The 72089-nt window shown below is 37.2% G+C and overlaps 2 protein-coding genes across 2 annotated transcripts; one reads left to right on the forward strand and one right to left on the reverse strand.

The window, feature by feature from the left end:
• The first annotated feature begins 20614 nt into the window (after positions 1-20614).
• LOC143529497 (superoxide dismutase [Cu-Zn]-like) lies at positions 20615-21737 on the forward strand. The gene is made up of 6 exons (XM_077025274.1): positions 20615-20693; positions 20791-20895; positions 20979-21106; positions 21189-21264; positions 21374-21427; positions 21600-21737. The coding sequence occupies exons 1-6, from the start codon at positions 20618-20620 to the stop codon at positions 21620-21622; spliced, it is 462 nt and encodes a 153-aa protein (XP_076881389.1). The 5' UTR covers positions 20615-20617; the 3' UTR covers positions 21623-21737.
• An 868-nt stretch (positions 21738-22605) lies between these two features.
• LOC143529495 (protein transport protein SEC16B homolog) lies at positions 22606-45791 on the reverse strand. Its single transcript, XM_077025273.1, has 14 exons — positions 45144-45791; positions 43992-45113; positions 42536-42835; positions 41218-41343; positions 40745-40867; positions 40455-40613; positions 39664-39795; positions 37686-37820; positions 37441-37568; positions 36840-36948; positions 36444-36755; positions 36206-36352; positions 32671-32966; positions 22606-23225 (listed from the first exon to the last, which is right to left on the reverse strand). The coding sequence occupies exons 1-14, from the start codon at positions 45789-45791 to the stop codon at positions 22754-22756; spliced, it is 4209 nt and encodes a 1402-aa protein (XP_076881388.1). The 3' UTR covers positions 22606-22753.
• Positions 45792-72089: the final 26298 nt, after the last annotated feature.

Genomic DNA, 72089 nt, shown 5'->3' on the forward strand with positions numbered 1-72089 from the left:
ACTGAACGAACACGAACAGTTACTTTAACACATATTTTGTGTTCATGTTCATTTATTTAATAAATGATATGTTAGTGTTCATTTGCTTAAAATTTAAACGAACTGTTCACGAACATAATTGAACAAACATAAGTGAACATACATGATATTTAGAATCAAAAACTGTTTTTTGTTCCATTTTAAAAGGTTTTTAATGGTTAAACACTAATTTTCTTAATAAAACCAAAATCTTTTGATTAAAAACATGTTTAAAACACATAAAAACAAGCGCTTACCTCAAGTTTTAGCTGAAAATTTGTAGAGAGAGGATGGAGCCAAGATATTTGTTGATAAATATAAGTGAGTTAGTAGGGGAAATGGCTTAAAAGGGAAGAAAACAAGGGGTGGGGACCTAGGCTCCTCTTTTTCTTACTTTTCTCGTTTTGCATGCATAAATTATTAATTTCGAGTCCATCTCAAACGCGGGTTCGGTTTTTGGCTAAAAATATGGTTCGGGTGTGGTAAACAACACAAAAACAAGTGTGTTTCGTCTAAACTTTGCAAATTAAAGAAAATATACCATTTAAATGTAAATATCCAAAATATTTTGTAAGTTGCTTAAAACATTTTAAATAAGTGTTTCATTCATCTTTATAGGTCTGACAGATGAAGCAAAACTTATTTTGGTACTATCAATCGCGTTTTAAATCATAGCATATCATGAAACGGGAATCTTTTCATTTATGTACTTTTCCACATACTAGGGCTTTAATATCACTACGTTAGTTACTAATATGCATATATCACTTACATATGACACCCCTCGGGATAGATCCGAGTCATAATCGGTATCGTTCAGTTAGTCGTTTACTCGTTACGTAATTACTAAGGTATACCTAATTTTGTCACGAATGTCACATTCTCCCCAGTTCGTCCCCGAAATTCGATGTACCAACTGTGCTCTTTTTAGGGAAAAGGCGTGGGTACTTATATTTGAATTCATCATTACGTTTCCAAGTATACTCAGGTCCTCGTTGTGAGTTCCACCTAACTTTCACCAATGAAATTTTGTCGTGTCGTAAGTGTTTAGTTTTTCTGTCTACAATTTCCACGGGTTCCTCCACAAAGTTTAACTTGGCGTTTATGTGTACATCTTCCAGTGGTACCATTATTGTCTTGTCAGAAAGACACTTTTTCAAATGTGAAACGTGAAAAACATCATGGATAAAACTCAACTCTAAAGGTAGTTTCAGTCGATATGCTAAGGGACCAATTTTAGAAATAACTTCATAGGGCCCAATGTATCTTGGAAACTTACCAGTTTTACCAAATCTTATATAGTTTTTCCACAGGGACACTTTAATAAACACTTTATCACCCACTTCAAAGGATAACGGTTTCCTACGAATGTCAGCATAACTCTTTTGTCGATCTTGTGGGGCTTTCAGTTTACGTTTCATCTTATAAAATTTATTAGTTTTTTCTTGAGTCAAATCGGATCTTGTAACTTGAGCGTCGCCGACTTCCGTCCAACAAAGTGGTGATTGATATAATGCTAAATGTTTATCTTTCCCATGTATAATTTATTTAATATTTTAATAGTTTATGTTCGTTTTTAGTTGTGATTTGTATAATACTAACAATTTTATGTTTCCTAGGTAATGGAAGTTGATCGTGATCGAAAAGGGCGAAAAACAAGCTTAATAGAGCTAAAACGGAGTTCCGGAACGCGTCAAGAAGGAACCGGACAGAGAACCAGTCAGACCAGGACGGTCTGACCGACTCCCCTTTTATGACACGCCGCACCGCACGACCTCAAAGGCCATTACCGTCGCGCGGCGTCTAGTCAAAGTTGATGGATTTTTTTATTTCGTTTTTATTAGATTTTGGGCCATGTTTTCAGTATAAATACATCCTTAACTTAAACCTGCACATACCCTACTGCCACCAGACGAACTTGGAGTTTATTGGAGCATACTTTTGAGTCTTGTGGTGATTTTGAAGGCACAAGAACAGCCGGTGAAGAGCTTTACGTTCAAGATCAAAAAATACAGGTTTTATCGCCTTTAATCTTTCGTTTCTCATTATTTCACCATGTTTTCAGTTTTATTTGTTTTGTTTGATTTAGATTACATGATGCTAGGCTAAACTTCATAAACTACCTAGGGCGTGATGAACCTTTGTTCGGTTTGATTTTGTTTGGGATTTTTGTTCGTTATGGATTTTATGTTCTAAGTAAACTGTTGAGTTTGAATTAATTGATGCGTATGATTGCTTGGTTTTATTTACTTGGATTTATTTTTTCACACTACCCTTGGTGATTGTTTCATAAGATAGGGTTTTGTTAGGTCATTTACTGTGTGTTCTTGACTAGTTTATGATTGGTATGCATTAAGATCATAGAAACAATAAAACTAATTAAATAGATAAAAGTGAGTTGCTAGCCTAGAAAGCTGTAAGGTGATAGGTTATTGATAGATCTTTGTTAGCCAGGATTACTAGATTTAGTTCTTCGTAGGGAGTCCGTCAATGTTTGATTGTCAGCTTAGTCTATTAAGTCAATTGAGTCTTCTTAAATATCTTTGATTTCCGCGCTGTAAGGAAGGATTTCGTCATAAAGATACTTAGACATAAATTATTAAATAACCGTAAGGAAGTTTAATTCATAAAACTGGTGAGTCTTAAAACTTGTTAGAAATTCTTAGGCGTCTTCTTGAAGGTCAAGGGTCCTATTCGGGTTTTCTTTCAAGGATCTATTTTACGATCCCAGTTCCATAACTTTTTTTTTCCATTTGATTGATTGTCGTAACATTGGGGATTCTAGCCTAGGTAGTTATTTTCTTCATCTGAATTAATCTAAGTGTTTTAATAGTTTATTATTATAATTCAATTAGGGTTAAGTCTTTATTATTAAATTAATTAGGTTTTAAGTAATGATTATGTTTTATTATTATTTAATTAATTAGGGTTAGGTTTAGTTAATTAATAATTAGTTTAAAAACCACCTTCAAACATTATTATTAAATAGTCGTGTCAGTAAGTCGAGTCTAATTAGCTAGTATACGTAATTTATAGAGTCTCGTGGGTTCGATATCTAGACTTACTTAGTTGTACTAGAGTCGACCGGTACATTTGCCGGTTAGTAGTTTAAGTTAAGTTTAAGAGTCTAGAGTATTACTTAGTGTGTAGATTACCTTATTTTTTGTTAATAATTATTTGACTACTTTTAGCACATCAAGTTTTTGGCGTCGTTGCCGTGGACTCTTGGCGATTGCGTTACTAACACTGATTGGACTTACTTGCTATATACGTGCTATAGTGTTTTTGCTTTTGAGTTTTTAGGGTTTTTAGTTAATCAGATAATTATGTGTTTATTTTTTTTCTTTGAGTCGTAGGTGTCTAATTTTCCATGTCTTTTGCTAGTTTAGATTCTTTTAATTATGTGTGAAATTTGTAATGGACCTCACTTTACCATTAAATGTCTATACTACAGTATCCTTAATTGTGATACGTGTGGTGATCGTCATTTACACTATGATTGTCCATACAAGGGTTCTCGCTTTATTTGTATAGATGTGGTGGTTGTCATATGACTCGTGCATGTACATATAATCGTACTAACCCTAATGTGCAACAACAGTCTTATCTTTCACAAAGTTATCTTTCACAGGGTCCCTGTCATATTTTTATAACGAACCGGATCGGGGATATCAATACAAACATGGGCAAGATTATGGTCAACATTTCGAGAGCAACCCCAACAGGGGTGACGAGGCGTATTTGAATAAGATCAAGTAGTTATTGGCTCGACCATTGGAGAAAGATGCCCAATACCAACAAACATTAGCTGAACATGATGTTATACTAAGAAATCAAATATCTATTTTTACAGGTCTCCAAGATGCAGTTAAGGAACCGACATCTGGTTATAAGTATGATGTGGAAGGAAACTATTTGGGATACATGAATCGGTTGGGCGAGTTATTCCCGACGTTTCCAGAAGAAGGGAAAGAGCCAATCATGGAATATGTAGATGAAGAAGAGGAGCTCATCCCGGATACGGAGACACGAGTGGCTGATGAAATCCTACCTCAGGTTTCACATGTGTGTGTTACTAATTGTACTGAGTTTTGTAGTGACTCTGATGATGATTGTGACGAGGAGGAGTGGGCTGCATATCTGAGATCAATTATGGTGAAACCTGTGTTTGAGGAAGAGATAGAATTGGGAGAGTCACTCGAGCTAATGTTTGGTGTTGAGGATATGGTTAAGGTTGATAATGGGCTTAACGAGGAAGATGAATTCCTGAATCTGGAGTTGGATGGATTGTCGATAATGACAGGGGAGACACATTGGACGTTAATGAGTATGTTGCGTTTTTCGAGGCCCTACTTGTTGAGGACCGTGTAGATGAGGATGTGGTGTTAGAGGAAGAACATTATTGCCGGCCCGTGGACTGTGTTTTAAATGTTTATCAGGAATTAAAACCCCGGGGGATGGTCAAGGATGATAGGTTACCTGAAAGCCGAAGTTGTTTATACTTTAGAAGACGGTCTACGGGAGTGAAAAAGCCTTTGCATGTCAAACACGACCAGCCTTCTCAATACTTACAACGCATTCGGCTCTTTCCAGGTAAGTTTAAATATAGGTGGTCTGACCCGTTACTGATTTTTAATTCTAATTTAATATTTTGCGGTTCCATCATTGATACATTAATGTTTGATAAATTCCGGGTGGAACTAAACGGGTTAGATAGGGTCCAGATCAAGGAGAAACCTCCTGATTAAGTTCAAGTGTGGGGAGGTTTCGCGGAGTTTGTATATTTAATCAAGTCACTAACGTAATTTTTGTAGTTCGTCTTGGTTTTGTGTTTTCAAGTTTTGCTAGTTTGAAGATTGTATGAGCTAGAGAGACGATCCCCAAGGAAGAATTTAATGAAAAGGACAAGTGTGGGGATGGAGTTGCAGTGGAGCCGTATACTTTATATTTATTTATTTTCTCCTGATTATTAATGTTTGATTTGACGGTTGATGTGAAACACTTTAATTGCATAATATCTATCAGCTTGAAAAGATATACTATTAGATATTGTTGAATTTTTTCCGCTTATGTTCGTGTGTGAGAGAAGGAGTTACTGTTTTGCTGAACACGTTCGTAGTTGGAGGGCATTCATGGAAGAAGACTTTGGCATCATGTTTCATGCGCATATTACCAGCTAAGTCTTTTCCATTATCTAGCTTATTAACTTTTTATTTTGCTTTTGCTTTTTATGTTTTTAGTTTTTGTAGTCCGACTTTATTTATAATTTAATATTTGTTTTAAGTCGTCCTTATCCTTGCATTGAGGACAATGCAAAATTTAAGTGTGGGGATAGGATATTTGAGTCGTAGTCTTCTGTGAGTCATAATTTAATTTTAAATAAATAAATAAATAAATAATATTGAAAAATGTTTTAAAATGTCCTTTGAATTTAGTTTTTTGCGTGAAAGTGGGAAATGATGATGTTTATCGGAAATCGGTTTTTCAAACTACTAATAATATGAGATAATATAAAAGAAAGCGTACTTAACTTGGGATGTGTCGGTAGGCTCAGCTTTGAGAATGAAAGGGCAATTTGATAAAATGGTTAAAACGGAAATCTTATGTGGGTAAAGCGTTTTGTCCGTGGAAAATAAGTAATGAAAGGTCGGGCCATACTCAAACCTCAATTATTGGTATGAAAAAGTGAAAATATTATAATATTTTAAGTCTGAATACGTTATCATATGATGTTTGGGTAGGTTTAACGTTAGAGTATGTCATGTAGCCTGTGATATAAATCTTAAACTACTAGTTTAGTGTTTTACACCTCATTGGCGTATGATTTTATAACCTTAAATCTTGTATTGATGGGATGCTTCGGGTCCGGAGACCATGGGTCTGTATGCAATCTATTCATCTGGGTATTCATAATTCCTAAGTGGGGTTGTGGATATTTAAATAAATCTAAAAAGAGCAAACCCTTATAAGTATTTAAACATGATCACAAAAGTACAAAAGTACAAATACACTACAGACTTGATCATCTACGCTATTAGCCATGTGGGGTCCCCTTGCTCGCGTCTCATTACCATTAAGAAACAAACCACAAGGGACATGCTACATGTGAGCCCTACAGATGAAATTTTGCATGCTCACCTATAGTGATGGGTTCGGGGTATTGCTTGATAACGGGGGTATGTCATGTTGTGGGGAACACTAGCTATTAATTAATTGAACCTTAATCATATCTAATGGCTTCTTGGTAGACTTTGATGCTTAAGCTTAGGTGGATAAACAATACCCTTGATTGTCTTAACTATTATGAAAAAATAGAGCAACAAAAGTTTTAATTCTGCTAATTTTGAGGTTTAAGTCAATTTGGGGTGGTCTGGTCCTGTAAAAGCTGAAAATAAGCGGGTCTTAATTGTGTAAGCCACTGAGTAATATTATTGTCGGATCTTATTAGTCCCGGTAAAGATTAAGGCATGGGTTTAAGTGGACAACAATATCGGTGATTGCAGTTTTTGCGTTTTTTCTAAGCTTTAAAAATTAACCTATATGTTTGTAAGACTGTAATTTTTCGATTCTGATCCAACTGCATCAAACTTTTTCAGGGACAAAAAAAGAATAAGTGTGAGGATATTTGATATAATGCTAAATGTTTATGTTTCATGTGCATAATTTATTTAATATTTTAATAGTTTATGTTCGTTTTTAGTCGATATTTGTATACTACTAACACTTTTATGTTTCGTAGGTAATGGAAGTTGATCGTGATCGAAAAGGGCGAAAAACGAGCTAAAAAGAGCTAAAACAAAGTTCCGGAACGCGTCAAAGGCCATTCCCATCACGCGGCGCCTAGTCAAAGCTGATGGATGTTTTATTTCATTTTTATTAGGTTTTGGGCCATGTTTTCAGTATAAATAAATCCTTAACTTAAACCTGAACATACCCTGCTGTCACCAGACAAATTTGGAGTTTCTTGGAGCATACTTTTGAGTCTTGTGGTGATTTTGAAGGCACGAGAATAGCCGGTGAAGAGCTTTACGTTCAAGATCGAAGAATACGGGTTTTATCGCCTTTAATCTTTCATTTCTCATTTTTTCACCATGTTTTCAGTTTTATTTGTTTTGTTTGATTTAGATTACATGATGCTAGGCTAAACCTCATAAACTACCTAGGTCGTAATGAACCTTTGTTCGGTTTGATTTTGTTTGGGATTTTTGTTTGTTATGGATTTTATGTTCTAAGTAAACTGTTGAGTTTGAATTAATTGATACGTATGATTGCTTGGTTTTATTTACTTGGATTTATTGTTCCACATTACCCTTGGTGATTGTTTCATAAGATATGGTTTTTTTAGGTCATTTACTGTGTGTTCTTGACTAGTTTATGATTGATATGCACTATAATCATAGAAACAATAAAACTAATTAAATAGATAAAAGTGAGTTGCTTGCCTAGAAAGCTGTAAGGTGATAGGTTATCTATAGATCTTTGTTGGTCAGGATTGCTAGATTTAGTTCTTTGTAGGGAGTCCGTCTAGGTTTGTTTGTCAGCTTAGTCTATTAAGTCAATTGAGTCTTCTTAACTATCTTTGATTTCCGCATTGTAAGGTAGGATTTCGTCATAAATATACTTAGACATAAATTATTAAATAACCGTAAGGAAGTTTAATTCATAAAACAGGTGAGCCTTAAAACTTGTTAGAAATCCATAGGTGTCTTCTTAAAGGTCAAGGGTCCTGTTCGGGTTTTCTGTCAAGGGTCTATTTTACGATCCCAGTTCCATAACTTATGTTTCTATTTGATTGATTGCCGTAACATTGGGGATTCTAGCCTAGCTAGTTATATTCATCATCTAAATTAATCTAAGTGTTTTAATAGTTTATTATTATAATTCAATTAGGGTTAAGTCTTTATTATTAAATTAGTTAGGTTTTAAGTAATGATTATGTTTTATTATTATTTAATTAATTAGGGTTAGGTTTAGTTCATTAATAATTAGTTTAAAAACCCCCCTTCAAACAGTTTTATTAAATAGTCATGTTAGTAAGTCGAGTTTAATTAGCTAGTATACGTAATTTATAGAGTCTCGTGGGTTCGATATCCGGACTTACTTAGCTGTACTAGAGTCGACCGGTACACTTTCCGGTTAGTAGTTTAAGAGTCTAGAGTATTACTTAGTGTTTAGATTAGCTTATTTTTGGTTAATAATTATTGGACTACTTTTAGCACATCAGTGATCTACATTTTCATCCATATAATGCTTCATATGGTGCCCGCTTGTTTGCTACTATAGTAACTATTATTGGAAGAGAATTCAACAAGTGAGAGGTGTTGATCTCAATTCCCTTTAAAGTCTAATACACAAACGCGAAGCAAATATTCTCATGTTTGGATAGTTTTTTTGGATTGGTCATATGTTTGAGGGTGACAGGTTGTGCTCATATCTATTCGTGTTCCAAAAGCTTCTTGCACAACTTGCCAAAAATGAGAAGTAAAATGGCTATCTTTGTGACATTCGTCAATTTCGGGTCAAATTTGTATTCGTTTTGTAATCATTTATTATGTAAACTGACCCGTTTTGTAAACCAAAACTTATGATATAATCAAAACGATGGATTTTATGTTACAATATTGTTTTACACTTGTTGGGTCTCAAAAACATCCTTTTCGGTCCTTAAAATGCTTAAAACGAACTTCAGGGGCCAAAACTGTCACTTTTGAAACTATGAAAAATCAACCCGCCCAACCCATCGCGTTACACGATGGGTGAGACCCTCCTGGGTCTCGTGGCGCGAAGGGACACCAGACCAGACCTGCAGATTGTGTTTTGTTGTTGGTTCTATTAACCAAAATCCGGTTTTTACCTAGCAAATCACTTGTTTAACCCATTTAAGCTTATGCTATAAATACATGACCCTCTCCTGCATCTATCCCTGCTCATAATTCATTTCCTTACTAAAATTCAAGGGTCTATAAGGTTTTTTTCATTGTTCTTGAAGGTTTGACTTTCAAAAGTCAAACTGATCAAGTTTTGCATTTTAATTAGTTTACTTAGTCTTAATTAATACTTGAAGCTTATGGCACAACACATATATAATATAAACCCCTTGTTACCTTTTGTGGTCACTTCCTCTGTCTCGGTCGGTGGAATGTCGGGCCTCATAAGGCAAGGCTTCATGGAGGACTTTCGTGGTCCTTGTTATATATCTAACTGTCTAACCATCTAACTTTATTATTGCTTACTAACCATGCTTAACTTCGGCTCATTTTAGTTTGTATATCATATTTATAAACCGTATACCGAACTTTGTTTACTAGTTTTGTTAAATAATTGTTTAAACATGCTTATTGTTAGATTTAAGTTTCTAAAACCATTTTTATAAGTTCTATGGCTATGGGTTTGAAGAATCTTACCTCGGTCTTAACCCGAAACAAGATCCGAACCGAAAACCAAACTTTCGTTTAAAGACTTTATTATTAACTTTTTGGGTTGTAAACTTAAGTATCATCATTTATAAGTTATTATACAAGTTCTTTGATATTTGGGCATGTGGCAACCATCCATGAACTTATTGTGACATGGAAACCGAACCAAACCGAACTAAACCGATTTTCTCTCGCTTAAGAAACACAAGTGTGTTTCTAGCTATCAAGACTTGTATATTTCTTTAAAAGTAGTTTATAAACTGATTTTTAATACTTTCTCAAAGTAATTGGAATGTTAAACCCAACTTGATCTTATAACAAAGTTGAACCGAGAAAACCGAACACTCGCTTAACGTATGTTGTTAGTTCTAAAAAAATAGAACTACATACTTGGTTAAGTCTTACTTGATTTTTATTAGTTATCTCATAACATTTAATATTTTGGAAAGTTGACTTTGGGTTTGACCAATTATCAAGACCCGAACCAACAACCCGAACACTCGTTAAAACCCGTTTTAGTATCTATATTATAAAGGGACTTGCATTCTTGCATTTTTACCCACCTTATTACTTAACATAGGTTGACTAAATATTAAGGCTAGATACTTTAATCCGGTTTCGAGAACTTATATTTTAAAGGACTATTTCTATAAATTTCTTAAATACTTACATTTTAAACCTTGAACTTTAATTGTTTACATTTCGTATCTTGTATTTTAAATTTTTCCTAAAACAACATTTCTAATTCAAGGCTTTTCCTTTTGATTTAGGCTTTGCTTGTTAAACTCCGTCCTTCCGATTTCTCATCTTTTACAATTAAGTTTTATACTTGAATGTGAGTACTTTCATACCCCGTTTTCCATCTTTTGTTTTGGGGGTGATATTGCATACTTATTCAATCTAAATGTTTATACTTGAGTCTTAAACCACAAACTTTATTGTATACTTTACCTAAATAAATGCTAGATTTGGTGTTCTATGTTTATATGCTAATGTGTTTACCGCTTTTGGAGGGTTGATTCATAAATCCTTAGCTATTTGGTATTCTCTTATAGCAAGGTGTCGATAATGTATTCTTATTAACGATTTCATATAAAATCCTAGCCTATTTGGTATTCTCTTATAGCAAGGTGTCGCTAATGTATTCTTATTAGCGATTTCATTTATCCAAATTATTGCTATTATTTATTGTTTTGTATACAAGTTGTGGAATTTCCTATCATATACATATTGTCAAAACTATGAAATTTCTCACCAACCTTTCTGTTGATAAACTTTATTTTATGCAATATTACAGGTTTGCATCTAGATTGACTCAAGATCTTGGAGAAAACGCAAGCAAGACCGTTAAGATTTAGCAAAATGAACAATATTTATTTGCTATATTTTGTTATGCTTATCGTATGAACATTGTTATGTGACGTTATGATTTTGTGAAATTAAATGAGTTGTTAAATATTGACACTTTAATAGTGTCTTGCGTATTTGGGTAATCCATTGCACCCCGGCATGTTCTGCCGCCCTTTGGTCGGGGTGTGACAGATTGGTATCAGAGCCACAAGACTATAAGATAGGTGGTTAGACGTAACGACCTAGTATAATTTTGGCTTTAGGGTCCTATATGTGTGCTTATACGTGTTTACTCTACTTGATTGTTCATTGCACATATTTATTTATAAACTCATTTAATTCAAACAAGATCATAAATGTACACATACACACACTTTCATAGTATCCCAAGGTATCATTACCTTAAAACGCAAAATTAGATTTTTATTGTGTTTTATGGAATACAAGCTTAACTTGGATCCCGTTATTTAAAATCCCTTAAAGGTTGCATTTATATCGGGTTTGTAGCCATCATAGAGAGCGAGACACTATGAAACGACTATTTGACGAAAAGATTCCAAGAATCGAAGGTGATTTACTTGCCTGGGATGGTTGAATTGTAGTGCTCGTTTTCTAGGCCAACGAACCGTGTTATATGTGTCAATACTTTAAGTTGTCGAATGCGAACGTTCTGGTCGCCATCCAAATTTTGGTGTTGAAACATGAAAGCCCCAGTGGTACGTCGACTAATGTTTTGACATCTCGTTGTATCTCCATTTTTATTATGTGTTATTATCGTTATTTGAGTCAAAAAATATGAAAAAGATGCGGTGGTACGTGCACATGTTTAGACTCCAACATGGTGTTCTATGAAGTTTTTAGTGTCGGAATATCAAATCATGGTGGTTCATGTACGATTTTCCGACTCTACAAATGTCAAAATCTTAAATTTTCAAGCTACAACCTCTCAAAAACCATTTACGTTTTTGTTTTTGGATTGTTATTTATATACAAAGTTTTATATTTTATTTAACACTAACATCTCCTCCTCACTAACTTTAGGAATTCACAATCAAACTTGAAATTTTATTTTGTTTTATTTTATACACCCTCATATTCATTCTATTTACCTCAAACTTATTCCATTTCTTTATAATTTTTAGCATGCCTCCGATAAGACGCCACCCGAGCAAGAAATCCAACCGACGCATGGCTGATTTCATCGTCAAACAAATGGTCGCGGTGATTTCCGAACTTATAACCCAAATCCAAGCTACCCAACCTCCTCCACCCGTTGTTTCACCCATTGAACCCAAACCCGCATCCTACTTGTATAAGCAATTCACTAGTGCTAACCCAACCGAGTTCATTGGAATAAACTGTGCGACCACTTTGTTACAATGGTTTGAATCGATGGAGAGTGTTTTCGACATAGCGAGTGCCCCGATGCGAAAAAGACAAATTTTGCTTCGATCATGTTTAAGAAAACGGCTCTTACATGGTGGGGTAGTGTCATGCACCTCCAAGGATCGGAAACGGCTATGGCGCTTCCATGGTCCGATCTTAAAGCACTCATGATGAAGAAATTATGTCCCAAACACGAGATCCAAAAGCTCGAGGAGGAATTTTGGAACCTAAAGCAAGAAAGTGGTGATAATGCCGCATATTCACACTGTTTCCATGAGTTGAGCATCCTCGTCTCTCATTTGGTTACCCCAGGCTGAACGTGAACTTGATAAATACATTGGGGGTTTACCTATGCAAATTCGGGACTTAGTAATGAGTAGAAAACCCGCGAACCTTGAGGACGCCGTTACTCTAGCCAGTGCGCTATCTGAGAACCATGTGAAAGCGGGTACCCTAACCCTCAAGAAGTCAAGTGAGAAAAGCAAGACCGAACCCACACCTCAAGCCAAAGTTGACCCACCACCTCAAGCCATCAATTACTCAAACTCTTCCCGCCACAACAACAACAACAAAAAGAAACCCAAAACCAATCACCGAAACTTTGTTGTTACCCAACCACAACCTCAACAACAAACCCAAGCTCCTCCACAAATCCGTAAACCCTACACTGGTACTTTTCAACTATGCAACAATTGCCAACTTCACCACCCATCACACTTGCCATGTCGCCATTGTAACCTTTGTAACTTATTTGGTCATCTCAACACCACATATCGATCCGCACAACGAACCCAACCTAACCAACCAAGAACCATTCCCCAAAATTCCTAAAACCGTTTTGCACAGCATCCTCGTCCCTCATTTGGTTACCCCGGCTGAACGTGAACTTGATAAATACATTGGGGGTTTACCTATGCAAATTCGAGACTCAGTAATGAGTAGAAAACCCGCGAACCTTGAGGACGCCATTACTCTAGCCGGTGCGCTATCTGAGAACCATGTAAGGTGGGTACCCTAACCCTCAAGAAGTCAAGTGAGAAAAGCAAGACCGAACCCACACCTCAAGCCAAAGTTGACCCACCACCTCAAGCCATCAACTACTCAAACTCTTCCCGCCACAACAACAACAAAAAGAAACCCAAAAACAATCACCGAAACTTTGCCGTTACCCAACCACAACCTCAACAACAAACCCAAGCTCCTCCACAAATCCGCAAGCCCTACACTAGTACTTTTCCACTATGCAACAATTGCCAACTTCACCACCTATCACACTTGCCATGTCGCCATTGTAACCTTTGTAACCGATTTGGCCATCTCAACACCACATGTCGATCCGCACAACGAACCCAACCTAACCAACCAAGAACCACACCCCAAAATTCCTAAAACCGTTTTGTACCTTACCCACAAAACCCTCTTAAACAACCCCGAGCTTGCTTTAAATATGGTGATCCTAACCATTTCCGCAACAATTGCCCTCGCATAGCCTATGCAAACCAAGCCCAAACCTTGATCGTACCCTACTACCAAACCCAAGCCTACCAAGTCCAAACTTACCAACATCAACCTCCCCAACCCAACCACTCATCCAACCCATCAAATCCATCTAAGAACCACCTCCTCCTCCCCCTCAAATACCTCAAGGAAACCCTGTTAATCAAGGACTAGCTTTCATGATGAATGCTAATCAAGCTCAAGTGGCAAACGATGTTGTGAACGGTATGTTTCTAGTGAACCATCACTAGAAGTTTTACTTCTTTGAAATTCGAGTTGAAACTTTTCGTGCCTCGAACCAAGCTTTCCCGACCGTTTTACGTTGAAGTCGCCAATGGAAATTCTATCACCATCATCTCTGTGGTCCGCGATTGTACTCTCATTCTTTGTAAGCATAAATTCCCCATCGATCTCATGCCGATGCAAATGGGGAGTTTCGATGTCATAGTAGGCATGGATTGGTTATCTTTGCACCATGCCGATGTTGTTTGCTTCGATAAATTCATTCGAATTCCACTCGTCAACTGTAAAGTTCTTAAAGTCTTCAGTAACACAACTTCTAGAAGGCTTAATCTCATGTCGTGCTCTCAATCGCAAAAATACTTACGCCAAAAGTACGTTCCATTCCTAACTCTTGCGGTGGTAAGAGACAAAAAGGAAAGAAAAATCCAAGATATTTCAATTATTCGTGATTTCCTCGACGTCTTTACCGATGATGTCACCGGTCTTCCACCCATTTGTCCGGCTGAATTTTGAATCAATCTTGTGCCCAACGCAATGCCCGTGGCCAAGGCTCCTTATCGTTTAGCCCCGTCAGAAATGCAAGAATTGTCGAACCAACTCGAAGAACTTTCCAGTAAAGGTTTCATTCGTCCAAGCTCTTCTCCTTGGGGCGCTCCCGTTCTCTTCGTGAAAAAGAAGGCTGGTTCGTTTCGTATGTGCATCGATTATCGAGAGCTTAATAAACTCACTATTAAAAATCGTTATCCTTTGCCACGAATCGACGATCTCTTCGACCAACTCCAAGGCGCAACTTGTGTCTTAAAAATCAATATGCGATCGGGTTACCATCAATTGCGTGTTCGCGAAGAAGACATTCCAAAACCGCTTTCTGTACTCGATATGGACATTTTGAATTTTTGGTCATGCCCTTCGGGTTAACCAATGCACCCGCGGTATTTATGGATCTCATGAACCGCGTATGCAAACCATTTCTTGATAAATTCGTTATTGTCTTTACTGATGACATTCTCATCTTTTCCAAGACCAAAGCCGAACATAAACATCATTTGCGTTCCATTCTCGAGCTCCTTAGAAACGAACGACTCTACGCCAAATTATCCAAATGTGAGTCCTGGCTAAAGGAAGTTCAATTTTTGGGACATATCGTAAACGACAAAGGTATTCATGTTGATCCCGCTAAAATTGAGGTCGTTAAGGATTGGAAAACTCCAACGACTCCCACGGAAATTCGATCATTTTTCGGTTTGGCCGGATATTATCGGCGATTCATTCGAAATTTTTCCAAAATCTCTTTACCCCTCACCTCCCTCACTCATAAAGGAAAACCATCCATTTGGGGTTCGAAACAAGAGGAAACCTATCTTACTCTCAAGGACATGCTTTGCAATGCTCATGTTCTAACCCTTCCCGATGGAAACGACGGTTTTGTTGTATTTTGTGATGCATCTCATCAAGGTCTCGGTTGTGTTCTCATGCAACGAGGTCAAGTCATCGCTTACGTATCAAGGCAACTTAAGGTCAACGAGAAGAATTATACGACTCACGATCTCGAACTTGGTGTTGTCGTTTTCGATCTTAAAATCTGGAGACATTACCTTTATGGTACAAAATGTGTGGTTTTTACCGACCATAAAAGCCTTTAACATATTTTTGACCAAAAAGATCTCAACATGAGACAACGAAGATGGGCCAAATTACTTAGTGATTACGATGCGAAATTCGCTACCATCCCGGTAAAGCGAATGTTGTCGCCGACGCCCTAAGTCGAAAGGTTAATGTTAAGTCCGTTCTGCTTCTAAGCGTTGTTGTTCAAACCGATATTCAAATTCGTATCTTTCAAGTTCAGCGTACCTCCGTTGAAGAAGGTAACATGTACGACGAAATGTCTTGTGGAGCCGAACTTAAACTCGAAACCAAACCCGATAGTCTTTTGTACTTTCTCAATCGTTTGTGGGTTCCCGGTTGTGATGACCTTCGTGCTTGTATACTCGACGAAGCTCACAATTCGCGGTATTCCATTCATCCCGGTCCGGATAAGATGTATTTCGATCTTCGTGCTACCTTTTGGTGGCCGGGTATTAAAAAAGACGTAGCGTTGTTGGTATCTAAATGTCTTACTTGCTCAAAAGTCAAAACCGAACATCAAAGACCTTTTGGTCTACTCGAGCAACCACCGATTCCTGTTTGGAAATGGGAATACATTGCTATGGACTTTATCACTAAACTACCCAATACCCAAGAAGGAAACGATAGTATTTGGGTGATCATCGATCGTTTAACCAAGTCGGCTCATTTCATTCCGATCCGTGAGAAGTATTCTGTCGAGCAGCTTGCTCAAATCTATGTTCGGGAAATTGTGTGCCGACACGTTTTTTTGTCTATCATCTGCGATCGTAATGCTCGTTTTACCTCTCATTTTTTGCGATCTCTTCAAGAAACCTTGGGAACATGTCTCGATCTTAGCACCGCTTATTATCCTCAAACGGACGGTCAATCCGAATGTACGATTCAAACACTCGAGGATATGCTACGAGCGTGTGTTCTTGATTTCGGTGGGAATTGGGATTCTCACATTCCTTTTATCGAGTTTTCTTATAATAACAGTTATCATTCTAGCATCGAGATGGCTCCTTTTGAAGCTCTTTACGGTCGTAAATGTCGTTCTCCGATTAGTTGGAATGAAATCGGTGAAGCTTAAATCATGGGACCTGAAATGGTCCAAGAAGCCACCGACGTTATCGATCAAATCCGTAAGAACCTCCTAACTGCTAGAAGTCGTCAAAAGAGTTACGCCGACAAACGGCGAAAACCGATCGAATTTAATGTTGGCGATCTTGTCCTTCTAAAAATATCTCCTTGGAAGGGGGTAGTCCGTTTCGGAAAGAAGGGTAAGCTAGCTCCTCGTTTCGTTGGTCCTTTCAAAATTCTTGAACGTGTTGGGAAGGTAGCTTAACGACTCGAACTACCGCAAGAACTTGTCGGTGTTCATCTGACTTTTCATGTTTCGAATATTAAAAAGTTCTTAGCCGAGGGTAATCTCCATATACCTCTCGACGAAGTGCATGTAGATGAGTCGATGATCATGGTTGAACGACCCGTTGAGATCATGGATCGCAACGAGAAGAAAACCAAGCGTAGTCGTATCCGGTTAGTCAAAGTTCGATGGGAATAACAATGTAGTGTGGAATTCACTTGGGAACGAAAAGACACAATGAAAGAGAAGTATCCACAATTGTTTGCATCATCATCTTAATTTCAGGACGAAATTTCCTAAAGTAGGGGATACTGTGACATTAGTCAACTTCGGGTCCGATTTGTATTCGTTTTGTAATCATTTATTATGTAAACCGACCCGTTTTGTAAGCCGAAACTTATGATATAATCAAAATGATGGATTTTATGTTACAATATTGTTTTACACTTGTTGGGTTTCAAAAACATCCTTTTCGGTCCTTAAAACGCCTTAAAAACGCTTAAAACGAACTTCAGGGGTCCAAACTGTCATTTTTGAAACTTTGAAAAATCTCCCCGCCCAACCCATCGCTCTACGCGATGGGTGAGACCCTCCTAGGTCGCGTGGCGCGAAGGGACACCAGACCTGTAGATTGTGTTTTGTTGTTGGTTCTATTAACCAAAATCCGGTTTTTACCTAGCAAATAACTTGTTTAACCCATTTAAGCTTATTCTATAAATACATGACCCTCTCTTGCATCCATCCCTGCTCATAATTCATTTCCTTACTCAAATTCAAGGGTCTTTAAGGTTTTTTTTCATTGTTCTTGAAGGTTTGACTTTCAAAAGTCAAACTGATCAAGTCTTGCATTTTAATTAGTTTACTTAGTCTTAATTAATACTTGAAGCTTATGGCACAACACATATATAATATACACCCCTAGTTACCTTTTGTGGTCACTTCCCCAGACTCGGTCGGTGGTGTGTCGGGCCTCGTAAGGCAAGGCTTCATGGAGGACTTTCGTGGTCCTTGTTATATATCTAACTATCTAACCATCTAACTTTATTATTGCTTACTAACCATGCTTAACTTCTGCTCATTTTAGCTTGTATATCATATTTATGAAGTTCCATGGTTATGGGTTTGAAGAGACTAGCCTCGGTTTAACCGTAAATAGCTCTCTAAACCGTATACCGAACTTTGTTTACTAGTTTTGTTAAATAATTGTTTAAACATGCTTATTGTTAGATTTAAGTTTCTAAAACCATTTTTTATAAGTTCTATGGCTATGGGTTTGAAGAATCTTACCTCGGTCTTAACCCGAAACAAGATCCGAACCGAAAACCGAACTTTCGTTTAAAGACTTTATTGTTAACTTTTTGGGTTGTAAACTTAAGTATCATCATTTATAAGTTATTATACAAGTTCTTTGATATTTGGGCATGTGGCAACCATCCATGAACTTATTGTGACATGAAAACCGAACCAAACCGAACTAAACCGATTTTTACTCGCTTATTGTAACTATAAATTTCTTAAATAGTTACATTTTAAACCTTGAACTTTAATTGTTTACATTTCTTATCTTGTATTTTAAAGTTTTCCTAAAACAACCTTTCTAATTCAAGGCTTTTCCTTTTTATTTAGGCTTTGCTCGTTAAACTCCGTCCCTCAGATTTCTCGTCTTTTACCGATCAAGTTTTATACTTGAATGTGAGTACTTTCATACCCCGTTTTCCATCTTTCGTTTTGGGGGTGATATTGCGTACTTATTCAATCTAAATGTTTATACTTGAGTCTTAAACCACAAACTTTATTGTATACTTTATCTAAATAAATGCTCGATTTGGTGTTCTATGCTTATATGCTAATGTGTTTACCGCTTTTGGAGGGTTGATTCATAAATCCTTAGCTATTTGGTATTCTCTTATAGCAAGGTGTCGTTAATGTATTCTTATTAACGATTTCATACAAAATCCTAGCCTATTTTGTATTCTCTTATAGCAAGGTGTCTCTAATGTATTCTTATTAGCGATTTCATTTATCCAAATTATTGCTATTATTTATTGTTTCGTATACAAGTTGTGGAATTTCCTATTATATACATATTGTTCTAAACTATGAAATTGTTCACCAACCTTTCTGTTGATAAACTTTTTTTATGCAATATTACAAGTTTGCATTTAGGTTGACTCAAGATCTTGGAGAAAACGCAAGCAAGACCGTTAGGTATTAGCAAAATGAACAATATTTATTTGCTATATTTTGTTATGATTATCGTATGAACATTGTTATGTGACGTTATGATTTTGTTAAATTAAATGAGTTGTTAAATATTGACACTTTAATAGCGTCTTTTGTATTTGGGCAATCCGTTGCACCCGGCATGTTCCGCCGCCCTTTGGTCGGGGTGTGACAATCTTGATCTGAAATAATTGAAAGTGGCACACCATGTCGAGATACAATTTCATTAATATAAATCTGGGCGAGTTTTTCGGTATTGTAGTTGTTATGAACCGGAGGGAAATGCGCAGATTTGATTAATCGATCAACTATTACACAAACTGCATTATGTTCTCGGGATGTTTTGGGAAGGTGCGTTCCAAAATCCATTGTAATTTGTTCCTACTTTCAGTGAAGAATTTCAGGTTGTTGTAACATTCCCGAAGGTTTCTGATATCCAACATTATCTCTAGCACAAGTTACACATTTACTTACGTACGTGGCTATACATAAATGAACACAAGCAAACATAAACAAACACAAATAAACAAATATAATAAAACCATTAAGTAGATAAGTAGTTCAGATAATATTTAAGTATTTTCTATTAATATGTAAACAAACATAAATAAATAAACATTCGCGAACGAAACATTTGTTCATTTTCGTTCGTTTATTTATTAAATAAATGAGCATAAACGAACGAACTTATCGCCATACTGTGGTTGCTACGTGGTGAGGTAGGTGATAGATTTTAAGTCTTAAATGGCGAGCTGCTTTATCTAATCGGCAAGTGTTCGTTCACACACACGAGTTGAGTTGAGTTGCTGGTGCAGGGGTGCTCTGAGGTAAAAATAAAATCCCACCTTGTCTTGATCCTTATTTTCTATCTATGTTTATTATTATTATTATTATTATTATTATTATTATTATTATTATGTGTAGATCAATCATCAATTTTGACCCCTTCTAAATCTTAGACAGCAAATTAGTATAAACTAATAAATTGATCGTTTTTCTAAGGAACCGATATCTGGTTCGTACCCACCGATCGAGAAGTTGAGTGATGTGGATGTAGAAATAGGCCAAATCAGTTGTTTTTCAGGAACCAATTCCAGGTATGGTCATTGACAAACCGGGTCGGTCAGGTATGACCGGGTAAAGGTGGAACCGGTTCTGGTGGGTTCGGGTCGTGTACAGTGCGCTTTGAAAGAGTAAAGTAAGCATAAAAGTAGAAGTAGTAAATGTCACTACTTTTATGCTTACTTCACTCTCTATAAGGCGACTGCAATGCAAAATTATTTTGTAGAATACCAACCCTTAATTTAAGTTCTATCCCTTTCTTAGTTTCATACTTTTTGTGCCCTTTTGTTTATTTGGTTATCATGTTCTTAGTATTCGGTCCAATCATTGAGTAGTTCTGAAATTGCAATTGATCATATTATCTCGATATCTAACATACTCTTTGGTCTAAGATTTATGTTTATCTTTTTAATATTTTGGTTATTCAATTGTATAGATCACATCAAAAATGGTGAAAGCAGTTGTGGTACTTAATAGCAGCGAGGGTGTTAGTGGTACCGTTTTCTTCAACCAAGAATCACAAGGTAATAATAGTTAAGTTATGTTCTGAAATTTAAAATTATATATTTATATGTAACACTGATAAACATATTAGTTAACTTACCTTAACTCATGTTTTAGGTGCTCCCACAACGGTTACTGGAGACCTTTCAGGCCTCAAACCGGGACCTCACGGTTTCCATGTTCATGCGCTCGGTGACACAACCAACGGGTGCATATCAACTGGTACGTGTTCAATTATAAAAAAAAAAAAAGAACGTTCAAAATGAATTATTTTGTGTATAACGTGGTGTTTTTGGTTATGGTAGGTCCTCACTACAATCCTCATGGAAAGGAGCATGGTGCCCCTGATGATGAGGTTCGCCATGCTGGCGATCTTGGCAATGTCGTAGTAGGCGAAGATGGTACTGCAAAGTTCACCATTGTTGACAAGCAGGTTGGTTTATTTTAGGATTACATGTAACCGAGTTTAAATACGCGTTTGGTTTTATAAATATGAAATATGTTGATTTGTGTAGATTCCGCTAATTGGAGCTCAATCCATTATTGGAAGGGCAGTTGTTGTCCATGCCGATCCTGATGATCTTGGAAAGGGTAAACTTTAAACCTTTTTTTTTTTTGTATCATAAACCATACATGCATATATGTATGCATATGTATAGATATTATTGATGATTGTTTAATAAAATCTTTTATCTTTCAGGAGGGCATGAGCTCAGCAAAAGCACCGGAAATGCTGGTGGAAGAGTTGCATGTGGTAAGTTCATTGTTTCTTTTGTATTTCATATGAAAAGGATAATTTGGTCATTTCACATACCACTATAGAGACCATTCGTGTCATGAATACAATATAATAAAGTCAAATTTGTTACATGGATGGATATAAAATTCATATATTGAATCCAATTACATGGATGTTGTGTTTGCAGGAATCATTGGATTGCAGGCTTGATTATTTGTTCACCTCCATACTAGGGAATGATCACTATCCTTGATTGTGTTGGTACTACGCCATTTAATAAACCAGTACTTTGTGGTAGTTCAATTCTCTGATTATATTTCGAGTTTGATGCAATGACGAATGCTTTTGTTGAGTCTGTATTTCAAAATTTCAATAAATAAAAGTATCTTGCTGCTACTTCATTATTAATTTCAAAGATATATAATAATAGTTTGGTGGTTTAAAATCTATAAACCAAACATGATGATCAAGTATATGTATGTTTTCTCTGACGTATGATGTCTTTCTTCAATATGCTACAATCTATCTAAATAATATTATTAAAATCAACATTTAAGTGATTTTGAATTTGAAACCGGCCATTTTATAAATAAAATTATGTGGCCATTTATGAGTTAACTATATATGACCTGACTGGGAAACGAAAACCCAATACTTTTACCATTCCATTATACAGTCAATATCATTACATATCAGTGTGACATATGCGTGCAGCTTTACAAGCAATGGTTAGTATTAGGCTACGTTGAATTATCATGAGTGAGTGGATGATAAACTAAAGAGTTTTGGCACGCAAAAGAACATCACTTTAAGATCTCGTGTGAGGCTAAAGGATGCTCCCTTGTGGGAATGTGTATTCAAACTGAAATAGTGTTGCCATTGTGCATATTCAAACCATGAGAATGCATAATTCCTATTAATCGCAGTTTCAACATATTACTAGATCTAAAATAAACACCCCTCATGAGTCGGTTCGTTTCAAAACCAATAATACACTTGGACATTTCGCATAAAAGATAATCAAAAGTAATGAGAGAAACAGGGATAGTTTCATAACCATCTTGTGTGTTACATTTAAAACAACAGGTTCAAATACATAATGTGGTTCTTGCGATTTTCAACATATTATTGGTTTTGGTTGTAAAAACAAGGTACATCTGTATATATATTTAAAGAAATAAAAAGTACCTGTTTTACTAAAACAATACACTTTTGGGATTCTTTCAAAGGGCATAACTTCATCCATGCAAAAATGAACTATACAGCGGTAGTTCTTTCTTCTTCATAACCACCACTCTCCACAACCATAGTGCTTTTTAGTTTACAAAAAACTAATTCGCGTTAAAGTTCAACTTCAAGGAGATCATCATTAGACGGGTGTGTAAAACCAGTCCTGTGTGGCATAAACATATGCTCATTCATACCTCCAACCGCCTTCTGTTCACTACTGGTACCAGAAGCCGAAAGATCTTGATTCAAACCTCCGCTCCAGGAAGATGTTCTTCGTGACATGTGATCATAAGAAAATGATGACGTGGACGTTGATGATGATAACCCTCCTCCTTTTGACATGTCATCCATAGACGCAAATTTCTGCAGGCCCATTGCTGATTGGCTGGTTCTAGAAGAAACCAATTGAGTTTGGCTATCAGGAACGCTATTGGCTGCTGGTTGTTCGGGTGCAAGGGCAGTTGTGGGAACAAAAAAGTTTGGGTTCGTTGTGGGACCCATTTTCGGTTTGATGGTTGGAACAGAAGGTGGTTGAAATAAGTTGGTAGGGTTTCCGCCTCCTTTGTTGAAAGTATCAACATACCTGTCAAAACATGTGCCAGATTTAAGTTTTAATAACCGATATCTCAGATATCGATCCGTGACTGATATCCAATATTTTTCCGTATTAACTGCTTAGATTCCTACACTACAGCCTACTAGCCAAGTTAACCTAGCTAACCCAAATCCCCTACACCAATATAGTCGTTCCCTTCACATATCATGATATCTAAAAACACATATATACAACACCTACACATATCATTACACACCTACACATATCATTATACACCTACACAACATGACTATAAACAAACCGATCATGATATTCCTACACAGCCTATAGTAATATAAAAAAACACATCAAAAACCTTCACAGATTAGCAATTACCTACACATCCAACTCAACAATCCTACTTCAACTTGCCAAATTAATATAAAAAAAAATACAACAAAATCAAAATCAAAGAAACCCCCAAAAAGATTTTTTTTTTTATGAAAAACACTAGTTTTTACCAAATTAGTAAATGTGACAGCGACGATATCCAGAGTATAAATTTTGATATTTTGAAAACGAAACAATGACGTTTTTAGTTATAAAAATACAATTACACCATTGATTATATGAAACCTAACCTTAGTTCTCGGAATTCTGGAAAATTGTATTGTTATATACAATATTCATGAAAACTAAAGGTGGATGCCAGATATGAAAGACTAATTGAGATAATATTGTTTTTGGAAATCAAAACTTTAAAAGGAAAGATCATGGAGGTTTGGTAAGGAAGAATATCGTGTGTAATATGTGGAGAATTTTTAGGAGAAAAATTTAAAAACATGATTAAATGTATTTGTTTGTTACATTAATTATCCACATACAAAGACCAATATACCCTTTTTCTCTAAATTAGTACATATTTCTTTTCTAGTTTATTACAAAAGTGCCATTATTAATATAGACCATTGATTACACATATCAATGGTCTAGATCTATTTCTCTTAGTAAAATGACTTCTCTCCTGAACCATCCCATATATATATATATATATATATATATAAATAGGGTAGGGTTAACGTAAAAAACAATAGTTTTGCGAGAAGCATAAGAATAGATGTAGAGGATCTAGGATCTAGTGGTTGAGATTGGTAGTTTCTAAAAGTTGTATAGTTTCCTATTTACATGGCATAGTGTCATATTTAGGTGGTTTACTTTATTTTAAAGTATTCTCACACTTCTCACAAAACTATTGTTCTTTATTTGAACCATTTTCCATATATATATATATATATATATATATATATATATAGAGAGAGAGAGAGAGAGAGAGAGAGTTTAAGTTCAAGAGAGAAATGATATTACTGCGAGAAATGAATATGAGCCACTAGTTTTATTTTAGGTTTTAAAAACTTAAAGATAAATGAAAAATATGTAAATGCAACAATAAATGCACTCTCTCTTCAATTAATACAACTAATATAACCATTATAAATCTCTCTAATTAATATATCTACCTAAGTTAACTATAATAATTAAAAAGATAATAACACTAATTTAGTTTTATAATTTATTTACATCCTCTTCATTTTATCCAACAAAAATACAATTTATCCATATAATACCAGTTCTTTATATTAAAAAAAAAATTCTTTCCACTCAATTTATTAGCATGTATCAATGCGTAATTTTTAACAATAAATATCAAAACGTAATATTTATTTTTTCAATTGATATATATATCTAGAAAAACTATTGACATAAATAATAAAAAAAAGGTCATACAAATGTGTCCATTAAATATAAACAATAAACATCCAATACACACAAAATATATAACCTACAATTGTTTTGAGCAAATACACAAAAGCATACAACTTACATATTTAATTCGACATCAACAATTATATAAACTACACAAAGATACACGTATCCTACACGTGTGTAGGTTATTTGTTTTTCGTGTGTAGGTTATATGTTTTCTTATTTCTTAAAACAAGTGTGGGTTATATGTTTTTGTGTAGGTTATATTTATTTTATTGACATTTAACGCAAACATGTGTAAGCTAATTTTTTGTATTATTAATCACAATGTAACTACGTGTTGATGGATATCAATAAGTTAAGTTGGAAGAAATTGGTTTTAAATAGAAAGAAATTTTAATGTATGAATAAATTGTATTTGTGTAGGATAAAATTTTTGTGTGCAGGTTATATGTTTTTCGTGTGTAGGTTGTATCATGTGTATTTTATTGATGATGAATTTTGTGTTTAGGTTATATGTTTTTTTATTCTTAGAACAAGCGTATGTTATATGTTTTGGTGTATGTTGTATCTTTTTTTGTTGATATTTAATGCAAACACGTGTAAAATAGTTTTTTGTATTATCTATCACAATGTAACTACGTGTTGATGGATATTAACATATTGAGTTGGAAGAAATTGGTTTTGAATAGAAAGAAATTTTAATGTATGAATAAATTGTACTTATGTAAGATAAAAATTCAAGAGATAAAAAATAAATTATAAAAATAAATAAATTCTTAATATTTTTCAATTATAATAATTTGATTAGTTATATTAATTAAATATATAATTATTATGCTTTATTAGTTATATTAATTGAAGTGGGATAATGCATTAATACTTTCTTAATTTATCTTTGAGCTTTCAAAACCTAAAATAAAACTAGTGGCTCATATTCATTTATCGCAGTAATATCATTTCTCTCTTGAACCATCCCAATATATATATATATAATGTATACATATATATATATATATATATAATGTGGATAATCGCTCTCTCGAAATTCAGAAGGGCTTCTCCACTGCTCCACCTTCTAGCTTCTTTGGCTTATTAAATGGGTCCGGGATGTAACTGAAAACCGAATTAAATTGATCCGCTTCAGCAGCTGATTTTGCACGGTGGTGTCTCCTCGAATACACCTTTAGGGGACGTGTATCAGATTGGTTATATCAAGATAAGGAGATCCAATCCGAGTAAAATCAACTTCTATTTGAAAATTTTGATGAAAAAGTGAAAGAAAAGGAGCAGAGCTGTGGTTGTGGGAGCTCGAATCATGAAGGCTATGGGCGCAGCTGGGGTGGAGGTCGTGGCTCCGAGAAAGGTCAAGGAGATGGTCAAGTACACCGGGACAAGAGCAACATGAAGTGCTACAAATGCAATGAACTCGGGCATTATATATCCGAATGTCCAAGATAGGAAAGGCAAGAGGCAAATTTGATTAAAGACAAACTGGCGTTGCTAGATTAACAAAAAATGAGTGCATTGAATAAACGATTAAGGGGGCGATTGTTGGGTTAATCGTTTGTTCACTGGTCAGCCCCTCAGCGGGTCAATAGCGGGTTAATGGGTCATGGGTCAACGGGTCAGATTCGATTTTTATGTTGCTGCAGGAGTTTTAATTCAGCACGTTTATTATCTGTTTTAAATTAGGATTAAGGATTTAAGGGTAAAAGTAGTGGGCTAGACAATGGGTCATGCTTTTTATCTTTCAGGAGTGGGCTGCTGCACGTTTATGCTACGTGTGTATGGGCTATTTAGTCGCTTGTTAAGGGCTGATTTATTCACTTGTTCTTTGCCTAGTTATATTTTTGTTTCTATTAATGAAAAGAGTCGATCAGAACCAGTGTTTTGTTTTCAATATGCAAATTATCCTGATTATTAGACATAGTTTATTATATATTATATTAGAGGGATTAGAGTGTAACATTGAGTTCTATATATATCCTTGTAATACGTACAATACAATTACAACACATAATATACAGGTTTTACAATTCTAACTTGGTATCACAGCTAGGTTACCCTAAACCTACTGCCGCCACCCACCCAACAACTCTACGATTACTTTTTTTCCTCCCTCCCCCCTGCTACAGCCCTGCCACAACCCTTGCCAGCCCCTGCTCAGTTTTTCACACAATGACTGATCTTGTAGCTTTCTCCAAATCCGATAAAACAATCCATAACTCTCACAAGTTTGGATTTACCCTGTCTCCAACCAATTATTGTTATTGGAAGAATCTGATCCAGCCCTTCTTGATAACCAATGATCTGTTTGGCTATGTAGATGGTACAATTCCATCTCCTTCACCTACTATCTCGTTACATCCTCTTCTCATCCTCTTCTGGTAAAGACAAACAAGAGGCCAGCATACAACACACTCAACCCAATCCCCAGTATGCGAATGCGATTTGGGTCTCTGATGATGCTCGTGTTCGCATGTTCATGCTATCCACAATCTCTGAAACCTCCTTTCAACATGTCCAAGGTTCTACTTCCCGGGATCTTTGGTTGTCTTTGGAACGTGCCTATGCTCCTCATATGACTTCCAGAGAATACACTTTGAAGACCCAACTTTTAAGGATCGAGATGAAGCCTAATGATGAGTCCTCCTCTGATTATCTGACTAGGGCTCAAGAGTATGCCACTACACTCGGTAATATTGGCGAACCGATGAAAGAGAAAGACATTGTGATGCTTGTGGTCTCTGGTCTTCATGAAGAATACCATGGAGTGAAGACCACAGCCCTTTCCCGACAACTGGCTTTCAATGAGCTACATGCTTTAATGGCTGATCATGAGTACATGCACAAGAAAACAGTGGTTGACCTTCCACCAACACAAGCATTTATGGCAGCCCGCAAACCTGCCAGCACTGCTTCGTCCGGTTCATTGTCCCAATCTGATGCAATTCAAGCAGTCCAACAATTGGCTGCCCAGCTAGGTTTAAAATTGCAGCCGGATTCCTCTCAGCCGGCACAAGCATACTACACAAACAAAAACCCAAACCGTAACCAAAATAATAGGCAAGGAAACACTCGCGGGCGTGGCAATTACAACAGCTCTAACAACCGTAACAATACGGGAGGTAATCACACTCAATTTAGTTGGGCTTCTAATCAAATACTGTGTATGGCACTTGCAACAGGTGTGGCATCGTCACATACCTTCTGAATGCCCCAATCGTGATCCTGCAACCCTTCTCTCACGACAACAACCATCCGCTAATTATGCCAACTTTGCTGATTTTCGCTCTCAAGCTTCCAACTTTTGGCTCCCTAACACCGGATCAAATAACCACGTGGTTCCGAATCTCTCCAGCATCGGTAATTCTAAAGCCTACTATGGTAATGACAGTCTCCATGTTGGCAACGGTAAGGGTCTCCCCATCTTACATATTGGTTCCACTCGTTATTATTCACCCACTAAAACTCTTGACCTTAAAAACATACTTCATGTCCCCGAAATCAAACAAAATCTTCTATCTGTCCAACGTTTTTGCCTTGATAATAACGTTTATTTTGAATTTCACGCAACATTTTTTGCTATGAAGGACAAGTCTACACACAAAACCCTCCTCACGGGTCCAAGTAATGGCGGTTTGTACTCCCTCCGGTTCCCGCGGTTTCAAGTCCTGTCTAAAGTCTCCTTCTCTGCAACTCGTGTCTCCGTCTCCATTTGGCATCAAAGACTTGGACATCCTCATCCACAGCTTTTGAAGTCAATGTTATATGTTTATCCTTTACCTTTCAAAAACAATGTTTTTAGCATTGTTTGTGTTTCATGTTCTGTTAGGAAATCAACTAAACTACATTTGTTATCATCTGATATTAAAAGTTAAGTGTTTTGGATCTTATTTTTTGCGACGTTTGGGGCCCGGCTCCCATTACGTCCTTTGAGGGTCATAATTATTTTTTGTTGTGTGTAGACCATTTCTCTAAGTTCATGTGGATTTTTCCATTCAAACGAAAATCTGATGTTTTTGGAATCTTTAAACAATTTATCACCATGGCTGAAAGGCAATTTAACACTAAACTTAAATCTGTTCAAAGTGACTGGGATGGCGAATTCCGAAGTTTGTCTACTTTCCTTTCTACCCTAGGTATCACACATCGTCTTTCTTGTCCACATACTAGTGAACAAAATGGCATTGTGGAGCGTCGTCATCGTCATGTTGTCGAAACAGGTCTCACTTTACTAGCCCAATCACACGTTCCTCAACATTTCTGGAACTTTGCTTTCGAAACAGCAATTTACCTTATAAATCGTATGCCCTCTCGTACAAATTCCTCCAAATCCCCATTTGAACACATCTTTCAACACCCACCAGACTACTCCTTTTTACGGGTTTTCGGATCTCAATGTTTCCCATATCTTCGTCCGTACAATAAACACAAAATGGATTTCCGGTCCACCTCGTGCGTTTTCTTGGGTTACAGTTCTGCTCATCATGGTTATCGTTGCTTTGATCCAAAAACCGACCGCATTTACGTTGCACGCTATGTTCGGTTAATGAACACCACTTACCATTTCATCAACAATCCATCCCATGCTTCCCATCTCAACCTACAGAGACATGTTTCTTCCTACCCTACTATTTCACCTAATCCTCCTTCACCCACCCCACCATCTTCCCGTCCACCTCCGCTCCACACGTACACTCGCCAACCCAAAACAGCCCCTACGGCCCCACCCACATCCCTTCCTGACATAACATTTACGGTCCATATGGCCACACCTCCACCAACACCATCCCCGATCACTGAATCAGCCTCTACGAATCAACCCTCCCCAATTAACAAACCAACCCAACCAGACCCTACACCTCAATCACCCACTATAAGCCCTACCACACCCACTCCATCTACATCCATGACACCAGCCCCTACTACCCAACCACCGCCCCGTCAACGACCACCAAACCTTCGCCAAAATCCGAAAACTACAAAACCCTTTAATGCAACTTCTTTTCACTCTACCACCCTTAATCCTGACACCGAACCCACTTCCTTTACCGTTGCTAATACACATCCTAAATGGCGTAACGCCATGGCTGACGAATACTCCGCGCTGATGAGAAACGGTACGTGGTCTTTGGTACCTCGTGCTCCAGGCTCTAATGTTGTCGATTGTAAAAAATGGGTTTATAAACTAAAAAGGGACCAAACAGGAGCTGTCACACGTCATAGAGCTCGATTAGTTGGCAAAGGTTTTCGACAACCACCGGGCATTGATTATCAAGAGACTTTTAGCCCGGTTGTCAAGTCTACAACCATCCGTGTGGTCCTTTCCATAGCAGTTACACAAAAATGGCAGCTTCTAACAGCTTGATGTTCAGAATGCTTTTCTGCATGGTGACTTGCAAGAGACAGTATATTTACTAACAACCACCTGGCTTTGTTGACCCACAGAGACCGAATCATGCTTGTTTATTGCATAAGTCACTATAGGGTTTAAACAGGCCCCGAGCTTGGTTTCATAGGTTGTCTACAGCTCTTCAAGGACTTGGATTTCGAGCTTCCAAGACAGATCCTTCTCTATTCATTTACTCGTCCAGGGGCACATTATTGTATCTACTTGTCTATGTTGATGATATTATTTTGACAAGTGGGTAATTGATCACATGGTTCACAATCTTGGTCGGGCTTTTGCGGTCCAGGACATGGGCCGGCTCTCCTATTTTTTGGGAATTGAGATTATACATCAAGGCTCAGATATAATCATGTCACAACAGAAATACATTCTGGAATTATTGCAACGTGCGAACTTATCACATGCTCAACCGGTTGACTCACCTATTACAACAACTACCAACTTGGCCTTGGGTGACAACCCTCCTTGTGAGGAACCGGTAAAATATAGACAGATTGTTGGTGCCCTTCGGTATGTGACACTTTCTCGTCCCGACATCGCATATGCGGTTAACAAGGTCTGCCAATTCATGCACTCGCCAACAGAAAATCAATGGTCCTCTGTTAAACGCATCTTGCGCTACCTGAAGGGTACTGCCTCACATGGCCTTCTCATCAAACATAAGTCGTCATCTGTTCTTCACGCTTACACAGATGCCAACTACAACACTCTGAGTACCTTCTCTGATGCTGACTAAGCTGGATGTCCAGATGACCGTCGATCCACCGGGGGACATGCTATATATCTTGGTTCGAATTTGGTATCATGGGCTGCGCGTAAACAAAGAACTATCTCTCGGTCATCCACATAATCTGAGTTTAAAGCTTTTGCTGATACGGTTCTTGAACTAACATGGTTACAAGCACTCTTGCGTGAACTACATGTCTCGGTGAGATCACACCTAACACTGTGGTGCGATAATCTTGGTGCAGCATACTTGTCAGCAAATCCTGTCTTCCATGCACGTACAAAGCATATTGAAGTGGATTTTCACTTTGTTCGAGAACTGGTAGCTCAAGGGAAACTCTCAGTGCAGTTCATCTCAACAGAGGATCAGATTGCAGATGTTTTTACAAAGCCTCTACCCTCTCCGCGATTCCTATTCTTACTGTCCAAGCTAAGGATCGCTGCCCGGCCTTAGCTTGCGGGGGAATATTAGACATAGTTTATTATATATTATATTAGAGGGATTAGAGTGTAACATTGAGTTCTATATATATCCTTGTAATATGTACAATACAATTACAACACATAATATACAGGTTTTACAATTCTAACTTTGATAAACAAAAATTAGGTTAGAATTTAGAAACCCATGTATTTTCTTTTCTTTTTCTTTCTTTTAAACAGCTTTTAGAAACCTGTGTTGAATAAAGAAAATATTAAATAGTTAGTAATGACAATTTAGAAATTATAAAACGATATTTGAAATAATATATGATCGAAATTACATATAAGTTACTAACAATTTGATACATTTGAAGTCAAATACCTCACATAAGTTACAATATTTAATCTAATACAGCATATTATGTCTTATTACTACTATACATGTATAAGTTACTAACAATTTGATACATTTGAAGTCAAATACCTCACATAAGTTACTATATCTAATCTAATATTTAGCATATTATGTCTTAGGATGTGTATCATTACAGAACTCTTAAATTATTTAAGAACTTAGAAGGAACTCCTAATAACCGACACTTTTTATATAAATTTTTGTATGTTAATGTTATTTAAGTGTCTTATTACTATACATACGATAGGGTGAAATAAAAAAAAGCGAGAAAAACACTCTTGGGCTCACAGAATTGTGATATGTGACACAACTAGTTATTTATTTGGTGTAGATGTACTTACCAACTCTTTTAACCTATTTAAGTGACTTTTACTCTAATTTCACAAAACTTATTTTTACACATAAATGTATGTCCGTTTTTGTCATTTATCTAGAACTTAGAATTTACCACACAGCATATAAACAGTATTTCACACTATTTTAATTATAGCTGATTATTAGTCACAGAAAAGAATTACCTAACTACCCTTTCTTTTAACCTAACTCATGATAAACAGTCTCTCTTCAACATTTTAATAGAAATGCCATTATACCTATTAATTCCTTAACATAATCAAAACTTGTCAAAACCAACATCTGATTATCTAATCATATAGTCACATCCAAAACGCACCCAAACACTGTCACATAGTGTTTATAACTATGCAATTATGCATAACATATGAGAGAGAGAGAGAAAGATGAGTTACCTTGCTCGAACCCCGGTCCTTCCACGTGCAGAAAACTGGCTTGTGGTGGGTGGAATAAGTGGAATGCCTGAAGTATGACTAGTGGGACCCGGGCTTGTAAATTCAGAGTTCCCTTTGGTCATAGATTCGGTTCTTAAAGCAGTTTTTAAGCTATAATCTGGTGACCCGTTTTGGAAAGTTGCCAATGTTGGTGGTGGAGCAAGGGCCGGTTCCTCTGCTGGTGAGTCAACGCCTTCTTCCACCCATCTTTTAAGTTTCTCGTCATAATAGAATTTATTAGTGTCACCCAATTTCGCCTACAAACATAAACGTGAAATGTAAATTATAGATATTGTATTGTTATTATTAATAGGGTTTATTTCTAGGGTTAGAGGCCAACTGTCATCTTATGAGGGACAGTGTGTAGGGATGTAAACGAGACGATTCGAGCTGAGCCAAGCTCAAGCTCGGCTCGCTTAGTGCATGTGAGGTCAAGATTAAGCAGGATTGTTTCAAAATCTATTTCAATGGCTCGAGCTTGGCTCATGAGTGGTTTTTCAAGCTCGAACTTTGCTCAAGCTCATGCTTGGCTCGTTTATTATTTAACTAATTTATACACATTATAAGTAGTGGATATATATATTTTAATAATAGTTTTTATGAATTATATAATATAGTTTTTAGGAGGTTTTATCATAATTTTATGCATAATAATACTTATGATGTAAACACATTATATACATAATAGGGTCATTAAAGTTCGCTAGCCGGCTCGAGATCGATGGTGAAGTTGGGCTCATACTCGTTTATTAAACAAGCTTACTTTTAGGCTCGAGCTCAGGCTCGTTTAATCTTGGCTCAATTTGAGCTATTGGTGAGCCGATCGCGAACGGCTTGACCCATTTACACAATTACACCCCTAATCGTGTGGTGGATACTCAAAGTCTCAAACGAACCCTACATCTATTCAGCTGATTCATGTCAAGACAAGATCCCATAAATTTTATCTGTAACAAGTTGTGCATGCTTTAACATCTATGCAACTCGACTTCAAGACCATTCTAGAGTTCTTTCCGGTATAAGGGTTCCTCCACTGTATTTATTTAGCAAATTTAATCATGATATACAATGAGAAGGGTCAATTTCAACCCATGTACTCGTAAGATCTTTTGGTTATGTTCTATATCTATCCGGTCAAGAAGTTCAGTCATATGATTTAGTTTAACTGAAATGGAAACACATCAAATACAACTTGTTGAAAGTCATCTTAAGCATACTCAAATGCATAAAAACCTCCTAATCGCTTTATTACGATAGAACTTTTTTGTAGAGAATATGATTTTTATGATCATTTTCTACATATTATTTAATATTTATCCATAAAAGTAAATAAAATGTATAAAATTATTTTTTGCAAGTCAGGAACCCGGGCACCCGACCCGACCAAACCCTCTTGGATGCATACTTCAAATTTACCTATTTTGACGAGGGGTGTAAACAAGCCGAGCCAAGCCAGAACTCGAAATCGCCCCATTTGGAGTTTTTTTAAGCTCGAGGTTGGCACGTTTATATATCTGATCAGTTTATATACAATTTACTTTCTTTAGTATATATTTATGATTAAAAACACTATATATAACATAACATATACTAAATAGTTATTTTTAGCATAACTTCATATAGTAATAGTAATAGTAATAGTAATAATATAAACATATATTAAATATATTAAACAAAAAATCATAGTTATCAATAGCGCAGAGGTAGGGTACTAAAAAGACCCAAATACCCTTAAGTGACACCCGCGGGTCAACCAAAAGCATGTCACAAGTCACCCGCGGGACATATGAACCATTCGCACAGATCATCTGAGGAAGAAACACCCTCATGACACATGCAGAAGCATCCTGGCACCCTCAAAAGTCATCCGCAAGAAAGAACATCCTTCCACGTAAATGACCACGAGGTAAGGCCCCGGGACAGATGTTAATAACCAGTTACCATCTCGAAGATTTGCCAAGATGCTTTCTTGAGCAATACATGATTCTTAGCCAATCAACTAATGACACCTGGCAAGGTCGTTATAACCGTGCACATGGCCAATATTACCCCATTAACCAATGTTATAAAGACACGCGTCCAGGTTGTTATACATGCACATGCAACGTATGGACCAAACCTATCATGTGAGGACACTTGTCCTAACGGTTATGAAAGCATCTTCTAAAGGGACAGCTGGCCCAATTACTTCCCCACACCGTAAGGCTATAAATACCCACTCAATCATCATGAGGTATTCAGTTACTCTCACTGTACTCTTTCAATTTACTTAAGTACTTTACTCTCGTCAGAACGGTACTTATTCTCACGTCGGAGGGTGGTTACGGGAAGACCCCCCCTCTTGTCCTTCCCGTAACGAGCTCACGGTGTTTGTTTTGCAGGTTCACGTCATTGGACTTTGGGAAATTGTGTCCATATCGTATTGGCAGTTAACCGTATCCTACCTTGTTGACTCATCGGATCTGGGACCCATTAGTGGGGAGTAGATCCGTACTTCTTCAAATAGTAATAGTAATAGTAATAGTAATAATATAAACATATATTAAATATATTAAACAAAAAATCATAGTTATCAATAGCGCTAGGCGCACTCAAGGCGCATAGGTCTTGTATAGGGCCTAGGCGCAAAGCGCAAAAAAAGCGAGAGCCTGAGGAAAAAAACGCACAAAAATAAAATTATGTTATGTATTAAAAAAATACTATTATTCATATATAAAAACAAAAGTTATTGTGTAATAAGCATAAAATACAAAAATTAAACAATAAACTTAAAATTTTAAAATATAGAGATTACTAAAAAAATTTATAAAAACTTCAAATATTATTTTAGTAGTCCAATAAAAAAAGGTTTTAACATTAAAAATTTATTTGAATTAACCCATCATTTATAACAAAGAAATATTTAAGTTATCCATGAAAAGTCAAACATGTGATTACAGCATAGTTGCAACCGTGCACAGCTACATTAATGGTGTGCTTTAAAATATAAAAAAACTAAACCTGCAGCTTTTATGTGCTTTAAACCACCCACATACAAAAAAACGAGAACACAAAAAAGGCACTCATCCTCTTCCCTTCAGGTAATTATCTTTCATTTCAGGCCGGAATTTCCAGGTTTTAGCCGGAATCTGGCCGGAATTTTCAAATTTTAGCCGGAATCTTGACAGAAGCGCGCCTCGACCGCCACTAGGCGCTTTACTTGCACTACGACTTGAATTAGCGCCTAGTGCGCTTTTAATAACTATGCAAAAAATGTAAACATAATAGGCTTGTTAGGCTCGTGAACCAGCTCAATAAGTGCATATCGGGCTCGTTTTTAAACAAGCATACTTTGAGAATTTTTCTGCTCGTTTGAGCTCGCCTCGATTTGAGCTTTCAGCAAGCCGATCTTGAGTAGCTCGCGAGCGTCTTGGCTCGCTTACACCCCTAATTATGACATTTTACCTGAAAGGCCCGAGCCACCCGTTTTTTCACCTCTATGTACAATAAATGTTACCTGTTTGTCATTGCGAGGCTTTAATACCATGCTAACTGTCTTTTGTAAAATCCCAGAGCCAAAAGCGAACCGACCGAACCGTGAAGTATTCCCAGAACCTTTTCTTTGTGAATCAGTTGAGTTTTCCTTTAACGTGTCATCCTGATGCTACATCAAGTTTTTCACAACACATTTATAACAAAAACCAAATACAATAATGGGATGAAAAACTATAATATTGACATGAATATAATCAAACCTGGTTGGTAGATCTACTAAAATCAGGTTCTGAAGCGCTGCGGCTATGCATCATCCTTCGGCTTCCATCAACTTGATTGATTTGCTCCATAGATGGTGATGTCACTAATGATGACATTGCCATTGTTGATTGGCTGGTAAAAAACCTAAGACCCTTTTGTGGTTGTTGTTGATGGTTGTTTTGCATGGTGCTGCCAGACATTGATGTGACAGGTGGCGGTGTGACGCCAACAACACGATGTGCAGTGCTGTCAAAAAGTTTAAGCAATTTCCCAACTATTTTACCAGGAGCTAAGTTTGTAGAAAACCCACCCTGCAAATAAAATTTAAAATAAATACGACTATTTTAATTTTTTTCTATTTTAGGATATATTTAATTAAAAGAGAAACACCGTACCTGTAGGTGAATTTTTATTCTATCTTCTAAAGACATAACCAATTGTCTCCATGTTTCCACCTCAGGAATTCGTCCGGTTTTTAAGGATTTCGTTATGGCTTGACAGTATCTGAATTAAGATGATATCATGTGAGATCATGAATCTTTTGGCAAGAAGTCAGGTTATTTATTAAAAGAATGAACATGAACACATGTCTTGCTCGTTCAGTTATGCTCGTGAGTGTTAGTTCATTTGAGATCGTTTATGTTCGTTAGTTTACATTTGTTTAAGTTTGTTCATTAATATTTAAAATTTTTTGGCCCATTACAACTTAGTTTAGTTTTTGTAACTTTTTAGGCTCAACACATTGTTCTTCGCATTACTTTTAATGAGTTTTAGCTCAGTTATGTGCGTTCGTCTTTGTTCAGTAATGTCCGTTTGTGAACCATACTGTTAACGGACGAACATAAACGGACATGAAAATGTTCACTTTTATAACGAAAAGCATGGACAAGAAACCCCTGTTCGTTTAACTATTCATGTCCGATCGTTTGTTTGGTTAAAGTTATACGAACAAACTAAAACCAGTAACATGTGAAGCAGAAAAAAGATTAAACATACTTTATAGAGTCCGACACTCTTCCAACTTCAGCCAACATGTGAGCGTAAATAAGTTTATACGGTTGGAATGGTAGTAACATGAACTGAGAGTTTCCAAGCACCTTTGAATATTCATACACCTCTGTCCTCTGTTTGCATTCAAATCACAAAATATTATTATTTCAGCAAACCAATAAAGGGTATATTTCTATAAAACTTTAGAAGACTTAAAATACAAATTGGAGCAAGAGAAGATGAGGCGGCACCTGAATAGCCTCAGGGGACGCGTATGTACGAGGATGGTTCCAGTGATCTGCACCAATGAGACACATTCTGGCACTGTCTGAATATGGTTCAAAGTTTGTTTCTGCAACTAAGTAGCAAATGTGGGCTGCAATAATCTGCATCACATTTTACAGTTAAAAAAACAAATATATAGATTGTTCTCTACAGAACTCCAAAAATATTAAGAACCTTAAGACTGACAACCAATCATTTTATTTATGATATTATTTGAGGGTAGTTTTATCATTTATTATATGTAATTTGTGATTACATATATGTAATCACAATTCACAAGTTTACATGTGTTATAACCTATGCTGTCAATACCGCCGATATATCACCGATATATCAGTGATATATCGGTTATCGGTCCTTGGCGATATATAAATCAGAATATCGGTTTAGAATATCGGTACCGATAATATCAATGATATTGACCAATTTTTGACCGATAGTGGACTAATATTTGACCGATATATCACCGATACTCCCAATATTAGTGTTTTAAGTCTTATTTATCAACTTTTAGTGTTCAATGTTAGTGTTTTAAGTCTTAATTAATTCTTACTTTTCTACGATTGGCAGTGTTTTGCAATTTGCAAAATGTTAATTTGTTCATGGTAGGAGACTATACTGAATTATTAATGTTAAATTGATATATATATATATATATATGAATTTTACATGATATTAAAATTAACGATATCCCACCAATATCTCACTGCGATAACCGATATCTCAGATAACGGTCCTTAACCGATATCCGATATTTGTCCGCATTAATTGCTTAGGTTATAACCAATACATATATGCGTGATAAACAATTTACAAAAGTATTAAAACCAATTTACATATATATAATGAGAAAACTACATATAATAAAGAGTTAAGTGCCATTTTAGTACTTGTGGTTTGTTCAATTACGCAACTTTGGTACTGTTTTTGAATTTATTGCAAATGGCTACTTCACGTTTCTAAAACTTGCCATTTTAAAATATTTTTCTAACCCCGTCATTTTTTTCTCGTTAAGTCAAGGGTAAACTTGTAATTTCGGTTATTTTATCATAAACTCAAAATAAATGTGGTGTCAAGGACTCAAACCCGTGCCTATGACCGATCTAAAGATTTAACGAGGGATGCACCAGCCACTAGGACAAGTGACTGACTTGTTCGTAAATTGGTTCTGAATTGTTTTATAGTCAAGTTTGAAAGACCCCCAAATCCTAATAAACCCTGGAAATGTCAAAATCGGTCATAAGGAATCATGTGACGAGTTACACTAACACATTCAGGCAAATTTCCGTCCTCTGATCCCGTCAACCAGAGCTGAGCTGTTATTTCGCTATCTGATCAGTTCAATGTACTACAAGATTGTATTGCAGATTAAGATTGATTTGATGGATGAGGTTAGGAAATTTGCGCAATTGAGAAGGAAATGAGGTTAATCGGTAAGGTGTGTGCTGGTACGTGATTCTAAATTGTGTGAATGCCGAAGATTGTTGTTATTGAAGACGGACGATGAGTTTAGATGGGAGTAGAACTGGCATGCAAGTTGAACGGGACATTGAGCAGGTGAATCGATTGTTTATTGAATTATTGTATTTGTGAAATGTCGTTACACGTTTTGGGTTGGCCAGAGTTGAGATGGCTGGAGCCTCGCCGGCGGTGAGTGGGGGTGGGAGCCGGGATAACGAAAGGGAAAGGGGGTGGGAGATTTGATTAAATGAATTGATAAAATAAATAAAATAGATGAAATTACCAGTTTACCCCGACTTAACGGAAAAAATTGACCGGGTAAGAAACAAGTATTAAAATGGCAAGTTTTAGAAACGTGAAGTAGCCATTTGCAACAAATTCAAAAACGGTACTAAAGTTGCGTAGTTGAACAAACCACAGGTACTTAAATGGCGCTTAACTCTATAATAAATGACAAAACAAGCCTTAAATAATATTACTTACGTCATTTCTTTCTTTCCACAAACAATCTCCGAGATGAATAAGAACTAATTCATCATCTTTTGTTCTGTTGGCAGTTATTACTGCCAAATTATCTTTCCAGTCATCAAGCATACTATTAACACTAGCTTGAGCCTGTTGCAAAATAACAAGTGACGTTATGTAAGTGAAACACGAAATAATGTATGATTTATGAACAAGAACATTATTATTACAATAATAGACCTTGGGTGACTTTCAACCTAGGCTGGTAAACAAACTGAACATTCAGTGAACTATTTGTGAACCATTTGACAGAAATTTCGTTTATTAACTAAATGAACGAACATGAACAAAAAAACTTATTTGTTTAGTTAAACAAAAAAAATGAACACATCTCTCGTTCTTGTTCGTTTATGTTCATGTTCTTTCATCTATGTTCAGTTATGTTCGTTCGTGAACTTCCGTTTATTTATACTATTAATATTAATGAATGAACATAAATGAACACAAACACATTCATTTTCTTGACGAGGGAACATGAACAAGAAACCCTTGTTCGTTTAATTTTTTTGTGTTCGATCGTTTGTTCAGTTAAAGTTGAGCGTTTACAGGTCTATTTCAAACCCTTTGAATTTTCCACTGTTTGACTCGCCTAAGATAATCACAGCCCAAATTGACCCGTTCATAAGTCAATGAATAATACTCTCCATAAACTGTCAAGTTATGCCGTTATGGTTCAATGTGGTTGGTAACAAAAAACATGGCTACACAATTAACAAAACAAAATACAAATGATAAATGTCATTCATTACCTGTGCAGGTTGTTGGAACATATTTACAGCACCATCTGTTGTAGCATCAGTTGCAAACACAACTGCTGGCTGACCAGCAATAAGTAGGCATAATGTTCGCAAAGGTGATCCCGATACAAACTGAGCAAGAGCCATTTTCTTAGCCGTGTCTACATAAAACTGTAATAACAGTTCCAACCCATCACACAAAGAAAGAAAATAAATAAGATACAAACAAAAGAATATATATATATATATGTATGTTTACAAATTGTGTTCATGACTTCATGTGTGTGTATAGAGAGAGAGACCTGATCACCAAGTTGGGCTGCAAGAACAAGTGCGGGCCCCCACAAGTGGCCTTCTTGTGCACGCATAAGAGCCTCTCTTTTTTTACCAGAAACAAGCAGAGTTTGGACTTCAGCAGCGGTTTCCTGAATTATAATACATATATTATACATGTTTGTTAGTTTAAGTTTGTTTAACTTAGTTCATTAATATATTTAATTTTTTTTAGCCTGTTACAGCTTAGTATAGTTTTAATAACTTTTCAGGTCCAACACATTGTGTTTCACATTACTTTTAACTAGTTTATCTCAGTTATGCCGGTCCGTGTACGTTTGTGAATCGTCCGTTTGTACTGTTAGCGAACAAACATAAACAAACATGTTCATTTTCTTAACGAATGACAAAACCCCATCCGTTTAAGTGTTCGTGTGTTTGGTTCGTTTACAAGCCTAGGGTATGATGCTTTTCGAAGTAGTAGGGCGGGGATAATAAATACCCGAGTTTGTGCTTCTGAAGGTACTTGTTGCAAGCAATGGGCAAAAGCACCATGATTGTTGTATTCTGCAGTGTTCTTCACGGATGCAAACAGTCTAGCAACAGCTACTTCAGGAGCATCGTTTTCCTATTTGAAGCATCAATAATCAGTTGACTTTACACTGGTAGCAAATAATTTGTCGACTCATTTATGTAGAATGCAATATAATAAAAACTGTGACCTAATTTAAATTGATCTGATCACTATAGGAGTGGCAATTTTAAATCATTAAAAGAATGGATTGATTTGGGTTTAAATAGCTCTAGCGGTCCAAACGAGTAAAAGAATTAGTTAAAAGGATCAAAAGTTGACAAAAATATAGCTGCAATGTTACATTGCAAAAAAAACATCCTAAATCATTTTAATCAAAATCAGATTTTTTTAGTTACTGAAAAACATATACTTATCTAAATATAATCAAAATATTTGGACCAAAAAGTGATCCGGGCCAACCCAGCCAATACCTAAAAAAAAGAAAAAAATGTTTCCAAACTGCCTGGCCTGCCTCTTTTGTTAGGGGTGTTCATCGATACAGTTTTCAGTTTATTCGGTTTTGGAATTCATTCGAACATAACTGAAAACCAAACCGAACCAAATAAAATAAGCATGTAACTGAATAAGAAATTGGTGCGGCTTCGGTTCAAAACCGAATTGTTATTTTAGCTAAAAAATATTTTTTTCAAATAGTTCTGTATTAAATTCTTTTGTTTTTGTTACAATCCACTAGTAACATATAAAGTCAAGTTAATTTCGCATAACCTTTTTATCAAGTAAGTAGTCTAATTAATTATTATATAAAAAGGTGGCATTTTCTTAATAAAATATTTTGGGTACTCAATTATTTGCATAACTGAAAGCCAAACTGGTTATTCATTCGGTTGTTTCTGTTTCAGAATTCATCATCATCATCATCGTACTCAGTATATCCCACCCATAGCAATGCTATGGTAGGGTCTGAGGAGGGTAAGATGTAGACAGCCTTACCTCTATCCCATAGGGATATAGAGACTGTTTCAGAATTCAAACCAAATATAAATTAACCATTGACATAACAAGTATAATTGAACTATGCCATATAAAAGGCTACAGAAAAGTGCTACATGAAAACAGACCACCAAATTAGTGGAAGAGGAATTAACAATTGGATGTAACACAAATCCAAGTAGTGCATACTTCATAGATCAGAAAATTACAACTATCAAACATGATAACATCATAAACTACAATGCCATTATGGTTGCCGATAGACACAAAAATTAAATGTTTTTTTATATTTTACCTTTAAGCCAGCATCTGAACCATAAGGAGATCTAAATTTTCCATAATGTTGTGACGCTATTTTCAGCAGAAAAAGAAGCAATCTTTGAACTCCACCTTTGTTATGATCCACATCAGATGTTTCAGAGTGTGTGATCCTGTCATCAATCCACCTGTTCAACTCTTTGCTGCCAACATTTCCACCAGACAGTGGGCCCGGAAACGGGTGCTGGCAGAGAGTGTGAAAATAGTCATGTACATCTGTTCCTCTGGTTACAACTTCTGCTAAGTTAAGAACTGAAATTGACCCAATATTTGATTCCTTCAACAAAACAAAAACTAGAGAGTGAATGAAGATAATAATAATAATAATAATAATAATAATAAATAATAATAATAATAATAAAGTTGGATCCAACAAAACTAGTAGAGGTGGATTGACTGAAACACTTTTAGTTCAGTATTTTTACTCTCTCTATAGTTTGAAAAACGGTTACAAGAACTATGTAACTATAATGATAATCAACTTTTTTAAGGAAACTATTAAAAATTCAAGCTACTTTAATATCAACTAAAAGTGTGCATGAAACCAAAAAAACCAAACCAAAATAACTGATCACTGAACCTATACATAAACCAACGGTTTGGTTTTATGTTTTAGTAAAAAACGAATTTTCAGTTCCGTTTCGGTTTTGTGTGTAATTAAATCCAAAAAAAAAACCGAGTTTACGGATTTTCATTTTCAATTTTTAATGTTAAGTAAAAAATAAGAATTTAACAAGTAGTGTAACCCAAATCTTTTAGCCCAAATGTATAATAATTAATTAATCATTAATTAACAAAAAGATTTGGGCCCAAATTCAATATTCTGGGCTAATTTTGTTCATCCCAAAAATTTAAGCACAAATGGTAAAACCAAAACAAAACAAAACTGTACCAAACCCAAACAAAAACCAACGGTTTGGTTTTATGTTTTCGTAAAATCCGAATTTTTGGTTCGGTTTCGGTTTTGCATGTCAATTAAAACCAGAAAAAAAACAAACTGAATTTCCGGATTTTCGTTTTCTATTTTGAATGCTAAGTAAATTATAAGAGTTTAACAAATAGCTCAACCCATATATTTTAACCCACATGTATAAAATCAAATAATTATTAATTGTCAAATATATTTAGGCCCAAATTCATTATTTTGGGCTCATTTCTTTTCAGCCCAAAAACTTCAAGCCTAAACGGTAAAACCAAATGGTTTTCAAAAACTCAAAAACCAAATTTTCGGTTTTTGGTTCAGTCTTGAGTCCAAAACCGACCCATGCACACCCCTACTTTCAGCCCATTTAACCCGTCTCCGTTTAAAGCTGTTTTGTACCCACAGGGATAAAACATGTCGAATCATAACAGGTCAATAAAGCGACCTCTAAAACATGCTGGCCTGCGAATTCAAAAGATTATAGTGAAAAGGAAACCAAATTTATGATTACCTGGCCACCATAGGATGCATTCATGAAATCGCTACTATCTTTCATCACAAGAAGTTTCCCACCAAAACCAAAAGTAACCAATGCATGAGGCGGGCGACCGGCAGATGACCTTCCTGCGCTAGAACCATGTGACATTTGTTGACCACTTTGAACTAGCTGCTGCAAATAGCTTAACTGATTCTGATTACCATACGCCTTTTTCACGTTAATGGTCTCACTTGGCTCCAATGATTGATTATATGGAAGAAACGATTGAGATCCAGAAAATGCAGTAAACCTATTATTAAATTGCTGTTGATTAACATGGTTAGCTACTTGTTGACTGTTTTTAAAGTCTTCAATAGGGGCATTATTGTCAACAACATTAGGTTTCCATGTAGTTGAAGAACCATTCCAGTTATAATCTTGTTCCTGCCCATTATATGTTTTCTGATCATGCTTATAATGAGTATTACTTTGACCAAACTCGCTTTGGTTGACCGAATCCTGAGCTACAACAGTTGACTTTGAATTATTATTGACAACATTAGGTTGCCATGTGGTTGAAGAACCATTCCGGTTATAAGCTTGTTCCTGCTCACTACATGTTTTCTGTTCATGTTTATAATAAGTATTACTTTGATCGAACTCATTTTGATTGACCGGATCCTGAGCAACAACAGTTGACTTTGAATTATAATCATCCAAAGAACACCATTCTTGAATATTCATATTATAATACCAACCAGGGTATTGAGGATCAAAAACCATATGTGCAGGATACTCCTTACTAATATCTTGTGAGCCCTGATTCCAGTTTAATAAACTCTCACTATTGTGATTGGATTGAGTAACCAAATTCCAATTTGTAACATCTTCAGTCTTAACCGTCTCTGCTACACTTTCCACAACAGATTGCTGCAAGTATGAAACCTCTGAATTCTGATTTGACCCAGTCCAATCAGAAGCAGAATCTGTGTTAACTTTATTAACCACTTGTGCATTCGATGTTTCATTACAACTTTCATCTACTTGATACCACTGACTTGTGTTCGCATCATACCTCCATCCAGGATAAAGATTCCCCCAGTATTGACTACTATTAGGATCCGCAGAATCTGTTCCAAGATTGGATTGACTCACCTGCTGTGAGTATTCATTAACATTATTCACCTGCAATGAGTTATCAACTACGCCGTTTGACTCACCGCTAACGAAATTATCCTCTTTCCCTATCTGCTCAACAGAATCATCTCCGAATTCATTAAAGAAATCAGGATATGATCCAGAACCAAAATCACTCCATTGCACCTGTTTAACACCACCACCACCAGCAGCAGTGCCTCCAATTCCATTATTCCAATTCTCAACTTCCGTATAATCATTCCGATTCTCAATTTCTGTAGGAACATCTCCGGTGCCTAATTTCCCCGAATGATTATCCTCTTTCAATGATAATGCAGAAGTTTTGTAATCATTAACACTGGTATCAGTACCTAATTTCCCTGAATCTTCTATTCCAGTTCCTAAACCACTAATACTCAGATTAGCCAATGCCTCAGCGGTATCGGAATGATTATCCTCTTTCAATGATAATGTATGAGGTTTAGTACCTCCAATTCCATTATTATTATTCTCAATTTCAGCAGAATCCAATTCTTCATTAACTAGATCATGTTTGATACCTAATTTCCCCAAATCACTAACACTAGCCAATGCCTTGGCATCAACATCATCTAAATCATTATCATCATCATCATCATCATCAGTGACCAGCTTATCGAAAAAATCTTCATCGGTATCCTCAACAAACTGAGCCATTTACAAAAGCTAAACCTAATTAGGTTCTAGATCTGGAACGAGAAGTTACAAGACTTGAGTTAAACTGCTGAATGAGACGGAGACAATGTAAGATCTAGTCAGCAGCAAGTGAATAAACTGGAATTGAAAAGAAAATGTTACCTTTGGATTTGGCAGCAACTGGAAGATGATTAAGATTGCGCATTACGCATTCAATCAATCAACTTATGAGTTAACTGAACATCAGATCACGTATACGTATACGTATGTATGGATATGTATAGAGAGAGAAAGAAGGCGTTGTGGGGATTATACTCAAACACAGTCAACAAATAATAAATAATCCACCACTGCCGCATGGACTTTAACTAGATTGTTTTTAGAATTTTACATAAACAATCCCGGGTGTCGGCTCCGGACGACTAACGTTGGATGGTTGTTAAACCCGGATAGTAACCAGGCTGTTTGGCAATTAATCTTATTTCTTGTTCTTATGTTTGCGTGTTAGATTTTAGTGAATTTTTTTCTTTGTGCGTTAGATTATGATGTGTGCCCGTTCATGCACATCCGTAGTGGGAAACATGGAGCCAACAGTTACTAATTATTATTATTATTAGATAGTGGTGTTAGTATGTGTAATGGTAGTTATTTTCTTAAGGCTTTAAAAAGCCATGCATGTTTAACTTTTTGATAGGAATGAAAATATTATGGTTTGATTGACCAAAGTCTATTTCAAAAGTCTCTAGTTTCTATCTGGTTTCTTTCTATTTTCTTGGACCATTCGATTAACGAACGAGATAGAAACTAGAGACTTTTGGAAGAGACTTTGGTTAATCAAACCATAATATTTTCATTCCTATCAAAAAGTTAAACATGCATGGCTTTTTAAAGCCTTAAGAAAATAACTACCATTACACATACTAACACCACTATCTAATAATAATAATAATAATAATAATAATTAGTAACCGTTGGCTCCAGTTTCCCACTACGGATGTGCATGAACGTGCACACATCAGATTAAAGTGAATTCTAACGCATTACACCAATTTAAATTTGCAACCAATGAAAAACATAGATATATTAGAGATCACCTCTTCCAAAACTTAAAACATACATCATGTGTTACAAACGATCGACTTCAACCTGAACTCATTTCAAGAATTCATATTTCAAAAGCAGAAAAAGTTGTAATTTACACACAAACAACAACCGGATCTGCTGGTAACCAGAAGCATAAAAATACTAGAACCCAAATAAGTGTTACCAAAATATTCATATTTCAAGATAAGAAAAAGTTGCTAATTTACACACAAAATGGATTTTCCTTGAAACCTTCATATTAGCCACTCATGAACTTGTAGTCTTCTGTGTAATCGTAAGCAAACCTAAAGAAAGAAAATCTTTAGTCATAAAGTTATGATCTTTAAATAAAACCAAGATTATTATCAACATCTTCTAGCAATGGAGATATGATAAATAAAACAAGATTATTATCAAGATTTTACCTGAAGATGGAGTCACTTTAGGCTTTGGTTGAACAACACTAGGTTTAACAAGAGGGACTTTAACTGAAAAAAGATTCAAACGAATATTAAAAAAACTAATTATTGAAAAAATGGTAACTAATAGGTATAATTGATTAATATACCTAGAAGAATTTGGTTATAACCACTATGGCTAGTGTGTAATCTAGCCAATACTCCAAGAAGAGGTGCACTGTCGCAGGTAACTCTTCCCATATCCAACCATGTAACTTGTTGCTCTCAGGTATCCCACATATATAATCAACCTACAAAAAGAATAATAAACAATTTAAAATATATTTTTATTACTATCATGTTCTTTTTAGTATTTTCTACATGGGTATTTTGTATCTTGACCAAAATCATAACTTAAACATGTTTCTTGAAAAAACTCTAGTAAAGTCAAAATGTATATTGTAGCTTGAAAAAACTTTAACATGTCTCAACATGGCTCTATTATATATGTATTGTCATTGTGTGGATTGAATATAGAAAGTGCATACCTCTTATATCATTTCATGTTATTTTCAACTTTATGCATTATGTAGATGAATAACGCTTGGTCCAATCTGGAAAAGGCGCCTCCTGGAAGTTCAAGAACAAAATTTGTAGGTATTAGAGCTAATAACTATCATTTTATGCCATGTTGAAGTTATTGTGTGATATAAGTAACTGATTCTGATATTTGTGTTGATTATGATGTGTATCTTGGGATTAAGCCTTTTGTCACGCGTTAAGCCTTCTGAGATATTTTTGAAATCGATTCTGAAGCAGTTTACAGGGCTGGTGATGTGGGGATAAAAGTATGTGCATTAAGCGTCTAATTTCGTGTGTTTTAATTAGTTAAATATTGTGAACACGAATACTGTGAGTGTGTTTGTGGTTACAGGTGTGCGGAGCTTAACGGAGCAAATTTGGAGCATTCATGATGGAGTGAAAATGAAAGTAATGATCTATGATAGGATAGAGAATTGAAATACGAAGACATGGCCGCAAACGGGGAAAACGGAATTGAAATGAAGATTTTATGAAGAAAACGGTATTTAGTCTGGTAGCAACCGTAAGGCAGAATCCAAGAATCGTAGCTTACGGTGGCCCAACCGTAGCTTACGGTTGGGTCTGACGGAAAAATGGATTTTGGTGATTTTCTTCTATATTTAAAGCCATAAAACCCTAAAGTCGAATTCATTCAATATTATTCAGTTTTGGGACTTCTTGGAGGCCATTCTCCACCATCCTAACACCTACCACTCACCACAATCATCCATGTTCTCATCATCTCAACCAAGAATCAAGATCTTCAAGATGCATATGCTAGGCTAAAGCTTTTGTGACCATCTCTGAGCATAGGGTTGTGTTTGTGGTTAGACTTTTTTGTATTTTGAACCTTAATATTGAATTTGGATTTGGTTAATCATTCAGTTAGTTGAATCTTTACATTTGTTTATGCATTTAACAGTTTTTCGTAATTGAATGTTTTGTGTTTTTATCAGTTTATTGATTTGTGGTCATCAACTTTTAGGATTAAGTGAGTCATTAGTCCGTTTATCATTTACCATTAAATCACTTATATTTATCAAACCTAAAAACTGGTAATCAATTAGGTTATTATTCATCCAAACCAATTGTTTGGATTAAGTTCTGTCAATTAGTGAGGTCAAATATCTAGTCTTTTGATTATAAGTGTAATCAACCGAGTTTTCCATATAGGTTTAACAATTGGTCTAGTCTGTTTCACAACCTGAACAAATTGTTTATAAACAAATCATTATTTAATCTGCTTGACATCGTTTGTCCATCCTAGAATAATTAATTAAAAAGTATTAAACTTGATTAGCATTTTTCACTGATTCCCTGTGGATTTCGGCACCTTACTTGCCCTAGCTAGTAAAGGTATTTTATAAATGTTTTTGATTGGTCATTCTCCACCATCCTAACACCTACCACTCACCACAATCATCCATGTTCTCCTAATCTCAATCAAGAATCAAGATCTTCAAGGTGCATATGCTAGGCTAAAGGCTTTATAACCATCTCTGGGTGTAGGGTTGTGTTACATGCTAGGTTTTGTTATTCTATACTTCAATTTTGGATTTGTAATTGATCAATCATTCGGTTGATCAATTCTTTGTGTTTGCTTTTGTGCTTAAACGGTTTTTATTAATTGATTATTTAATCTTTTGTCAGTTAATTGATTTATGGTCATCAACAATTAGGATTAAGTTCTTTCGTCATTGACCCGTTTATCGTTAAGCATATTATTGATTTTGTGTTTCAACAAGTAAAACCGATTATCAAATAGATTTTTATTTAGCCGTGTCAATTGTTCGGATTCAGTTCTGACGATCAACACAGTCAATCGTTAAGTCTTTTGATTTACATATTTAATAATAAACCGTCCAAAGAAGTTTATCAATTCCTTAACTTGCTGCAAAACCCGAACCCTGGAGTTTGGCTATTTTCATATCATTGTTTACAAACTACTCTTTTAAACCGCTTGACATCGTCTGTCCACTTTTAAGTATTTTTATAATAGAAATTGAGTTCCACTGATTCCCTGTGGATTCGACACCTTACTTGCCCTAGCTTGCAAAGGTATTTTATAAATGTTTTTTATTAACCTTCCGACATCGATCATCTGGAGGTTGTTTTCCCATCAAGATTTGTTTTGCTTTCTGTTTGTTGTTCCAAACAAATCATGAGTGTTTACTATAAGCCAAGAGCATTTTTTTTCTTTTTGACTCTCATAATATTGGATGTTATACTTAATTCTGCAAGTTTAAATAATCAAATTAGTATAAAGCTAATAGTGGACAGTGCTAGTTATTGACTTTTTGTGTTTGATTTTTTGAAGCTTAAATGCAAGACTTGTTCGACTAAGGTTAAGGCATATTGCTTTAAGGTAACTTATTGCGTCTTCTCTTGGTGGGGAGCTACACTACATGTGAAATTTATTGGTCAATTCCTTTTAGTTTCATTGTATTTAAATTCCTGTTGATAAGTTTTTTCTTTTTACCTATTAGATGATATAGTTTCGTAATGACCACTGGATATAAAGTAAATTATCACATTAAAACATAGTTACTTTGTAGGTCCTGAAACCGGATCTAAGCAATATGATATCAACCCATACACGATGTTAGTGAGGAATTCTAACACCGTGGTGATTCAAGAACGAGAACAGAAGAACAACATAAATATAATGAACACGATAATACTCCAAATGAACACGATTATATTAACAAATCGTCTGGTACATGAGTTTGTTTTTTTATGGTGGCTACTACTGATTAACAGTGTCTAACCCTAAAATGATAAAACATTAACTCTATATAGGGTTACGTAAAAGGCTCAAAGGCCAAGCCCAACCAAGCCCAAACTAGCCTAACCGAAATCCGAATTTCGGTATTACTAGACAAACCGAAATCCATAGGGATTTCGGTATTACACCATCACAACCAAAATGCAATTCTTCAACTCGTTTTCGTTTATATCACTTTAGTCTTGATCATGGCATGGCCTTTTGATATGCGTCAGTCTAACCAAATCGGGACCCAACAATCTCCCCCTTAGACTGATGCTTTCAAAACCTTCAGAATCTTTACTAGAACATGATCAACAACTTCAGCAACTGCATCCAATACTCTACCATCTCTCCCTTTTTTGACAGTATCATCCAATTTGAATCTCAGATACTTCATATGCTTCCGTTGCAAGAAATCAGTCTTGAAAGAACAATCAACTTTGATAGAAAGATCAACCAAAAAAATTTAAAAACAATTGAATAAAACAAAATAAGACAGACATAATTTTTGTAATTTTTATTTTTCTGATTTTTCTGATTTTCTTGAAAAGACTTGAGATGAGATCATACCAGCTAAACCAACTAAAACACAAAAATGACATCAGATTTCATGAGCTGAAGACAACAACTAAAACAATCTTTAAAACGATTTCTTAACACATTTGTTTGGACAAGAGTAATCAAGAAGAAATAAAATAAAAATAAAACCAAAAACTACAAATAAAACAAATTTAATCACTCGGTCTTCTTGTAATTTGGCAAAAATTTTGGGATCAAATTTCAGTTTTTGATAAAACAGCCGCCTTTATGAAAAGATCCGAACATGGAATCTTATTGATTAAGGTACTTTCACAAGGATTCATGTTCAACATTATTATGACATAAAGAGACAGGTTGATAGCAGGTATAATAGACTTAGCATGATTTTCATTGTGTTAGTGATATGGATTAGGTTCAGTTAGGCATAAAGCTTAGATGGACATCACTTATGGATCTGTGATGCCTCCTATCTCTTCTCAAAGCATATTTGGCTTTCCCCAGATCACCCCAATTTGAATTCAACCCCTTAGTGCTTAATCAAAACTTAGAAAACAATATAAACTTTGAGCTTTAAGCTTATCGAAAGACAACAGCACAAACTATATACGTACTTAGCTTCTCAACAACTTTTTTTTAATAACAATAACAAATGCCTGTAAGTCCCGAATCTGGATCACTACAGTAAGACAATAATATTTTTGGTGATCAAGACACTAACGGGCTCGTGTATGACTGGGTAATTACTTTTCTGCTCATCATTCGGAGAGATGTACATGGAGACATGCACATGTCTTCAAAATGACTCTCCACAGTAAGTTTAGCAAATTTAATTTATATGTAAGTCCCGAATCTGTATCACTACAATTATGATATCAATAAACAAGTATTGGTGCGGAATACCAACACTTGGTGAATCAAGAACACAAGTAAAGTCAAGAACGTAACAACGAGATTGCTTCAAAACACACGTATATTAAGATACGTCGGGTGCTTAAGCACTTACAATACTTGCACGTCCAACAACTGGTAGACGGCCAAAACAATAATAAGACTGTGAATGAACAACCTTAACCCTATACATTACATCACATATATATAGGGAAAACAAAACAACTAAGCCCAACTAAAGCCTAAAAGCTCACCGAGAACTCTAAAGAGTTCTCGGCTCACACACTAAACCCGTAGCCCATATCATACATATGTAGACCAGGTACAAACCACATAAACTAGGCCCAACAATCTCCCCCTTGGTTTGCAGCTTTGTATTTAGTCATGCTCCATGTAGTCTATATCAGCATCCTTCAATCCTCCTGCCCAGAACTTGCATATGATGATAGAGGCTACCATATCAGTGAATTCTTTAGCAGCCGTTTCAAAAATCGGGTAAGCAATTATCTGGAAAGTACTGAGGGTCTTGATGTCCCTTTCTCCCAACTTTAATAAGTCTCTTGGGTCAACAAATCTGTACTGACCCTTTCCTTTCGCTAGCTTAATAACAACTGTGGCAGTGACACTATCCTACATCCAAAATCTCATGTTATGCAATGTGCCATCTGGAATCGCTTCAGGAACAGGAATGCGAGTAGCCTTGTTCGTAGCTGGGCACATGACGTTGACCATAGTTTTTCCAGTCCTTGGATCCTTGACTCCCTTGGCTTTCTTTAGAAAGGATTATGCAGTTGTCAAGTTTGGGAAACCTCTATCGACTTGACTTCTTAGAAAGTTCCAGAAGTCTATACCACGTTTATCGTTTGTCGGGTTGGTGAAAGGAGAGTTAATCAGGTCACTAAGATCCACTTTGGTCCAGGAACCAAAGTCTTTCATCTTCTTGTAATACTCAGTTGTTCCTGACTTCCTCTTTACCCACCATATTTGTCCGCATCAAAACCCCATGATAGAACTCCCGAACGATCACCGTAATTATCAGAGAACACCTTTTGAAAAGTAACGATGAACCTGTCTGGATGATCTGATGATTCAATGTCACACCCTCAAAATCCACTAACGGAGTTTTACCGTCAGAGGGTGTGAACTGGCAGGATCGGAATCATTAGTTATAACCAAACCAAAGAAAAACGTTTAAATGAAAGTAAGTGCGGAAGCGTAAAACCTTAATTCAAAAGTTGCGTCACGCAGGACGACTTAAAACCAAATGTAACTGTTAAAATTAAGTTTGTAGAATAAAAGTGTTTTCATTAATGCATGCTCCTAAACCGCGCGCCCGCCTCGGCTACCTGAGAATAACATACTAAAAGTGTCAACACAAGGTTGGTGAGTTCACAAGTAAAATAAGATAAATCGTTTAGCGTTTTGCGTAACCTCGTTACGACGTTTAAATGTTGCGTAACCCCGTTACGATGTTTGAGTGTGTTACCACGTTACAGCGTTTGAGTGTGTAACTACGTTACAGCGTTTAAGTGTGTAACCACGTTACAGCGTTTAAGTGTGTAACCACGTTACAGCGTTTAAGTGTTTTGCATTACCAGATAGTGTTATGTCAAATTATATATCGATAGGTAGCTAATCTATACAACAAGTATCGCTAAGTGGTTCGCGACCGAAGCTGACTGTTTATCAAGTGCCCGTCACCAGGTCCTCCAGACCATGGTAAGTGTTAGCCAAAATTTGCACCCACTCAACCTCCAGTTGAGCTTAGCGTCGGGTGGGGTTTGTCAAACCCAGTAGTACTACCCAAAAGTGACTCGCTATTCCAAATATTAACCGGTCCGATGTGTGGGACTTCAAATGTTACGTATGCCGCTTAGCCTTTACAAGTGATATATAATTTATAACAAAATCTTTCATATGCGTTTATCTCAGAAAATATGTTTATCGGAGTATGTTATCTCCCCCAAGTGAAAAACGTTTGAAAACAGTTTAAGAGTGGGGTAAGTGAACTCACTGTTTGCGAAGAATATCCGATCTAGATCACCGAGTGATGCGCGTCGTAGAAAACTCTCTAGCGTTCTAAAATAACAAAGAGATTTTCTAAGTATCGGAATGTTTAACGAGTCTCTAGACTCGGCACATAATACCTATGCACGTAACATGTTTCGTGTTTCGTTTGTGAATCGTGTGTGACTTAAACAAGTAAAATTGTGATACGATACATGAGTGAGCAATTACTTTCGTGTCACGTATTAATAACATACTTATTAGCAATTATTCCCGTAGGGGCATTTTGGTCAACAAACAAAGACTAACTAACCATTATTCCCCATAAGGGCAATTTGGTCAATTCATGGCAATCAACTAGCAACTATTCCCCGCAAGGGTATTTTGGTCAAAATACAACTATTATATAAAAACTATCATATTTCATGCATTCCTATACAACTCAGCAGCTAGTTTCGTTATGACAGAATTTCTACTTGAAAGATTGCACTAGTTTACCGATTATAACGTCTCAATTAATTTACCAAAAATTACCACAGGAGCATACATATCTTAGGTTTCCAGAACATCTTTTATCTTATTTTTATTCCATATATATTGTTCATAATGATCAAAACATTACAGCTAACTTATATCAGTCAGATTCATGCACATCAGAATGTTATTTGCAATTCCCGTTAAACGAAAAATCCAATAAATGCAAGACCACTTGGGTTTGGTTCCTAACTCAGTGAGTCAACCTCCAGAAGTGGAACCAACCCAATTGGTCTCGTAGTTCATGAGATATAACATTTACAACATAACCTAACAGCAGGTCTAACAGCTCAGCTTTGCATCACGTTTTTGTAAAATCATAAAAGTATACTTCCACTTATCCAAAAATTACGAATTTATACTTCATAGAAACTAGACTCAACCTAGTTTACTGCAGTACCCACAATCTCAATCAATTTTCACGTTTACACTTCGTTACAGTCAGTTAAACATCGTATATACGTTCTGTCCAGAATCTGTTCACATCAAAACTCATCATAATAACAATCTATGAACTATCATGCATCCATATAACCCTCTAGACACTATAACTACTATCCATGCATATCAATCACACCATACATACAAGATTAGGGTTTGTGTTTTAATTCAAATCAAGAACAACAATCAATCATGTATCAATATCAATCTAGTTATCAATCTATTATCCAACTAACAAGAATCATAACAATCACATACATACAAGATCGGCCGATTTAGGGTTTTCACACAACCCATCAAACATCAAAATTAAACAACAAAGAGGTAAGAGATGATCAAGTATACCTTCCTAGCACCTAGTTCTTGGATTAATCTCTTGATTTGATGTGTATATGTGTGTGATGGTGGACGGCAGCCGTGGGTCAAGAGAGGGAGAGAGAGCCGATCGGTGGTGTTGTAGGTTTAGAATAATAGGTTAGGGTTTGTTTATTAGTGATATATTTATAAACAAACAAGTTACACTCTAGTCCTTCTACTTTCAAGTGTTGTTTTTCTAGAACATTCTATCCTAACTTGCACATAATCATGACAATAATATAACACATAATCCTAACACATAGTTATCACATCATTAGTGTTTTAGTGTGCTTCGTTTATTCCTCAATCGTTTGCGTTTCGGTGCAAATCCCGAAAGACTACTACACATGTAGTAAGTGTTAAGCGTCATTTAAACCCTAGTTTAAATGTAATGAAGTATGCGTTATAGATTCAACGATCTTAAAGTTTGAATTAACGGAGTTGAGTTAACGAGGTTAACCTGAAATTGACGATTGTCAAATCATTCCCATGTTAAAGAATTTTCGTCCCGAAAATTTGAGTCAAGTCGTGATGAGAGCCTGAAAAAGTAAGAAAGATTTTCAGTTTGTCATATCATCCCCTAGTAGAAAGAAATTTCGTCCCGAAATTTAGTTCATACCTCCGGTGATGTTTGACGGTTTGCCGGGTTTCGCGGTTTTCGGTGTTTGGTTAGCCCTTCAAAAAGGTGAGGATACTTTTTCATCATGTGATCCTCGCGTTCCCATGTGAACTCCGGTCCACGTCTCGAGTTCCAACGAACCTTAACAATTGGAATTTTGCTGTGTTTGAGCGTTTTGGTTTCCCAATCCAAAACCTCGACTGGTTCCTCAATGAACCGTAACTGTTCATCAACTTGTAGTTCCTCCAAAGGGACTACTTGGGTTTCATCAGATAGGCATTTCTTCAAATTTGATACGTGGAATACATCGTGTACGCCACTGAGTTCTGTTGGTAGGTCCAGTCGGTACGCCACCGGACCAATGCGCTCAGTTATCCGGTACGGACCAACATATCGTGGGTTGAGTTTGTTTCGCTTACCAAAGCGAACCACACCTTTCCAGGGTGAGACTTTGAGTAACACTCGATCGTTTACTTGAAATTCGAGAGGTTTTCGGCGCTTGTCGGCGTAACTCTTTTGGCGATCTCGTGCTGCTGCCATGCGATTTCGGATTTAAACAATCTTTTCCGAGGTTTCGAGTACCAGTTCCGGACCAGTGATTTGGCTATCACCCACCTCTGCCCAGCAGAGTGGTGATCGACACTTCCGTCCGTACAGCGCTTCAAACGGCGCTACCTTAATACTTGCGTGGTAGCTGTTATTATACGAAAACTCTACCAAGGGTAAGTGGGGTTCCCAACTTTTTCCGAAATCTAAGACGCATGCACGCAACATATCCTCCAGGGTCTGAATAGTCCGTTCACTTTGCCCATCCGTCTGAGGATGGTATGCGGTACTCATATCGAGACGTGTGCCCAGTGCGCTTTGTAGCGACTTCCAAAAGTGTGAGGTAAAACGAGAATCTCGATCGGAAATGATCGAGACAGGCACTCCGTGTCTCGACACTACTTCCTTCATGTAGACACGAGTCAGTCTTTCCATTTTGTCTGTTTCCTTAATCGCTAGGAAGTGCGCCGATTTAGTCAACCGGTCAACGATCACCCAGATGGTATCGCATCCCGTCGGTGTTTTAGGCAAACCCGTAATAAAGTCCATTGAGATGTGTTCCCATTTCCACATTGGGAGTTCCGGTTGTTGCAGTAGACCAGATGGTTTCTGGTATTCTATCTTGACTCTGGCACAAGTCAAGCATTTGCTCACGTAGGTGGCAATGTCGGCTTTCATGTTCGGCCACCAGTAAAGTTCCTTTAAATCATGATACATTTTATCTGAGCCAGGGTGGATAGAATATCGGGACTTGTGAGCTTCGTCCATCACTAGAGTTCTCAATACTCCGTATCGTGGAACCCAAATCCGGTTCTCAAAATATCGGACCCCGTCCGATCTGGTTTCAAGTTGCTTGCTCATGCCCCGCATGAGTTCCGATGGAAGATTATCATCTTTCAACGCTTCCAGTTGCGCATCGCGAATCTGATAGGGTAAGCTGGCATGAATAGTAAGTTGCAATGCTCTCACCCGTCTGGGTTTATCTGTTTCTTTTCTGCTGAGGGCGTCGGCCACCACATTGGCCTTGCCAGGGTGGTACTTGATGGCACAATCGTAATCTTTAAGCAGCTCGACCCAACGACGCTGTCGCATGTTCAGCTCCTTCTGATCGTAGATATGTTGGAGACTCTTGTGGTCGGTGTAAATGGTAAACTTGGTACCGTACAAGTAATGCCTCCATATCTTAAGAGCAAACACTACAGCTCCGAGTTCCAAATCGTGGGTCGTGTAGTTCTTCTCGTGAACCCGTAGTTGTCTAGAGGCGTAGGCTATAACCTTCTCGAGTTGCATCAGCACACAACCGAGACCTTGTATAGATGCGTCACAGTGTACCTCAAAGTTTTCCATTCCCTCGGGGAGAGCTAAAATAGGGGCGCTACAAAGCTTGGTTTTCAACAGTTGAAAAGCGGATTCTTGCGCGTCACCCCCGTTGTACTTAGTGCCCTTGTGAGTCAAAGCGGTGAGGGGTTGAGCAATCTTTGAAAATCCCTCGATGAAACGCCGATAGTAGCCGGCCAGTCCTAGGAATTGTCGCACCTCAGTCGGAGTCTTAGGTGCTTCCCAGTTTTTGATGGCCTCTACCTTACCGGGATCGACATGGATACCATTCTCGTTGATCACATGTCCTAAAAAGTGAACCTCGCGAAGCCAGAATTCACATTTCGAGAGTTTAGCATACAGTTGTTCCTTCTTCAGTAGTTCCAGAATTATCCTTAAGTGCTCTTCGTGGTCAGTCTCGTTCTTGGAATAGACGAGAATATCATCGATGAAAACAATCACGAACTTGTCGAGGTACGCCTTGCATACTCGATTCATGAGATCCATAAATACGGCTGGTGCGTTGGTTAGGCCAAAAGGCATAACCGAAAACTCGTAGTGACCATACCGTGTTCTGAAAGCCGTTTTTGAAATATCTTCTTCGCGCACTCTCAGCTGGTGATAACCGGATCGTGGATCGATCTTCGAGTAGTAACTCGATCCCTGAAGCTGGTCAAACAAATCATCAATTCGGGGTAAAGGATAACGGTTCTTGACCGTCATCTTGTTCAACTCCCGGTAGTCGATGCACATTCGGAAAGTCCCGTCTTTCTTTCGGACAAACAAGACAGGGGCTCCCCATGGCGATGAGCTAGGTCGGATAAAACCTTTATCCAACAAATCTTGCAACTGGGTGGACAACTCCTGAAGTTCCTCCGGTGCGAGCCGATACGGGGCTCGTGCTATGGGTGCTGCACCGGGTGTCAACTCGATCTGAAATTCGACTTGACGAATAGGAGGGAGTCCAGGTAAATCCTCCGGGAAAACTTCCGGGAAGTCTCGCACAACCGGTATGTCTTCAATTCGTTTCTCCTCCGCGGGTTTCTCAACAATCTGCGCCAAAATTGCCGGATGACCCTTTCGTAAATACTTCTGTGCCTTCATAAGGGTAATGACGCTGGTGGTCATGCCGCTTCTCTCGCCTCGGACCGAAATGATCTCGCCAGAAGGGGTGGTAATATGGACTATCTTATCATGGCATATAATCTCCGCTCGGTTCTCGGATAACCAGTCCATGCCGACAACGACATCGAAACTACTAAGTGTAAAAGGAATAAGGTCGATGTCAAAGACATGACCTGACAGTTTCAACTTACATCCCGCAAGTATATGAGTTGTTATTACAGTTTTACCGTTAGCTAATTCAACAGGAAACTTAGCGTCTAACTGGGTTGGAGTAAGGTTTAAAAGTTGGCTAAAGGCCTTTGACACAAAACTCCTATCAGCTCCAGTGTCAAACAAAACAGAAGCAAAACAATCGTTTACAGGGAACTTACCAGACACCACATGCGGATCTCTGCGGGCTTGACTTGATCCAATCACAAACGCTCTTCCTTTGCCATTTCCTCCACCATTACTGCCACTTCCATTGCCCCCATTGTTGTCATTATGTTTCAGCTTGGGGCAATCCTTCCGGAAATGACCTTCCTGTCCACATTCAAAACATCCCTTAGTCGTCATCGGTGGCTTAGGAGCACCCTTCGCCGCAAGGTCTCCTCTACATTCCTTCGCTTGATGACCTATCTTTCCGCATCTTTGACACTTGACACGGTCACATTGACCAACATGATGAAAGTTGCACCTGTTGCACTTTGGATATTTCCCAACATATCCGCTCGAAACCTGCCCGCTACCGTTGTTGTTGTTGTTGTGATTCTGAGTGTTGAAACTCCGAGTAAATTCGGGCTTACGGTAGTGGTGTTGCGGTGGGAGGTTTGAGGATGAAGATCTGGTGTTGTCAAACTTTCTCTTCCCGCTGTTCGGGTTGCTGTTGTTGTTACTGTTGCTGACGTGGTCATTACTCGGGTTGTCACGGGCTTTAACAGTCGAACCCCTCGGTGGTAACGCACCCTGGGTCACAGCCTGATCCGTCAGTTTGTGAGCCAAACGGATCGCTTGTTGGATCGTGGCTGGTCTGGAAGACGTCACCATACCCTGAATCTGTGGTGCTAACCCATCAATGTACATCTCTATTCTCTTGCTCGGCGGATCCACCATCCGCGGACACATCACTGCCAACTCGTGCGAACGAGTAGTGTAGCTTTCAATCTCTGAACCCACCATTTTCAACGACCAAAACTCCGACTCTAACTTCGAAATTTCTTCCCTCGGACAGTACTCCTCTCGCATCATGTTTTTGAACTCCTCCCAGTTCATCGCGTTAGCCAGTTCCAATCCAAGGATCTGGACGTTCGAATTCCACCAAGTGAGGGCGGAATCCTCAAGTGTCCCAGCAGCGAATTTGACCCTACTGGCAGGGGGACAATTACACATCTCAAAGGCCGACTCGGCCTTCTCAGCCCAACGCAGGAAGCCTATAGCTCCCTCAGTGCCCTTAAACGTACTGGGCTTGCAGTCTAAGTAGTTCTTGAAGGTACATGCTCCATTCGGACCTCCTGTTTGATTTTGAACGTGTGCAGCTAAAGCGGCAGCAACATGGTCATTCAGCAGGGTTTGGAGTTCAGCTGCAGTCATGCTGATGTTACCACGTCCTCGTCCAGCGTTTCTTCCGGCCATTTCCTAGAATCATAGTATAAAACGTGAATTTTTCTTTCATATACAACACACCATACATGTAATAAAAGATAGGTAAGAAAAAAAAAAAAACAACATCACATCACAACCACTTATTAGTCTAATTAAAAATTCATGATTAAAACCATTGTATTCGCTACAAAGTATTTCCAATCAATCCTTAAAATTATAGAAAAATAATAGTTCGGATGGAGACAACCCCTCCATCTAAGTGTCATCCTCACTAGATGTCGTCATCTGAGGACACCTCTGAATGTGCCTCCTCCTCAGCTGGTTCCTCCTCCGGTTCTTCTTCAGGTTCCTCCTCGGGCTCCTCTTCGGGATCTTCCTCGGGATCCTCCTCAGGCTCCTCTTCGGGATCTTCTTCAGGTTCTACATCAGGCTCTGCCTCGGGCTCTGCCTCAGGTTCTGCTACGTTCTGGGCAAGTTGCATTTGTAGGATATCGCAACGTTCTAAGGCTATTTCGGTTCGGGTCCTTGCTTCTTGGAGTTGCTCTTGCAAGTCTATCATCTCGGCTTGCATCTTCATCATAACCTTGGTTTGTTGCTCACTAGTCTCTTTCATTTCTTTCATTGCCGCTGCCATGCGGGCAATCTCCTCCTGAGTCTCGGTTCCATCTTTAAACAGTCTGGCAACATTTTCTCTAGTGTAGCTCATGTAACCCACATCACGCTCCAAACAAGAAACGACAGCTGCGAGAACTCGCTCTACAGGTTCGGTTATAGGTGGTAGAGTGTTAGGGTAAGCAGGGTGGTTCGGGTGAGGCAATGGGGGAACTTGTTCACGGTAGACCATACGTCTGATCATGTTGGGGTACCATTCCCAGCTAACGTTGTTGTCATACAAGCCTCCGGATAGGCGGTACCTCTTTGGTGCAGGAGCTTCGAGTTCCGGGACTACACGGGGTGGCGAGGCAGTAGGTAACTGCGGTTCCTTCCCGTGAGCATGCGTCATCGAATCGGATGATGATGAGGGTGGCGTCGACATTCCTACAGGTAAGCCGGGTATATGCGCGCGTATGAGTGAAGGAGATAAGGAAATAAGATTTCAAGACTACACAAACCTATGCAGTGCGTATCATTATAACTAATGGGTCGTCGCGGTTATAGTCTAGTATGCATGCAGTTTCTAGTTCGCTATAACCAATGGCTCTGATACCAATCTGTCACACCCTCAAAATTCACTAACGGAGTTTTACCGTCAGAGGGTGTGAACTGGCAGGATCGGAATCATTAGTTATAACCAAACCAAAGAAAAACGTTTAAATGAAAGTAAGTGCGGAAGCGTAAAACCTTAATTCAAAAGTTGCGTCACGCAGGACGACTTAAAACCAAATGTAACTGTTAAAATTAAGTTTGCAGAATAAAAGTGTTTTCATTAATGCATGCTCCTAAACCGCGCGCCCGCCTCGGCTACCTGAGAATAACATACTAAAAGTGTCAACACAAGGTTGGTGAGTTCACAAGTAAAATAAGATAAATCGTTTAGCGTTTTGCGTAACCTCGTTACGACGTTTAAATGTTGCGTAACCCCGTTACGATGTTTGAGTGTGTTACCACGTTACAGCGTTTGAGTGTGTAACTACATTACAGCGTTTAAGTGTGTAACCACGTTACAGCGTTTAAGTGTGTAACCACGTTACAGCGTTTAAGTGTTTTGCATTACCAGATAGTGTTATGTCAAATTATTTATCGATAGGTAGCTAATCTATACAACAAGTATCGCTAAGTGGTTCGCGACCGAAGCTGACTGTTTATCAAGTGCCCGTCACCAGGTCCTCCAGACCATGGTAAGTGTTAGCCAAAATTTACACCCACTCAACCTCCAGTTGAGCTTAGCGTCGGGTGGGGTTTGTCAAACCCAGTAGTACTACCCAAAAGTGACTCGCTATTCCAAATATTAACCGGTCCGATTTGTGGGACTTCAAATGTTACGTATGCCGCTTAGCCTTTACAAGTGATATATAATTTATAACAAAATCTTTCATATGCGTTTATCTCAGAAAATATGTTTATCGGAGTATGTTATCTCCCCCAAGTGAAAAACGTTTGAAAACAGTTTAAGAGTGGGGTAAGTGAACTCACTGTTTGCGAAGAATATCCGATCTAGATCACCGAGTGATGCGCGTCGTAGAAAACTCTCTAGCGTTCTAAAATAACAAAGAGATTTTCTAAGTATCGGAATGTTTAACGAGTCTCTAGACTCGGCACATAATACCTATGCACGTAACATGTTTCGTGTTTCGTTTGTGAATCGTGTGTGACTTAAACAAGTAAAATTGTGATACGATACATGAGTGAGCAATTACTTTCGTGTCACGTATTAATAACATACTTATTAGCAATTATTCCCGTAGGGGCATTTTGGTCAACAAACAAAGACTAACTAACCATTATTCCCCATAAGGGCAATTTGGTCAATTCATGGCAATCAACTAGCAACTATTCCCCGCAAGGGTATTTTGGTCAAAATACAACAATTATATAAAAACTATCATATTTCATGCATTCCTATACAACTCAGCAGCTAGTTTCGTTATGACAGAATTTCTACTTGAAAGATTGCACTAGTTTACCGATTATAACGTCTCAATTAATTTACCAAAAATTACCACAGGAGCATACATATCTTAGGTTTCCAGAACATCTTTTATCTTATTTTTATTCCATATAGATTGTTCATAATGATCAAAACATTACAGCTAACTTATATCAGTCAGATTCATGCACATCAGAATGTTATTTGCAATTCCCGTTAAACGAAAAATCCAATAAATGCAAGACCACTTGGGTTTGGTTCCTAACTCAGTGAGTCAACCTCCAGAAGTGGAACCAACCCAATTGGTCTCGTAGTTCATGAGATATAACATTTACAACATAACCTAACAGCAGGTCTAACAGCTCAGCTTTGCATCACGTTTTTGTAAAATCATAAAAGTATACTTCCACTTATCCAAAAATTACGAATTTATACTTCATAGAAACTAGACTCAACCTAGTTTACTGCAGTACCCACAATCTCAATCAATTTTCACGTTTACACTTCGTTACAGTCAGTTAAACATCGTATATACGTTCTGTCCAGAATCTGTTCACATCAAAACTCATCATAATAACAATCTATGAACTATCATGCATCCATATAACCCTCTAGACACTATAACTACTATCCATGCATATCAATCACACCATACATACAAGATTAGGGTTTGTGTTTTAATTCAAATCAAGAACAACAATCAATCATGTATCAATATCAATCTAGTTATCAATCTATTATCCAACTAACAAGAATCATAACAATCACATACATACAAGATCGGCCGATTTAGGGTTTTCACACAACCCATCAAACATCAAAATTAAACAACAAAGAGGTAAGAGATGATCAAGTATACCTTCCTAGCACCTAGTTCTTGGATTAATCTCTTAATTTGATGTGTATATGTGTGTGATGGTGGACGGCAGCCGTGGGTCAAGAGAGGGAGAGAGAGCCGATCGGTGGTGTTGTAGGTTTAGAATAATAGGTTAGGGTTTGTTTATTAGTGATATATTTATAAACAAACAAGTTACACTCTAGTCCTTCTACTTTCAAGTGTTGTTTTTCTAGAACATTCTATCCTAACTTGCACATAATCATGACAATAATATAACACATAATCCTAACACATAGTTATCACATCATTAGTGTTTTAGTGTGCTTCGTTTATTCCTCAATCGTTTGCGTTTCGGTGCAAATCCCGAAAGACTACTACACATGTAGTAAGTGTTAAGCGTCATTTAAACCCTAGTTTAAATGTAATGAAGTATGCGTTATAGATTCAACGATCTTAAAGTTTGAATTAACGGAGTTGAGTTAACGAGGTTAACCTGAAATTGACGATTGTCAAATTCAACATTTTGATTTGAGTTCTTCATCACCAGCAGTTTCTTCTGAACTCTATCAGACTTTTCTTTGGATATTGGTGGTGCGTGATATTGTTTCAATGTCTCATACTCATCAATGTTCTCTACAGGGCGAGTAGTAGAGCTGCCACCTTGATTAATGTTGGGCATTTTGGAGGCCACATCAATATCATCACTGCCTTTAAACTCATCTCCAAACTTCTGAAACAACTTTTGTTGGAGGTCAAGATACAAAGCCGTTAACTCTCCCATGTTGGACTGTAATTCTTTGATCTTGGCATCTTTATCAGAGTTACCTGCTTCCAGCTCTTGAATACGAACATCTTTAACAACTGAATGTTGTTCGAGTTCAAAAACTCGACGTTGGAGAGCTTGCACGTCAACCGTAGCATCTCCTTCTAACACAATACCCTTGCCCTTGTTCTGCATAAATCTTTCTTGCATGGCAAGAATCTCAACAATCTTATCAGTAACATTTGAACTTGACTGACCTTGATTTTTTGGGCCTGATGAGCTGGAGGGAGCAACATTAAATGGCATGTTGGCCTCAGCAGTGTGTGGAATATCTGTCTCAAAGTCAAATTCACTAACAAAACCACTAGAAAACAGATCTTGAAATGATGGCTCAGCAGTAGATGTATCTTGTTCAGCTTGTGCTTCTAGAGCATGTGACTCAGGTTGAGCAGTTTGTTGTTGTGGGCTGTTTGTTGCATCTGTAGTTGGTGTAGTGGTTGTTTCGTGTTCACTCACCAGCACGCCAGGCCTCAGATCTTTCTTTCTTCGTTTGCATAGACCGAGGTCTGCGACTGGATCTTTAGCTACATTTTCTTCAATAATTTCAGCAACTGTCTGAGGAGGCTTCAGAGCAGTTGACTGTAATAACGCTTTTGCAGCTTCAAAAGCACTTAATTTCTCAGCACTTGGAGAGGTATCTGACTGACGGTGTTCAGTCTCATCTTCTTCATCATTAGAAATTTCAAACGACACAACACGTGGCTGAGTTGGAGCCACATGTTCATCAGCAACCTGAGCTATAATCGGCTCAGCTTCTGTTTTCACAAATCGTCCAAATTTAACCAGAGCATTGAGGCCCTAATATACAATCTTGGATCCTTTTCTGTTCTGTTTCATCAACCCAAAGGTATTGGGTCTCATTGACTTCATATCCAAAGTATCAACAGACTTGACAAGATCGGTGTAGTGAGATCAAAGATCATCTGCAGGAATCTTGGATATATAAGGAACATCTCCTTCTTCTTCCCTTTCAGATTCCTCATCATTTCATTGAAAACGAACTTGGAATAATTGTAATTCCAATCCATGATCAGAGCAGTGACAACAGACATCTGAATATGACTAATCTCATCAGAGCCCCCTTTCCTACCGGACACGCAGGTGAAAAACGTGTGAATCAAGAATCTCTAGTACGGGTAAAATAGCTTCTTGATTGTCGGAGGGTAGGTGCCCTCGTAACCCATTCTAGTGAGGATCTCAGTAACATCAGCAGTGGAGTACTCAGTCGGGCAATCAGGTTGATCACCAAACAGCAACACCTCTCTCACGATAGCCTCAGTGATACTAACTAGCTTTTTTTGAACTTTGGAGTCTATAGACACGACTCCATCTTGTCCTCGTAGATTGATTGAAGCGTTGTTCCAAAATTCCGTGATCATCTTCTTGCATATAACAGAATTTTCTCGTAGTGCGTGAGAAATCCTGTATGTGTTGAGACCGACAATCACAGACTTGAATTCTTTGTGAGTCAGTGGTGGATCATATAGATATCCAGCCACATTGTGCGTATCAACAAACTTTAATGGAGCCTAATCAGCCATTTCTGCACCAAACTTATCAAGTTAGTCAATGTAAACTTATTTGTTAATGTTCAAAAACAGCCCATGATTTATAAGAAGCTTTGAGCCATAAAATTGAAAGCAGGCCCAAATATTCGTTAGAAGGCCCATAACAACAATATCAGCTAAGCCCAAGTGTCAGTTTTAAGTTCAGATGAGGAGATCTCGGTCAAAGGAATGTGTTCTCGGTCAACAGTCAATGAAAGTCAACAGAGAACAGGAGTTCTCGGTCAATATTCAACCGAGAACAAGAGTTCTCGGTCAATATTTAACCGAGAACAGGAGTTCTCGGTCAAGTCCAGGTGATCTTGGTCAACGAAAGTCAACCGAGAACACCTTGACAACTGTTGACAGAAAACACTTTGGTTTCCGTCTTGGAAAGTGTGTCATCTTCTTCAAGAAGCCGAGATCTCCATTAAACCTGCAAAAATCCATAATAAACAACCGAAAACACTCCATTAAACCCTAAGAAGTCCACCGAAATCCCTAATTACTTAAGATTCCACTTGAATTTAGAAAAACTATCCATTAATCCATGAGAACACTAAACAATCACTGTAACTCCTTAGGTCTCATAAGAACACCCAGTTTAAAAATCTTGCACATTACCTGTGAATCAGTCAAATGAACACCAAAAGATGATTAAAGAGGTTAGTTTAGTAATCGGCTGGAAGACTTGAGAGAGAGAGAGAGAACAAGTTGTGAATTTTGAAGATAATGAGGGTAAAAGATTGGTTTCAATGATTTTAAGCTGCAACCAAGACGGGCCGAGAACACAAAGTGGGCTCAGAGTAGCCCAAAACCTTTTAACATCCCATGTTGAAAAAGGACCCAGTTAAAAAAACATAGTCCAAAATGATGAGCAGCCCAAACTACATGAAACTCATATTTGAAATACACTGGTTTAAAAAAAAATAATTTCGAGGAGAGTAGTTTCGGGATAAGACAGACAAAAAAAAAAATAAAATAAAATGAAATAGGTAAAACAAAAAAAAAAATAAAACCAAAAAACGTATAAAAGAACTCCCTTGAATTTTGTACGATCGGGATCAAATTTCAGTTTTAGTAAAATCGCCGCCCTTTTATGAAAAGATCCGAACATGGAATCATATCATTCAAGAGGCTGTCACTAGTATTTATGTTCAGCGTTATTATGACGTAAGAGACAGGTTGATAGCAGGTATAACATACTTAGCATATTTTTCATTGCATCAGTGATATGATTAGGGTTCAGTTCGGCATAAAGCTTAGATGGACATCACTCATGAACCTGTGGTGTCTCCTATCTCTTCTCAAAGCGTATTTGACTTTCCCCATATCACCACAATTTGACTCCAACCCCCTAGTGCTTGATCAAAAGATTTTATATAAAAGCAAATTTAAGCTTTAAGGTTGAACGTTGGACCTACAAGCCAGTAAACTGACAAGCCTTTCATTCAAGACATGACAGGACTTACTTGTGTGCTCTCATCTTTGTAGTTCTAGTTTGACCCTTTAAGCTTTTTAAAACATTTTAATAGAATAAAATAAACTCAAATGACTCTTTTGTAGATTTTTTTTTTTTTTTTTGCAATTTAATAATAATAATAATTTAACAACACAATGTTTTTGGTGATCAAGACACTAATGGGCTCGTGTATGACTAGGTAATTGCTTTTCTGCCTATCATTCGGAGAGATGTAACTGGAGACATGCACATTTCTTCAAAATGACTCTCCACATTAAGTTTAGCAAATTTAGTTTATATCACCTCAACTTTTACGCGTCATGGAAAGCTACCATACAAAATCAATGACTATTCTAGAGCCTTTTAAGCTTTATAACTTCACCTGTTAGGCACACAAAAACAATTTATTTATCACTTTCCAAAGGTTGGATCAATTTTCATTTGAAAATATTTTGAAGCTTCTAAAAAGCTGTTAACTGAATAATAATAATAATAATATCACTTCCTTGGGAGTTAAATAAAACACACGTGTTAAGAGTTCAGTCACCCCGGTCACTTTAAGTTTTCAGGTAAATGGCTATCTATTATGACCACAAGTGGTTAAACGGACCAAACATGCATGAGGACACAAGTCTTTCCATCTCAGAGTTACCGACATAATTTTAAGTGAAAGAATACGAAACACAAAACACATCATAATCGCCCCGGGTGCTTTCAGTCGTTAGGTAAATGGCTATCCTGTGAAACTACAAGTAGAACACCGGAACAACCATATACAAGTATATGTCATTCAAACTTGAGCAACCGACATAATTTTAAGCGAGAATGAATCTTGAAAAACAAATTTTTAAATTTTTAATAATAAAGAGCACGCACACATACTATTTTTGACATTTTGAATTTTCTTAAATAGTAAAAACAACGCGCGCGCACTATTTTTGTCTTTTTGATTTTTTTTCTCTCCCTAAATTTGTGCAAACAAAACAAATATGTACAAATTTACACCCAAAAAGACTCAATCCTCGAAATGAAGCATTTTAAGAAAACCCACAAGCACATTAAATTTTCTTGTTCTGACCGGTTTTGTAAAAAAGTCCGCCACATTGTTGTCAGTGTGGACTTGTTCAAGGTGAATCAATTTTCGATTGAAACAGTCACGAATAAAATGAATTTTAATATCGATGTGTTTGGTTTTAGAGTGTTGAACTGGATTTTTAACAATTGCAATGGCCGCATCATTATCACAAAAAATAGGAGTGTTAAGAAATTCCAAACCGTAATCCAGCAGTTGGTTTTGCATCCAGATAACCTGAGAACAGCAAGCAGATGAGGCAACATACTCCGTTTCGGCGGTCGAGGTAGACACCGTCTGTTGTTTCTTACACTGCCATGAAATGAGACAGTCTCCTAAGAACTGGTAACCAGCTGACATGGATTTCCTGTCAATGTCATCTCCACCATAATTGTTATCAGCAAAAGCATAAAGATCAAATTCTGATTGTTTGGGATACCAAAGACCTAACTTTGATTGTCCCTTCAGATATCTAAAAATACGTTTAACAACAATTAAATGAGAGAGTTTAGGATTAGACTGGAAACGTGCACATTGGCAGACTGCAAACATGATGTCAGGGCGACTAGCTGTGAGATACATCAGAGACCCGATCATCGATCGATAGTACGTTTAATCTACGGGACTCCCTTCAGGATCAGATGACAGTAGTGGCCTTTCTGCCATGGGAGTGTTGGTACTCTTGGAATCTTGAAGTTCAAACTTTGCCAGCATATCTTCAACATAATTCCCTTGATGCAGTAAAATCCCTGTCGAGCTTTGGCGAACCTGTAGCCCCAGAAACGTTGTCATTTCACCCAACGAACTCATCTCAAATCTCTTCTTCATTACACCTTTAAATTCTGTGCACAACTCAGCGCTGGCAGATCCAAAGATGATATCATCGACATAGATCTGGACGAGAATCAAATATTTTCCGACAGTTTTTCGAAATAAGGTTTGGTCGATGGTTCCACGCTTGTAGCCTTGATCAAGAAGATGCACGGTCAACATAGCATACCACGCTCGAGAAGCCTGATGTGACCCGTACAATGCCTTGTCTAACTTGTAAATGTGATTTGGTTTCTTAGAATCAACAAAACCCGGTGGATGATCAACATAAATCTCCTCCTTGACTTCACCATACAGAAACGCGGTCTTAACATCCATCTAATACACTGTAAACCCCATGTATGATGCATAGGCTAGAAAAATTCTAATGGCCTCAAGTCTAGCCACTGGGGCATAGATTTCAGTGTAATCTAACCTCTCAACCTGACGAAAACCACGAACTACCAATCGTGCCTTATTTCGAACAATAACCCCGGTGTCATTTTGTTTGTTTCTGAAGACCCCCTTCCGGCAATTTAACCACTCTCCAAACCTTCAACTTATCAAACTGATTTAATTCTTCATGCATAGCATCAACCCAACTACGTTCCTGAAGAACCATTTCAACCGTTTTTGGCTCAATTTGAAACAGGAAAACATACAGCTGTTTATGTGTCCTATCTGACTTCTGGTGGATACTCCCGCTTCAATGGGACCTATGACATTTTCAATCGGATGATTCTTCTGGATTCTTGATGGAATTAAGTGATCGGAAACATCATTGTTAGGTTGAAGATTTGTCACGTTCTCACTAAAATCGGCAAGGGGATTCTTCCAGCCAGATGTCGCTGTACGATGTGAATACGAAGTACCGACAACATATTCATCTGGAATGGTATCGGGAAACAGTGTGCTCCTAAATATCTGACGGATGGAACTCTCCCCCTCAACAGTAGCAGCATCATCAGACGTGTTTGGCGAACACTCGGTTTCTGAGGTGTCCTTGGGCTGAGTGCCAGTTGCAGGTGAATCATTACTTAACTCAGCGACATCATCATCAATTAGTGGAGAAATGTGGGACACTGTCTGTGAGTTATCCTTTGCAGCTTCCACTGTGGGACCACATGAAGGTTTAGTGTTGATGACTGGAAACACATTGAATGATTTGAAAAATTCATTGTAGTCAAATAACCAACCGGGACCAACACGAGCGTCAGTCTCATTTTCTTTCAGCCAACGAACCTCATAGGACTCTAGAATATGCTTGGTAGACTTGTTATAGACCCTGTAAGTTGTATTTCCCGCTTACCCAACAAAGTAATACTCATCGGCTGCGGGCCCAAACTTTGGAATATTTAGTAAGGTGCACGGACACCCAAAAGCTCTGAAATGTGCAACGGTGGGTTTATGACCGTAAACAATCTCATATGAGGTCTTCATCTTGGATTTGTTGATTATCACCAGATTCTGAACATAACAAGGCGTGTTAATAGCTTTTGCCCAGAAGAACAGTGGTCGTTTAGAGTCACACAGCATTGTTCTTGCAGCTTCGATAAGAGTTCTGTTTCTTCTTTCAGCCACACCATTTTGTTGAGGCGTCTGTGGGGCGCTGTACTGACGGAGCACCCCCTTTTCTGAACAGAAAAGATTCAAAGTTGCATTATTGAATTCCGTTCCATTGTCACAGCGAATTCCCTTCAGCCTTAGATTCAGTTGGTTCTCCATGAGCACAACAAACTTCTTGATTAGCTCTGCAGTTTCACTCTTATTTGACAAGAAAAATACCCATGTAAAACGTGAGTAATTTTCAGTAATAACAAGACAATAAGAGCTACGAGATAAACTCAAAACATGGACAGGTCCAAAAAGATCCATATGGAGTAATTGAAAAACTGACGATATGGTATTAATCAATTTTGGCTTGTGAGATTTTCGATGATGTTTACCCAAAGCACAAGCCACACATTTTTCAAGAGTCACAAAATCCTAGATTAGTAAGTCACGCACCAAATTGTTTTTAGCAAGACGATTTAGATTTTTAGTATTAGCATGACCAAGCCGACGATGCCAAAGCATTGCATTATGTTCTTACACTTTTGAAAACAAACAGGTTATTTTGTCAGGAACATTTTGTTCATGTCGATCACATAAGCATTATCTTTGCGTTGTGATCGAACAAGAATCCAGTCTTCTGGTATAATTATACCAGGTTTCAAAATCAGACACTCTTTCCTAGTAAAATGAGTCGAAAAATCTTTGTCACAGATTTGTGACACGCTCAATAAGCTATGCTTCAATTCTGGAACAAAATTAACATTTTCAAATTTTAGAACACCGTTACTTACAGTACCCTTCTGAGTGATTTTTCCCTTTTCTCCTCCCGCAAAGGACACATACC

The sequence above is a fragment of the Bidens hawaiensis genome, unplaced genomic scaffold, assembly GCF_021521415.1.
Source record: "Bidens hawaiensis isolate Kalapana, Puna unplaced genomic scaffold, B.hawaiensis_p1.1 tig00008563_1, whole genome shotgun sequence".
Classification (NCBI taxonomy): domain Eukaryota; kingdom Viridiplantae; phylum Streptophyta; class Magnoliopsida; order Asterales; family Asteraceae; genus Bidens; species Bidens hawaiensis.

Excerpts from the sequence above, each read along its gene's own strand:
- LOC143529495 (XM_077025273.1), bottom strand. The coding sequence starts at position 45,791 with ATGGCTCAGTTTGTTGAGGATACCGATGAAGATTTTTTCGATAAGCTG. Across the intron at positions 45,114-45,143 it reads TAGTTGATAACTCATTGCAG|GTGAGTCAATCCAATCTTGG; the intron begins GTGAATAATGTT and ends TACTCACAGCAG. Across the intron at positions 36,949-37,440 it reads AGAGTGTCGGACTCTATAAA|ATACTGTCAAGCCATAACGA; the intron begins GTATGTTTAATC and ends ATCTTAATTCAG.
- LOC143529497 (XM_077025274.1), top strand. The coding sequence starts at position 20,618 with ATGGTGAAAGCAGTTGTGGTACTTAATAGCAGCGAGGGTGTTAGTGGT. Across the intron at positions 20,896-20,978 it reads CAACGGGTGCATATCAACTG|GTCCTCACTACAATCCTCAT; the intron begins GTACGTGTTCAA and ends TGGTTATGGTAG. Across the intron at positions 21,107-21,188 it reads TCACCATTGTTGACAAGCAG|ATTCCGCTAATTGGAGCTCA; the intron begins GTTGGTTTATTT and ends TGATTTGTGTAG.